We start from the raw sequence: 65898 nt of genomic DNA on the forward strand, positions 1-65898 counted from the left end.
GGAAGTAAAATTTCACGTTGTCCCTTTCTAAATCCAGATTGGCAGGAAGAAACAGTTATTAATCCTTCATTTCCCAGGGACATCTATTGTCTTCTTGCTCATCTTAATTTGTGACCTGAGAAGTTGGCTTGCCACCTGTTAGTTGGGGCCCCCAAAGTTTGATTGTGCAGAACTGTGGGTTGCATTCCAATTGTGGCTAGGGTCCTACTGACTGCTGTCGGCTCTCAAGGGAATTTCCTGTTTTTCTTTCATTTGGTTATCTTTGGGAGTAACTCTGGGTCTTGGGAGGGTAGTTTCTTTTGCATCCTCTTTGGGGATGTCTCTTCATCCAGGGGTTGTTCAATACTGCCAGGAAATTTTGCTATTTGTTCTGATTGAAACCTAACAAGATATTCAAAAGCATTTTTTTTTTTTTTTAAGTCTCCCTATGGTCACAAGTTGGCCAAATTGGAAACTGATATTTGGAGCCTGGTAGGAACTTTTCTTTAGGCTAAGCTAGAATAAACCTGTGTATTCAGAAGAAAAGAAAATGTCCTGAAGTCATTGTGGAAGGATTTACTCACACATTTCAAAGGCACACAGATCTAAAGCTATAAGGTAGGAATCATTTGATTTCCATTTTAGTTGAAGATCTCCCTGATATAAACAAGCAAATTGAGGCTGATGTAGTTGGGTGGGTGGGTAAACCTCTTGAAGAAACACCACTGACCTCAATTCTTTGAGGAATTAAAAGCAATGATACTTGCCTTACAAACTGAGTCTTTACTAAAACAGAAATTCAGTTCTAGAAACAATTTGAAGCCACCTATCCTTTTTACCTTGGAGAAGGAAATGGCAACCCACTCCAGTATTCTTGCCTAGAGAATCCCATGGACAGAGGAGCCAGGTGGGCTGCCGTCTATGGGGTCGCACAGAGTCGAACATGACTGAAGAGACTTAGCAGCAGCAGCATCCTTTTTACCAATCCCCCCCAAATCCCCTATACAACTCAAATGCCTTGCAGATGCTGTGGATCTGGATTTAGAAAAAAAAAATGCCCTTCTTGGAGATAGCCTATCCTTTCTCTGTGTCTTTGAGATATAAATGTTTTACCTGATCTAAGGGAGGAAAAAAAAGACATTTGGAAGTTAGCTGAATTAAAAATTTTAAAATCTTTTCTGTAAATATTAGTAAGAGCCTTAGCCTTCGAGGTGGTGGTGGTTTAGTCATTAAGTCATGTCCGACTTTTGCAACCCCATGGACTGTAGCCCACCAGGTTCCTCTGTCCGTGGGATTCTCCAGGCAAGAATACTGGAGTGGGTTGCCATTTCCTTCTCCAAGTCATTGAGAGGTAACTGTAATTTATGCTATGCATCAGAAACACAATTTGGATGCAAACATTCTTTTACAAACTAGTGAGTTTTATATTATTATACTTGTCTGATGGCTAAATTAAAAAAATGATTTATTTATGTTTGTGCTGGGTCTTCCTTGCTGCGCTTGGACTTTCTCTAGTTGCAGCGAGAGGGTGACTCTTCCTTGCTGGTGCTTGGACTCGTCATCGCAGGGGCTTCCCTGGTGGAGCATGGGCTCTCGGTGCTCTGCATATGTGGGCTCAGTAGTTGTGGCACATGGGTCTAGTTGCCCTGCACGTGTGGGATCTTCCTGAACCAGGGATCAAACCCATGTCCCCTTCATTGGCAGGTAGACTCTTAACCACTGGACCATGAGGGAAGTCCTCATGGATAAAACTTTAAAATTAAAGCTACAAAATGTCTGTATTTGTCTGATGTTCCTGTATGTCTATGTATGGATGTTAGAGATATGCAGTATTTTTCTACCTCCTAACAGTATTGCCAAAATTAATTTGTAAAGAGCTCTATTTAATTGGCTTAAAGACAAACATTTATATTAATCAAATATACTCTCAGAAATATATAAACTAACCAAAAAGTCTCTCAAGTTCATGTGATCTAGGATAATCTTTGACAAAAAAAAGCTAGTTTAAGCTTGTTGGTTTAATTTTAAAAAGCATATCTTTAGAGCTATAGCATTAAATATAACAATTTCATTCTACCTGGACTTACTAAAAATCAAATAAGCTCATGTTATCTTTGTTACAGAATTTGTCAGCAAGAAGGATAACTTAACATGATGGTTAGCTATTTAATGTCTCATGATATTTTTATGAGTCAACTAAACATAATTAGGAACAAATAAATTTGAGAAGATATGGTTAGTCAAAGCTATGGTTTTTCCAATAGTCATGTATGGATGTGAGAGTTGGACCATAAAGAAGGCCGAGCACTGAAGAATTGATGCCTTCGAACTGTAGTACTGGCGAAGACTCTTGAGAGTCCCTTGGACAGCAAGGAGATCAAATCAGTCAATCCTAAAAGAAATCAACCTTGAATGTTCATTGGAAAGACTGTTGCTGAAGCTGAAGTGCCAATACTTTGGTCACCTGACACAAAGAGCCGACTCATTGGAAAAGACGCTGATGCTGGGAAAGATTGAAGGCAAAAGGAGAAGGGGGCAGCAGGGGATGAGATGGTTAAATAACACCACTGATTCAGTGGACATGAATTTGAGCAAACTCCAGGAGATAATGGAAAACAGAGGAGCCTGGTGTGCTGCAGTCCATGAGGTTGCCAGGAGTCGGGCACAACTTATTGACTGAACACAACAATAACAAATTTGGGAATTCCCTGGTGGTTCTGTGGTTAGGGTTCCTCTTTCACTTCAGGAGGCACAGATTTAATGCTTGGTTGGGAAACTAAGATCCTACAAGCTGCGTGGTCCAGCAAAAAAAGCAAAGCAAAACAAAACAAACAAAAACCCAAGTAAATTAAATAGATGCATGTAAGGTTAAAGCTTATGAACAAACTTTTCAATAATAATAATGTTTTAAGATATGTTTACTTAAACATAATTTCCAAAATATTTTTCATAACTTGAAGCCTTAAAGTTATACTGAGATCAGCTAAATGATAGGTATTCATTGAATATCCAAATCATTTCTGAATAAGATAAAATAGTGAAACATAAATTACTGACAAAGATTTATCTACTTTTGACTTCCTTTTGCAGAGGAGTTAAAAATACTCAGATCTATTAGTAAACATGTTTTGTAACACATTGAACATTTTACCGTGAGGACGACTATACTTCCAGAAATTGAGAAATTTATTTTTGAATGTGACAATCCACAGAATGCTACTCTGATAGTCCACAGTTGCTTACTTCTTTATTTTCATTAAGAATAAAGAATTCTAAGAGTTAAGTTTCTAATCAATATTTGTAACTAAAACTGCTTAGAAAAATAAGAATTAAAGGAAACAATTGTTTGAAAAGTACATGAGGAAAGTAAAATAACTGGTTGTTTGAGAATGAGGAAGAGAAAAAAACAGGATAAAACCTGAATAGATGTAAAAAAAAAAGTTGTAAAAGGTTTGTGAGAAAGGAATTTTATGTATGGTCAAGCTGACTAAAATGAGAATGGATTTATTTAAATTTTTAAAGAATAAGTTTTAATATCAGAAGTACATTGGTACAGAAGTAGAATTTGGCTTTCTCTCTGTAAAAGGACAAATTTGTCTTGGAATATTGGTCTGCTTTGGACTGTGAAAGTTTGTTGTTGAACCTTTTGGGTAATCTACCTGGAAAGCAAAGATTTGGTCTCTTCCAAACTAATTTATTGTGCTTTACTTTGTCTTTATCAGCATTTTGATTACATAAGAAAACCCAGTCTTCTCAATATTAAAAGATCTAAGTTTTGTTCACAGCTATGTAATATTCTGTTTGCCTTTAAAATCTTCTATTGTCAACTTAAATTGATAATTAGGTATTACTTCATAATGATCTGAGATCCTATTTAGTCAAATGTTCAAACATTTTGACAACTTCCCCAAATAAAATTATGAATGCAGTCTTTTTGACTTCAAAATACCTTTGAAATTTCCCAGAGGAAGCCTGGAAAATCTCAATGAATTTGTCCCTCACATTGTGAAAGAGAGTTGTTAAATTAATTATGTTTATTTAATATGCTAAATTGTGTGGGATGCATTATCAAGTAGTAAGTGATGACAAGCCTTCTTAAGTTCTATGCTTTTGGGTATATATGAGAATATGCCTAAAATCTTATGCCCAAGATTTGACCAGATACTTTTAAGGAACTCATGTTGACTCTATGGAGCCAAGAAAAGCTCCTTGGAAAAACTAACTTTGTACCTTGCTTAAGGCTTCCTGGAAGCCCTACCAGGTGAATAAGGAAGGCTACTTCCAGAAAGGTCCAGAACCTTAGGATACTTTAAAAAAGAGAGGAATTCAGTCACCTCTTTAAATATACCAGGTGAAGTCTAATGTTGAGTTTTTGGTTTGGTTTCTTAGCCTGGAGAGGCTTTTAAAAGTCCAATCTAAAATTCCTTATGAAAAATTATCAGCAAAGCAGATTTAAAGAGAATCTATGTGGTCAATCACCATTCTTACCGCATTCATCTAAATAATCAGGCCAAATTTAATGAGACTAAGCACTTGCAGACAAATTTGTCTTATAATGATTATCTTTGAGAGAAATGAGGGTGATTGTAGAGGAAATAATTATGCTTCATAGAAAATGATAACACAGCCTTGTGGATATCAGATTCTAGTGCTGTTCATTGTCTTTGAGGTTTTGTTATATACCTGTAAATCAACTGTATCCTGAGTTCTAGTTTCCTCAAATATCGGCTACAACTCTTCAAACTAACATTTCCAGTTTTCTCCAACATTTCTGATTTGGAATCATTAAGAACAAAGAGTGCCTTTGAAACTCTTTGGAAGGGACCATCCCAGGTCCTCCTCACTACCCAGATGGCAGTCAAAGTTCAGGGACTTGACCCTTGGATCCACACCCTCTAATTGAAAAGGGCTTCTCTAGACTCCTAGAATGGCACACCAGCTGGAGATCTAAAATTAAAATTGTCTAGAGAGGTTCCTTTCCAGAAGCTGATGACATCTCGAGGTGACCAGCTCTCTCAAGATCACAGTTCAAGATCTTTTTTTTTTCTTCACAGTTCAAGATCTTAATCTCCAGTGTGAAAGCTTTATTCCTTTTTTTTAATTACTTGCTTTCCCTCTCTGTTAATGCACAGGAAAACAATGTTCCTTAACTCTGGCAACTATCACAAAATCTATTGATAAGGCAACAGCTACACGACAGAAATCCCTGGACTTTCTTGTGAAGGTGGTCTTAGGTAATAGAACTGCTTTAGATTACTTGTTGGCTGAACAAGGAGTCTATGTAATAGTAAATATCTCTTGCTGTACCTAGACCAACACCTTTGGTGTTGTAGCAAATACAAGAAATTAACAAATAAGCCACTTGGCTAAAGCAGGTTGATGCCTTTTCAGGTACATTCTTTGATTTATTAGATACCGACTGGTGTGGTGCATGGGGTCACTAAGGAGTATGCTTAAGTCTCCTGGGATTACCCTCCTAGTGGTCCTACCCTCCAGGTGTGGTGCTTGGGGTCACTAAGGAGTATACTTAAGTCTCCTGGGATTACCCTCCTAGCGGTCCTGCCCTCTAGATGGTCTCCCTGCTGTGCTGTGCTGCACTTAGTCACTAGTCACGTCCAACTCTTTGCAGTCCTATGGATTGTAGCCTGCCAGGCTTCTCTGTCCATGGGGATTCTCCAGGCAAGGATACTGGAGTGGGTTACTATGCCCTCCTCCAGGGGATCTTCCCAACCCAGGGATTGAACCCAGGTCTCCCACATTGCAGGTGGATTCTTTACTATCTGAGCCACCAGGGAAGCCAAGAATACTGAAGTGGGTAGCTTATCTCTTCTCCAGGGGATCTTTCTGACCCAGGAATTGAACTGGGGTCTCCTGAAATGCAGGGGGATTCTTTACCAGGTGAGCTTCTATCAAAGTTTTTAAACGCTGTTTGTAGCCGTCAGCAGTACATCAGATTTTTTTTTCCTGCACTTGGAGAAATGGAAACCAGATGAACAACAAAAACAGTTCTTCTGTGAATCTGACATCATAATCTGGGAGTTTCACAATGAGACAAGAATGATTTAACTTTGATGGTGACTGATAGAAACACTAATGGCAACTGTTTGGTTAGTCTCTCATGTATGAGAGGATGGCAAAAAAAGGGGGATTGTTAAATTAATTATACAAGGATGCTGTTAAATGGGTGTGGCTTTAGTGCCATGGGGGCCTATGTCAGCAAGTCAGAGTCTAAGCCTGTAAATGTCTCATGGTCACAAAATAAAAAACTCCTAAGGCTGAGCAATCACAAACAACTAGGCTTTGAGCTATCGGCCAAACAGTGACTGCCTTACTTTGCTTCTGTCTCTTCTCTATAAACGCCTCTGCCCTTGGGACCTTCCTGGTAGTTCAGTGGTTAATAAGACTTCACCTTCTGATACAGGAGGTGTGGGCTTGATCCCTGGGAGTTAAGATCCCATATGCCTCATGGCCAGAAAAACCAAAAGGTAAAACAGAAGTAACACTGTAACAAATTCAATAAAGCCTTTAAAAACAGTCCACATTAAACAAAAAAAAATCTTCTAAAAAAAAATTGTCTCCACAAACTCATGTTGGTGGAGCACTCCTAACCACTTCTGGATTGATGCTGCCTGATTCAAATCAGTTTTGCTCAAATAAACTCCTAAAATTAAAAAGAAAAATCATCTCCTTAAAATAAATTATTGGGTTGAAAGTAATGAATTTTTTTTTCATTTATTTTCCCCCTGATTATCAAGGTAAGATAAGTTTATCATCGTCAAGTAAAATATAATGAAACTGGGAAGGAAAAAATAGTCTTTCAAAGTCTTCCACCTGGGGGCAACTCATGTTAATATTTTGACATTATTTCTTCTGATTCATGCGGTTATTTTCTCTTCTAGTAAGGTTCAAGGATGTGAACATTTTTAAGGCTTTGGATAATACTGCCAAAATTGCTTTCACTTTATCAAGTGAGGTAAGTTGTGACTGTCCTAAAAAAACCACGAACATCTAAAAATTATCAAATAAGCATGATTGTTTCCAAACTTCTGTGATTTTAGTCTAGCTCTCTACAAGTCTGTTTGTGAACATGGGAATGGGCATAAAAATGTACAAAACAAATGTTACTTGGAACACTCATTGCCAGCTTTTGATTTTTTCACGTAACTAAAGGATTCATTTTTCATAGCCAGGATCCTATCCAATTCCATTGTGTTCATAATTCTAACTTAATTTAAGCTTAACACATTTTCAACGTGGCACAAGTACAATTGTGCGAAATGCATCAACATATACAGTCTGGTTGAAGTCTACCCTTTTGAAAGGCTAACTTTTTAATGGCATTTATCCCACAGGCAGTGGAAAATGCCTGTTTAATAGGTAGTCATGGAAATCCACTCTCTGCTCCTTCTGGATAAAGATAGGCTGTCAGACATTTACTAATTACTTGTTTCCTGGCAGGAATAGGGGAAAATGTTCTCCTAGTTACGTCTTCCCAGTCTTTTTCATGGCATGGCACCCTTGGAAATTAATGATACTTGTTCTTTACACTGGAGGAAATAAATGAGGCTGATGTAATCCATGGTGACGCCCTGGAAGCCCGGGGCCACACCGGCCTGTCCTGAGACTGAGGGATCCATGCTCCAGGGTCCTGTCGTCTGTTCATGGCACGTCAAGGCCAGCTCTGTGTCCAAGGCCTCTGCAGTCATGTATCTTTTGCCATTATGAAGGCATATCTTTCTTCCTTTCTCTCCTATTTTTCAGAGATTGATTGATGAGTTTATTCTGGCTGTGGTGGGTCTTCGTTGCTGTGCGTGCGCTTTCTCTAGCTGCGGCGAGCAGGGGCAGCTCTGTGTTGCAGTGTGTGGGCTTCCCGTTGCAGTGGCTTCTCCTTGTTGTGGAGCGTGAGCTCCAGGAGCATGGTCTTCAGTACTGCAGCCCCCGGGCTCAGCAGCTGTGGCGCGAGGGGTTGGCTGCTCCCCGGCATGTGGGATCTTCTAGGATTAGGGATCGAACCAGTGTCCTGTGCATTGCAAGGCAGATTCTTAACCACTGGACCACCAGGGAAGCCTTTTTTCTTATTTTAAAATCTTGTTTCTCCCTCTCTGCCTGTTGGTATATGTGTGTTGATGTGTGCATGTTTAATCTATTACTTGCATTGATTACACAAAGACCTTATAACTGGGAACCCCCACCTTAGTAGATATGTAGATGTTTTTCTGATAATGTTTTGGTGTTACCTCTGCAAAATATGCTCAGCTCCTGTTCCCAAAGTTTTGTTTATTTGATTTCTCTCAGCTGGAAGTCATCCTAATTACTGAGTTCTATTAAATACCAGGAAAGAGAAAGTCGCTCAGTCGTGTCCGACTCTTGGAGACCCCATGGACTCTACAGCCCATGGAATTCTCCTGGCCAGAATACTGGAGTGGATAACCTTTCTCTTCTCCAAGGGATCTTCCCAACCCAGGGATCAAACCCAGGTCTCCCACACTGCAGGCAGATTGTTTACCAACTGAGCCACAAGGGAAGCTCAGGCACTTTGATAAAAAGAAGGGATAGAGGAATGGTCAGGAGAAGGCACTGGCACCCCACTCCAGTACTCTTGCCTGGAAAATCCCATGGATGGAGGAGCCTGGTAGGCTGTGGTCCATGGGGTTGCTAAGAGTCAGATACGACTGAGTGACTTAACTTTCACGTTTCAATTTCATGCATTGGAGAAGGAAATGGCAACCCACTCCAGTGATCTTGCCTGGAGGATCCTAGGGACGGGGGAGCCTAGTGGGCTGCCATCTATAGGGTCACACAGAGTCAGACACGACTGAAGTGACTTAGCAGCAGTATCAGAGTAATGGTCAACATAGCTTGTGACTCTGAGTGTTCACAGTTTGGTGGAGGGGAACACAGGAGTGGAGAGAGAAAACAAGTAGTTGTTAAAGGTGGTTGGTCCAAAGGCCCTGGTCTCCTCCCCGGGGCAGATGGAAAGGCTTCCCAGGAGCTATGACATTTGAGGTGTGACTTGAAGGATGAATGAAAGTTTGACATCCTAATCAGGAAATAGAGTTTGTACTGAATAGGAGACAGAAATCCATGGTTTTGAGAAATAACTGAGCTGACAGTATGCCTGGAACACCAATTCCAGGTGGCTCCTATAAGAGAGACAAGGGTCAGTCTAGAGGGGAAGGCAGGGTTTGGTTTTGAGGAACTTTGTCTGCTGCATGAAGAGTTAGGACTTTTCAGATTTGTGTTTTGGAAGCATCACTCAGGCATCTGTATGGTTGGACTTGAGGGTGGTGGCGAGGTCACCAGGAAGCTGCCACAGTTCTGAAAACAGAAGTGACAAGGGCTTGACCTTGGGCTGGATGGGTGGGGGTGGATGGAAGAAGGTAGTGGCGACAGAATCCATGGGAATGGCTGCAAGGGTAGAAGAGAAGTCTGTCTGGGCAACTAAGTCAATGATGATGTCATTAGCAAGGAGAGAGAAAGCCTTAACCTCCACTATGTCAACTCTTCAAATCCAACTTGTTTTTTTATGCCTAATCCAAGGGCCCTTTCTTTACAAGCCTTCTTGCATCCTTGTCTCCTGATGGGCCGCTGTCTTCCCAGAATAGTTCTGGTAGTCAGCAGTGGACAGTTTGCTCCCTAAGTAGGAGGCTGTTATTTCCTATGTGTTAAGTCTGTTTCCTAAACTAGATTGTAGGACTGTCATTCTCAAGCCCCATGTCATGTGCTTGTCTGATATTCATCCCAGCAACTTTCTCAGTGTCGGCCATTTGCTAGTGCTGTCTGGAATCGGCAAAGGGGCCTATGCTATGATTGCAAACGAAATCGTAAATAAGCAGTAGGTATAAAGTGGGACTTCCCTGGTGACTAAAATTCGGCACTCCCACTGCAGGGGACCCAGGTTCCATCCCTGGTCAGGGAATTAGATCCCACATACTGCAGCTAAAGATCCTGTGTACCACAATGAAGATTAAAGATCCTGTATGCTGCAACTAAGACCTGGTGCAGGCTAAATAAATAAATAGTTTAAAAATAAAATAGAAAGTAAATGTGTGTTGGTTAATATAGGAGTAGAAAGCTCAGATGAACCTGTGACTTCCTTGTCTAGGGCTCCATGAGACATGATTTGAAAACTTTCAACTTGGTGGATTGATCATGGGTTTTGGAATTACTTAAGAACTGAGTTTGAATCCCCGATCCATCACTTACTTGCTGGAATAGAGTAAACAAATGAAGAAGCTGCTCCGAGCCTGGCTTTCCCTTCTATAAAACACAGATAATGACACTTTCATTGCAGATTTATTGTGAGGCCACAGTAAGATAACGCATTTAAAATCTCTGGCACCTCTTAAATGCTAACTAAGTCATAGTTATCATCACTTCCCTGGTGACTCAGACAGTAAAGCGTCTTGGTTGTTGGTAAGAATAACAAGACCCTTGCTAACTGATCCCTACTGAATTGGTTAATTGTTAGTCTATGTAAACCTACTCATGCTCACGTTAAGAAAAGCTGAGGTTGGGGTGAAGTTATGGGTGAGCTTGGGATTCAGAGGGCACCCAGCCTTGTCTTATGCTCCATCTGCTCCATAAGCCTGCAATCACCTGCCTTTGCATGGAGGCCCATCAATATTTAATGTGTGGGTGTCAATTGCTGTAAACCGAGCATGCCTCAGCACCAACTTGAATTAATTATATGCAAGAGGAGTGAAAATAAAATGCCTTTTTCTCAGAGCCCCAAGTTTCACTGCTACCCTGAAGCCTGGAAACCACAGGGTGAAATTTCTGCTGATGGAGGACCCCGAGAAGAAGCTGACTCAGAAGAGTGACGGCAAACCCCGGAAAGTCCGATTTAAAATCTCGTCTCCTACAGCGGCCGTGTGTTGAAGCAAGTCTTTGAAGATGGGCAGGAATTAGAGTCACCAAAGGAGGAATACCCTCACAGTTTCCTCCAAGAGTCCCTTGAACCAATGGATGGTGTTTACGGATCTGGGGAAGTCCCGAAGCCCCAACCGTGCTCTCCCAAGCTGACTGCTCAGAGGATCAGTGTGTTTCGAGAGGGTAGTGCCTACACTTTGGCAGGCAGCCAGCCTTTCTTCAATGATTACAAGGCAAATGACCATAAGGTTGGTATTGCCCCTGATGTGTAAGCTTTAAGGACTAAAACGTTAGAGAAACACCTAAATGTTTCAGTTTGTATCTTGCTTGTGCTTGGGTACCAACCAGAGCTTTTGTTGTTGTTTAGCCACTTAGTCATATCTGATTCTTTTGCGACTCCATGGATTGTAACCCGCCAGGCTCCTCTGTCCATGGAATTCTCCAGGCAAGAATACTGGAGTGGGTTGCTATGCCCTCCTCCAGGGGATCTTCCCGACAGAGGGGTGGAACGCGCGTCTTCTGTACATCTCTTGCATTGCAGGCAGATTCTTTACTGCTGAACCACCAGGGAAGCCCAATCAGCTATAGGTGCACCAAATGCCAAGCCACTATCAGAATAATATTTCTGGGACAAAAATAACATTCTTGTTGACTACTTGTTGGAAAGTGCAAAAAGCGTAGCTGATATTCAACTTCCATCCAGGGTAACAAATTGTAATTGGGTGTTCAGCTGGGATGTCTTGGTAAGTAAATGAAATAGAGATATAGCGGCTTTCAGGTTGCCAGACTGCTGTTTTAGAAAATTATGCTGTAAGGGGTTGTTCTTTTTCCTGGAAGAGTTAAGTGTTTGAAGGTGCTCACTTTACTCCAGCCGATTATTTAACTTATGGTTTATCCATATCTTGCTTTGTTTCTTACCTGCCTCCTGCTGCCTGCTTTTAAAAAATGCTTGTTTGTTTATTTCTTTTGCCTTTCCGTTGCTTGTTAGCAGGAATCCTGGGTAGGTGGAACCCTGGGAAGAAATGGCGAAAAGCAGGTCAGCCAGAGGAAATGTTACATGTGGAAGACATTTGAGCTAATAGTTAGATAGAAGCATGTATTTTATCTCTGAATTTCAGTTATTTTCTCCAGTACCAAAGATCATCAAAAGCCCATACATGATTTTCTTTGAAGCTAGAAGAGCCTGGAACATATTCACTGATTTCCACAAACTAATAGGAGGTGTGCATGTTTTCTGCTTGCAGGAGGACTCTGAATGCCTTGAAAAAAAAAAGCTTAAGTGCAATTATATAATGTACCAGGTTATTAATGAATAGCACACCAGGATATGTTTTCATCTTTAAAGCGTAAAATTCAGGTCATTACTCTCTAATCATTTATATTGTTCTTTTCCTAAGGGAACAGGTTATATAGCGATAGCAGAGAAATGTACTGGCCTTGTTGGCATTAGTAAAAGTTTAATTATGAGCATGTCCACATTTATCAAAGATAATACCAAGTTTCTTATTGATATTCAAGGGGGCTGGAATGAACAATTCCTTTTGTTAGTGGAGTGACTTCTGCGTTAAAGGCACTTCTGCATTAAAATCACGTTCTACCTCATTGGGTCTTCTCCACAACCTTGAGGAGAAAGGTTGTGAAAAATGTAGAGTCGTTTCCATTTTACGAATGACGAAAATTGAGTTCCAGGTTGTAAGGGACTCACCAATATTACAGAGTTAGAATAAGACTTTAGGTCTTCTAATTCCCTATGTTCTTGGCCCTATGGAATGTTCTTTTTAAGAGAATAAGACCATTAATAATAGTGATGATAATAATTATAATAGTAACCATTTTTCAAGTGATTTTTATGTCCTGGGTACTTGGTTATGTCTTGTACTTACAGTACCTCTTTTTAACCAGCTTTAGAATTTATAAAGTCATAGTTTATGCAAACCTTGCACAAGTCCATGGTTTATAGTATTGGACTGCTTGACCTTCATCAGTCATGTGTCACACTTGGCATGTATGTAAAGGTATGGTTAGGCATGGACTTAATAAAACCAGATACCTGAGTCTTACTGGCAGCACTGTACAGTGGTTTTAAACACAGTACTCTCTAGACCAGTTTCAGGGTTTGATTTCTGCCTGTTCTGGTTATCCTTGATTTCTTTGTGGCATGAACAAATGCCACATCCAGCTGCTAGCCAGTCTCTGGGTGTGAGAGAGGTCAGGTTGGATTCTTGCAGCTCCACCCACTGAAATAGGTTGTCAATGCAGTGCTTGGGGAAAATAAGGAAATTAGAGCTGGGAAGTCATGATTTTTCAATAGTGAATCCAACTGTGAAATAACCCTTAGTAAATATTGGCTTTGCAGCAACATTGGGTAGCAGTTAAGCACAGCAATTAAAAAGAAGGGCTCTGAACTTGAACAGATATTTATATACCAGTGCTCATAGCAGCCCAATTGCCCACAGGTGGAAGCAAATATCAATCAATAGATGAATGAACAAACAAAACGTGGTATATACATACAATAGAATATTATTCAGCTTTAAAAGGAAGGACATTTTAATACATGCTACAACATGGATGGATCTTAAAGACATTATGCTAAGTGAAGTAAACTGGTCATAAAAAGATAATTGTATGATTCCACTTGTATGAGGTACTAGCACTGTCAAATTTGTAAGACAGAAAGGAGAATGGTGCCTGCCATGGGCTAGGGAGGGCAGAAGGTGGAGTTTAAAGAGTACAGGGTTTCAGTTTGGAAATGAGAAAAAGTTCTGGACATGGGTGGTGGAGATGGCTGCACAACAATATAAAAGTGTTGATGCCTTACATGGGTTGTACCTTACAAAAGGTTAAAGTGGTATGTTTTATGTTATGTGTATTTTATCATAATAAAATAATAATCATAAAAAGCAAGGCTCTGATGTCAGTTAAACCTGGACTTGATGTCCGTCCAGCCCACTTACTCTGAGAGCTTGGGCAAGCCACTTAACCTTATGATAATAAAAGTACATGCTTGCAAAGATTGTTGTGATGATTAAAAATATAAAAGACATGAAAGTACTCAGCACTGTGCCTGGCACACATTTTTATGTTCAGTACGTGTTACCTACCACTGTGATAATGACCAGGTTCTTATTAAGGAAATATTGAGGCTTTTAAAATTTAATGTGATGTATAGAGAAAATCTTACAAACAGATATTTTAAGGATTTGAAACTGACTGAAGTATATGTATGTGTGCATGCTTAGTCATGTCTAACTCTGTGATGCCATGGACTCTAGCCCACCAGGCTCCTCTGTCCATGGGATTTCCCAGGTAAGAGTACTGAAGTGGGTTGTCATTTCCTCCTCCAGGAGATCTTCCTGACCCAGGGATCGAACCTACGTTTCCTGCGACTCCTGCATTGGCAGGTGATTCTTTACCACTGAGCATTTTACCCTAAGTATAAGGGTCATTAAAAAAGATGAAAGGGAGGGACTTCCCTGTGAACCAGGGGCTAAGACTCGCTGCTCCCAATGCAGGGGGCTGGGATTCCATCTCCGGGATTCCATCTCCGGTCAAGGAACTAGATTCTGCATGCTGCAACTAAAGATCTTGCACGCCACAATTAAGACCTAAAGCAGCCAAAAAAGTAGGGGTGGGGGTGGAGCGTGGGGAGGAGGAAGGAAAGTAACACTTATTGAACAAGAACTTTCTGTACTGTTATGCAATTTCATTCTCATAATAATTTTGGGAGGAAGAGTTTAACAAATGGAAAAACAGAAGTTCATGGGGGTTAAATAACTTACAGACTTCACACAGTTGTCAAATAGAATTTGAACTCAGATCTGTCCACCTCCAAAGCACATTGAGTTTCTAGTCCCAACAAGACATGTCTGGATTTAAACACAGAGCAGTGGAAGGTTGCATGCTCCCTGAATGGCAATCCCAGTCCCATTTTTTTTTGACATAAAAGTATTTATGAATACTTAATCTTATATAAGTTGCCATTCCAGGATTATGGAATAAAACAAAAATGTCCTGGCTCCATCCTGGCCCTCTATAATGTAAGAGTGTGTGTTCCTCACAGGCGCTTGAGTGTAACTGGATAATGTGAACTTTAGTTACACCCAGAGAGTTTCTTTAGATGCAAAGAACTTGGCTGTCAGGGTAACTGAAACTTAAACATGCCTTAAAGGTGATTTGGGATCCTCCATCTTGGGAGTATATTAAAAATAAATTTACTATCCTGGGTGTCTCAGATGTTGTCCAGCTGAGAGACAGGAGGTTGGGCCAGATGAGTGAAGTTTGTTTTTTTTTCATATGTTAAGACCTTTGGAAAACCAGCCTTTTGTACAAAAAAAGCTTCCGAGTAACTGAACCTCTTCGGCTATTACTGGAAATAGAAATGGAACCTTCCAAAGGTACCACCATCTTTATCTTCTGATGCTCAGAAACTGATAGTCCAGAGTGTGAAACAGGAACCCAGCCTGCATCAAACAATAGGAAATGGAAGCTGCCACATGATCCCTTGACAAGAGGGAGAGGATACAGGGCCAGGTAGGAAGCTTGTGGCTTCATTAATAATTATTGAAAACTCTGTGGGTGTTTCAAGGAAGGGGACCTGAAGATTGAAGTCCTGCTCAAGCCAGGTTGTGACTGAATTCATGAGGGCTAAATAGGAGACTGCTTAACTGTGGCATCTAAACAGATTTGGTTTGTAAAGTTCTGTAAAGGCAGGGCAAAACATTTCATGCTGGGGAACGTAGCTATGTAGCATGATTAATACTAACTGCAGTAAAAAACACTCATCATTTGCATAGTATCTTCAGCTTTTGCACACTCTGTTTAACATATTTTTCATTGCGCCCTCACCCTTAGACGTTGATATAATTAGCCTCAGGGGTGAGAATTAAAACATTTAACCACAGGAACATTGAGGTCAGCACAGAAGTCAGGAGAGTGTTGGGGCAGGGTCCTGATACCTGGGATCCTGAGCATTAATGTCTACACCACTGGGTTTAGGGGTGTGAGAGGCTCCGTCAGGAAAGGAGTTTGAGAAATAGGAAGGTGCTCAGGAGTCTCAGGACAGCGCCTGATTATCAGCTAGTAAGGAAATACTTGTATGTTTTAGTCACACTTTGTTTGTGGTGGTGCCCACCATTTGGCTGTCAGCCCATTTGCATGGGAACATTGAGGTCCTGAGAGACCAAATGGCTCTCCTGTATCTCACGATTGGCGGACAGTGGGATTGGGATACAGTGTTGTATCCCCTCTAAGCTATCTGTGAAGAAGTATGTGTTCTTAGTTAACTGATGTCTAAACACTTCCTGCCTGGACTCCTCTACTGCCCTGTAAAATTGTCCAAGTTGTTTCTCAGCAAATGATGAAGTAACACATGATAAATCTATACAAGGGAGCATAAGCTATTAATAATGATGCTGCAGGCTTCCCGGGTGGTGCAGTTGATAAAGAATGCTCCTGCCAATGTAGGAGGTGCAAGAGATGCAGGTTCAATCCCTGGGTCAGGAATATTCTGTGGAGAGGAAAATGGCAACCCACTCCAGTATTCTTGCCTGAGAAATCCCATGGACAGAGGAGCCTGGTGGGCTACAGTCCATGGGATCGCAGAGAATTGGATATGACTGAGCACGTACACACAGTATTTTTATTGACATAAAAATGTTTATCATATATGATTAATGTATACACACACAACATATATATGGATAATCTTACTTGGTTGAGGGGATGTTTGTGAATAGTATAGTGTAGGTACTAAGAATATGGACCTTAGAGTGAGACAGACTTGAGTTTAAATTCCAGCCACAAACCCTGAATAACTCTGCAACTTTGGAAAGCTCGTAACCTCACTAAGCCTCAGTCTCTTCTTCCATTAAATGTATAGAAATTGTTGCATCAACATCATAGGGATGTTTGGGAGGGAAGTGAGGTGATGTTTGTAAAATGCTTAGCATGATGCCTGATGTTCAATAAATGCTATCCACTATAGTAATAGTAGATTCAATAAATTGTATCTACTATTATTACTTATAGGACTTCCCAGGTGGCTCAGACAGTAAAGAATCTGTTCGCAGTGTGGGAGACCCAGTTTCAATCCCTTGTCGGGAAGATCTGTTGGAGAAGGGAATGGCAAGCCACTCCAATATTCTTGCCTGGAGAATTTCATGGACAGAGGAGCCTGGCGGGCTACAATCCATGGGATTGCAAAGAGTCAGACATGACTGAGTGGCTAACACACACATTATTACTTATGCATAAAAATTTGGAGAGATTTATTTATTTAAAAAATTCAATGTATTGATTTCTCACAATCAAATACTGCCAGCTAGCATTACTTCCACTCATGTGTCATTAAAAACAAAAGGATATTTCCTTGGTATTTTCAAATGGTGTATTATACAATAAACAAAAAAAATTAGAACTTAAAATGTATCCCTAATTAATTATATAAACTGGTAAATTTTTAAAGAAGCATAACTAATAATTTGGTTTCTGAGAGATTTATTTTTTAAAAGCATTCCTATATATGCATAAATCTCTCACTCTGCCCAGCCCTGCACCAGCTCCCATGGTATGTAGTAGGAATAGAAGCTCAGGACCTTGTCCTGCAGAGCCCTACATTGTAGTCATGTGATTAGTTCAGCTTTGATTGGTTACCATCAACAAGAAATAAGAAGCTGGCGATCAGGGTTTTCAGACAGAACAGAGAATCTAGGGAATGAATTGTAGTTTGGGGTTGTGATGGGACCCCAAGTGCTGAATGGATGGTGTATCTCTTTCCTGGGATGTTGAAGGGGTTCTTCAGCCCTGTATTTGGTGACTGGGGCATCACCAAACTCATTCTTCATGTCTCTAGTCCCCACCTATTATAGATTTTGGAAAGATAATCATCTACACGAATAACCTGAAAATCATTCGAACTCCAATGGACAAGAGAGATTTCATGAGGAAAATGCTCCAAAAGGAAGAGGAGGCCGAGGAAGAGTCTCTGATGAGCAAAGAAGAAATCTATGCACACCAGAACCATGGTCCTTTGCCAGAGACGGAAGGCACCTTCCCCCATAACCAGTACCCACAGGTGTGTCTCCACAGTCCACTGCTCTGTGCAGGGCTGGCCCTATAGCCCTGGTCTCCAAATTGTTTTGATTGTGTACTCTTTAATGTATGGTTGAATATGAATACCTAAGATGTCTAAATGTTAATAATATTGGGGAATTTTGACTTTCTTTTATTTTAGTGTTTTATCATATTTTATTGTTAGCAATAATAGTTACAAGTCCATATTGCAAATACAATTTGAATTATTTTGAATGATTTCTTTAAAGATCTGATTAGGTTTATATTGTTTTCACTTTGCACTGTAGCTTAGGACAGCCTGTTCTAGACATGGAAGAAAAAATTACCTCTGTCCTTTTCTTATGGGTTTGCTTGTGCTTCTTTTATTGGTTAATACTCAACCCACAGTTTCCCTGAAGAAATCTAACAAAGCTACTTGTCTTTAGATTTCATGGAGATTCAGTTCAGTTCAGTTGCTGAGTTGTGTCCGACTCTTTGTGACCCCATGGACTGCAGCACACCAGGCTTCCCTGTCCATCACCAACTCCCGGAGTTTGCTCAGACTCACGTCCATCGAGTCGGAGATGCCATCCAACCATCTCATCCTCTGTCGTCCCCATTCTCCTCCTGCCTTCAATCCTTCACAGCATCAGGGTTTTTCCCAAGGAGTCAGTTCTTTGCATCAGGTGGCCAAAGTATTGGAGTTTCAGCTTCAGCATCAGTCCTTCCAATGAATAATCAGGACTGATTTCCTTTAGGATTGACTGGTATGGTCTCCTTGCAGTCCAAGGGACTCTCAAGAGTCTTCTCCAACACCACAGTTCAAAAGCATCAATTCTTCAGTGCTCAGCTTTCTTTATAGTCCAATTCTCACATTCATACCTGACTACTGGAAAAACCATAGCTTTGACTAGGCAGACCTTTGTTGGCAAAGTAATGTTTCTGCTTTATAATATGCTGTCTAGGTTGGTCATAGCTTTTCTTCCAAGGAGCAAGCATCTTTTAATTTCATGGCTGAAGTCACCATCTGCACTGATTTTGGAGCCCAAGAAGATAAAGTCTCTCATTGTTTCCCCATCTATTTGCCATGAAGTGATGGGACCGGATGCCATGATCTTAGTTTTTTGAATGTTGAGTTTTAAGCCAACTTTTTCACTCTCCTCTTTCACTTTCATCAAAGGGCTCTTTAGTTTCTCTTCGCTTTCTGCCATAAGGGTGGTGTCATTTGCATATCTGAGGTGATTGATATTTCTCCCAGCAATCTTGATTCCAGCTTGTGCTTCCTCCAGCCCAGTGTTTCTCATGATGTACTCTGCATATAAGTTAAATAAGCAGGCTGGTAATATACAGCCTTGACATACTCCTTTCCCAATTTGGAACTGGTTCATTGTTTCATGAATTTCATAACTGTTGCTTCTTGACCTGCATACAGATTTCTCAGGAGGTAGGTTAGGTGCTCTGGTATTCCCATCTCTGGAAGAATTTTCCACAATTTATTGTGATCCACATAGTCAAAGGCTTAGGTATAGTCAATAAAGCAGAAGTAGATGTTTTTCTGGAAGTCTCTTGCTTTTTTGATAATCCAGTGGATGTTGGCAATTTGATTTCTGATTCCTCTGCCTTTTCTAAATCCAACTTGAACATCTGGAAGTTCACAGTTCATGTGCTATTGAAGCCTGGCATGGAGAATTTTGAGCATTATTTTAGTAGCATGAAATGAGTGCAATTTTGCAGTAGTTTGAACATTCTTTGGCATTGCCTTTCTTTGGGATTGGAATGAAAACTGACCTTTTCCAGTCCTGTGGCCACTAATGTGGCCACTGTTTTCCAAATTTGCTGGCATATTGAGTGCAGCACTTTCACAGCATCATCTTTTAGGATTTGAAATAGCTCAACTGGAATTCCATCACCTCCACTAGCTTTGTTCGTAGTGATGCTTCCTAAACCCACTTGACTTCGCATTCCAGGATGTCTGGCTCTAGGTGAGTGATCACACAATTGTGATTATCTGGGCCATGAAGATCTTTTTTGTACAGTTCTTCTGTGTATTCTTGCCACCTCTGCTTAATAGCTTCTGCTTCTGTTAGGTCCATACCATTTCTGTCCTTTAATATGCCCATCTTTGCATGAAATATTCCTTTGGTATCTCTAATTTTCTTGAAGAGATCTCTAGTCTTTCCCATTCTATTGTTTTCCTCTATTTCTTTGCATAGATCACTGAAAAAAGTTTTCTTATCTCTCCTTGCTATTCTTTGGAACTCTGCGTTCAAATGGGTATGTCTTTCCTTTTCTCCTTTGCCTTTAGCTTCTCTTCTTTTCTCAGCTATTTGTAAGGCCTCCTCAGATAACCATTCTGCCTTTTTGCATTTCTTTTTCTTGGGGATGGATAGTCTTGATCACTGCCTCCTGTACAAAAATCATGAACCTGTATCCACAGTTCTTCAGGTACCCTGCCATGGAGATTAGTTTAATCTATCAATAGCATCTGTAAGTCCATTAGACCAGATGTTCGTGAACCACAACATGTTATAACATGCTGAAAGTGAGTGAAAGAGCAGGGTTGTCATTGTCACTTTATGTAAAGTGAGAGAACTCTACATTATGCATGCAACAGGGTCTCTTGGGTGCTACCTTTGTTAAGTTAAACCCAACCTAGTGAAGGTGCCGATGTCACCTTGTTTGTTAAAGGTGGATGTCACATTTTCTTCTGAAAATATTATTAAAGCTTCTTACATTCTTTTCAAAAGGGAAGATAAAAATAGTTTAAAGGTGACACCTTTCAAAGGTGTGCACTCCTTAGAAGCCATTGCTTAGACATGCTCAGACGAGCAGGAAGGTGATGACATTCAGGAGTTCACAGTGTGAAGTTGAGAGTGGGAAAAGCAATTTTGGTGAATGTAAGCAAAGAGCACAAAAGCTTATAAAACAGCGGAAATGAATTTTCCCTCTTTAGAGTCCATCTCTTGGAACATGAAGCTGAACCTCCTATGGGTTAGCATGACAAAATGGGCCAGGGGCTTCCTCACGCTTGAGTGATGTTCCCACCCTGGGAGGGTTTAGGGGACAGAAAGGAGAAGGCCATGCCCAGATTCCAGTTCTGCTTACAACCATTCCTGTCTCTTTCAGACCTGACCTCATACTTGACAAGATATATTTGAAATGCAAATCTGATTATGTGGCCCCCTTCCTCATCCTTTCCCTCCACCCAAAACTTTCAGTGGCCACTCATCACTTGGGATAAAGCTGGAACTCCTCACTAATTCTAGAAAACACTGTGGACTTGCCTTCTTCAGCCTCATGACTTAAACAGATCTCTACTCATTTTCTCTGCCCCAGACCCACTGCCCATCTGCTTACCCCTCAGAAGCTCTTTGTTCTTTCCTACCAGAGCCTACTTCCTTGTTCCTAGAATATTCTCTGGACTCCCTACCTCCTTGCCCACAGCCCCTTGAGATCTCGGTGGAGGCATCACTTCCTCAGAGAGACTTCTCCTGACTTCTGTGAGGATAAAAATCCACAAGGATGGTCTCCTCAAGTCCCTGAGCTCCCCGCCCCCACATTTGTAATCTTACATTTATTTGTGCAATTGTTTGGTTAATGCTTGCTCTTACTCACTAGGATTTGGTTTCTGTGAGGGCAGGGAGAATGCTTATGTTGGGTGTGACATAGTAGTTCCAATGCCAAAAAAAAAAAAAAAAAAAAAAAAAGATCCTGGCATCTAATTAGGTGCTCAGTAAATAGTAGGTAAATATTTTTGGAAGTTGGAACCAAGTGCCAAATGATAAGAAATAGTCTTCCTTCTCTTGTCTTCTCTATAGTACTATTCAGAACCTAGCCTAGTAGAAAGGCAGACAGCTAAACTTTGTGATACTAAGCATCACCATCCCACTTTGAAATTCATTAATTCTATTCTTTTTCCACACCATATTGTAACTTGTAAGAGCATGTATTTTCAGAGGAGGACCAGAAATGCAGGTCACACTGCAGGGCTGAATGAAAAAGCAACAGGCCTGCCATGACAATTACCTTTAAATTCAATCTGGAGAGAACTATGTATTTTTTTTTTTTTTTTTACTCTAATGCCATAAACTAGGACAGAGATATGTAGCAAAAAGTTCCCATGAAAGGTTGCACTTCATTTGCCTGTCCTCTAAGCTCTGTTTTAAATTGTTATTTGTTTGCCCCATCTCTCATGCAGTAAATGCCCAGACAACTTCTATTCTAAAACACAGGGTCAGAGAACATCAAGGAGCCCATTCTGACCAAGAGACTCTTTGTTGTATTATATGGAACAGGGAGACAGTAGGGTCTTCCTTGATGAAAGAGCGGGGCCAGGCTAAAAGCCAGGCTAAACTTGAACCTCTATATTAACTACAAAAGGAAAGGAGAGGAATAATTGAATTGAGCCACAGGGAAAAGTAGAAGAGGAAAAATCTTGCCTTGTAATCAGTGGGTTTGAACCATAAGTCATCTGGGCTTCTTTATGCTTCATGTGATCTTACCTTTGAAACAAAATGATAATATTAATAGCTGCCATTTTAATACAAAATTTTAAAATAATTTTTAAAATCTATTTATTTATTTTTGACCGTTCTGTGTCTTCATTGCTTTCTGTGGGCTTTAGCTGAGACAAGCAGGGGCTACTCTTCCCTGCGATGCTCAAACTTCTCATTGCAGTGGCTTCTCGTCGCAGAGCACAGGCTCTAGGCACACAGGCTTCAGTAGTTGCAGCTCTCAGGCTCTAGAGTGCAGGCCCAGTGGTTATGGCTCACGGGCTCTAAAGCTCAGGCTCGGTAGTTGTGGCAAACGGGATCACTTGCTCTGTAGCACGTGGAATATTCCTAGACCAGGAATTGAACCTGTGCCCCCTTGCACTGTTAGGTAGATTCTTATCCACTGCATCACCAGGGAAGTCCTGACATTTTTTGAGGGTTCATGTTAGCCAGGTATCATGCCCATGCAATAGTCCATTTCATTCTCGTAAGGACTCTGTTTGGTAGCTATTATCGGTAGTCTCATTCTGCTGCTGGGGAAATAAGGGCTCAGAAAAATTAAGTAACTTGCCAGAGGTCACCAGAGTCAGTAGTCAAACTCAGGTCCATCTGGTCTTAATCACTCTGCTCATCAACCCCCAGATTGGCTCTGATTCCCATCTTAAAGGCTGAGTCTCTGATGAAAGCCCTTTTCTTGGTCATGGAGCTGGTGAGAGATGGTGTGGGCAGGTTTGTGGGTTCTAGACCCTAAGCTCTGCTGTGCAGCTATGCTCCATGTTCTTTTACTAAATATTTTCTGTGGAGAGTTTTTTAAAATATCAAGAATGGTAGATGCTATCATGCATGTCTAGTATAGAGCAGAGGCTGAATAAATACCTGTTGAATTAACTGAATAATTAAAAAGGATATGGAGAGGAAACAGTTGGAAAAAGTGTGGTAACTAGGCTAAGAGTGGAAACTCCAGTGAAACCTCTAGCAATGCGTCATATAACCAGTGACATAAGATGAGATTTGACTGAGATTTGTTCTTGTTCTTTATGACTTGCTCACCAAGTCATTTAGTTAATCTTTTACCCTGGCATTCTATCCAAATGAATTTTTGGATCGCCTGTATAGCATTATGGTAGGATTTTACTGTATTTTCTTTGACAACATTGACTTATATCTTTAAAATCTCGCTGAGATCATAGGACTTCCTTGGCAGTCCAGTGGTTAAGGTTCAGGGGACATGGGTTTGATCCCTGCTCAGGGAACTAAGATTCTGCATGCTGCTCAGCACAGCCAAAAAAAAAAAAACTCAGTGGAATCAAGTGCAAAACAAACATATGATGGATTTGGCAGAAAAAGAATGGAGCATGGCAATTTAATTTTGGCAGATATATTTATAAGACCCTGATATATATATAAGGACCCTGATGCTGGGAAATGTTGAGGGCATGAAGAGAAGGGAGTAACAGAGGGTGAGATGGGTGGATGGTATCACCAACTCAATGGACTTGAGTTTGAGCAAACTTCAGGAGATAGTGAAAGACAGAGGAGCCTGGTATAGTGCAGTCCATGGGTCTCAAAGTGTCGGACATGACTTAGTGACTGAACAGCAACAACAAATATTTATTTTGCATACTTTAAGGGAAGAAAACAAATTTCCCCACTGTTACTATATCAAAATATGGCAACAATCAATAAAGTATTATAAAGGGTGCTTGAATATCATTTGGGATTTTTGATAATCACTTCCATTCCCTACATCTAGAATAAATAAAATAAAACTCAATATCTTCTTAGGCATTTTGCAGTGCGATGGGGCAATTTTCAGAACTTAGGCCTCTCTCTTCAGAGTTGATTTTTATTCTAGGGTTACCAAAGAAAGCTGTGCTAGCTGATTGAGTCACCCAGTGGACTTCAGCTCCCTTGTTAGTTCCTGGAACTTAAGAAGAGTAAGGGCTCTTCAGACATTGTTGTTTTGTTTATTCATTTATTTTTTGTACTGTGCCAGGCATTGCGCTGCCTCAGGAAATGATGGAGAAAGGAACTAGCCCGGAGCACTTCCTATCTAGTCAGCAGGAACTTTCAGGGGGATGTGAGACCTACCAGGCTGGGGGCAGTAAAGGAGGGTGGGACTCCTGGTCTGGAAGTGTGAGTGGGCAAGGCTTCCTGGAGGAAGGGCTGCTAAGCCGACATCTGAGAACAGGCAGGAGTTGGCTGGGTTGAGAGTGGGAAAAGGTCCCTCCAGACCAGCTAGAGAGATACCCAAGAATGAGAGCCTGATGAAAGAAGTAATTGAAAATGTACATCAGTTAAGAAGGCTGGGTTTTAACCTGAAGTTGACTTGGTGGGCCGGTGTTCATAACAAGGTTTCTTGGGTGCTTTCTATGTGGTAATCACAGCTGTAAGTAGCTTCATGACATTGGCATCTATGGGGAGAATATCCCACGAGACCAGAGGCAGAGACTCTGCTGAATTCATGCCAGAATTGATAGGCATCTGGATTAGGATTGTGGTTATGGAAAAGGGGAAATGGGATGGATTTGACAGATGTTCAAAAGATGAAATAGGCAGGAATTGGTGCTGAATTCACCTAGTATTGATCTGGTATTGCCCCTTATTTCTTAGAAGGCTCATGGTCTGTGCATGGTCATGGCATGGAAGAGCAAAAATTGCAAATTTCCTTGAGCTGTCTTAGGGGAAGAGCATGACCGTAGCCAAGGGAACAGTCTGGTGTCCCTAGGAGGAGGGGAGTCAAGGCCTACAGATTTACTGGCAAGTTTTAGAAACAACTGACTTAAATGGAGAACCTATCCTATGCCAGATAATATACTATAGCATTTACGTAGCCTCATTTAATATTCCAGCTACTCAGAGAAGTAAGCAATACCTGCCGAAATCAGAGGTGGTTGTTGTTCTCTAGCTAAGTCATGTCTGACTCTTTGTGACCCCGTGGACTGCAGCACGCCAGGCTTCCCTGTCCTTTAATATCTCCTGGAGCTTGCTCAAGCTCATGTTCATTGAGTCAGTGATGCTATCTAACCATCTCGTCCTCTGTCGTTCCCTTCTTCTCATGCCCTCAATTTTTCCCAGCATCAGAGTCTTTTCCAATGAGTTGGCTTTTTGCATCAGGTGGTCAAAGTATTGGAGCTTCAGCATCAGTCTTTCCAATGAATATTCAGGATTGATTTCCTTTAGGATTTATTGGTTTGATCTCCTTGCTGTCCAAGGGACTCTTAAGAGTCTTCTCCAGCACTGCAGTTCAAAAACTCAGCCTTCTTTATGATCCAACTCTCACATTCATATATGACTACTGGAAAAACCATAGTTTTGACTAGATGGACCTTTTTTGGCAAAGTGATGTCTCTGCTTTTTTAACATGCTGCCTAGGTTTTTGTCATAGCTTTTCTTCCAAGGAGCAAGTGTCTTTTAATTTCATGGCTGCATTCACCATCCGCAGTGATTTTGGACCCCAAGAAAATAAAATATGTCACTGTTTCCATTGCTTCCCCATCTATTTGCCATGAAGTGATGAGGCCAGGTGCCATGATCTTAGTTTTTTGAATGCTGAGTTTCAAGCCAGCTTTTTCACTTCCTCTTTCACCATGGACGGAGGAGCCTGGTGGGCTACGGTCCACGGGATCGCAAAGAGTTGGATACGACTGAGTGACTTCACTTTCACCCTCATCAAGAGGCTCTTTAGTTCCTCTTCACTTTTTGCCTTTACAGTGGTATCTTCTGCATGTCTGAGGTGTTGATATTTCTCCTGGCAATCCCGATTCCAGCTTGTGATTCATCCAGCCCAGCATTTTACATGATGTATTCTGCATATAAATTAAACAAGCAGGGTGACAATATATAGCCTTGGCCTACTCCTTTCCCAGTTTTGAACCAGTTCATTGTTCCATGTCTGGTTCTAACTGTTGTTTCTTGACCTGTATACAGATTTCTCAGGAGGCAGGTAAGGTTGTATGTATACCATCTCTTTAAGAATTTTCCACAGTTTGTTGTGATTCACACAGTCAAAGGTTTAGTGTAGTCAATGAAGCAGAAGTAGATGGTTTTCTGGAATTCCCTTGCTTTTCTATGATCCAACAGATGTTGGCAATTTGATCTCCGGTTCCTCTGCCTTTTCTAAGTCCAGCTTGTACACCTAGAAGTTCTCAGTTCACATACTGTTGAAGCCTAACTTGAAGGATTTTGAGCACTACCTTGCTAGCGTGTGAAATGAGTGCCATTGTACAGTAGTTTGAATATTCTTTGGGACTGCCTTTTTTGGGGATTGGAATGAAAGCTGACCTTTCCTAGTCCTATGGCCACTGCTGAGTTTTCTAAATTTGCTGACATGCAGAGTGCAACACTTTAACAACATCATCTTTTAGGATTTGAAGTAGCTCAGCTGGAATTCCATCACCTTCACTAGCTTTGTTCATAGTAATGTGTCCTAAGGCTCACTAGACTTTACACTCCAGGATGTCTGGCTCTAGGTGAGTGATCACACCATTGTGGTTATCCAGGTCGTTAAGATCTTTTTTGTATAGTTCCTTTGTGTATTCTTGCCACAGATCACAGGTAAAGAAACAGATTTAGGGTGGTTAAGGGAACTGTCCAAGGTGCACAGTTGATGTCAGAGGCAGGCCTCAGCTCCAGGCTGCTGACTTCAGAACAAAGCTCTTTAATCACGGAGACTTGTCATGGTTCTCAAAGAGAATAAAGATAAAGTACTGCTGGAATTCAGCTCTAAGCTCTGAAGGATTGCAACATTCACTCATCCATCCACTCAGACACACAGAAAAACCTTGAGCACCTGCTATTGGGTGACTGCGATGAGGGGTAACATATGGAGTCCACAGAGCATGATCTCAAATGCCTGACTCTCTAGGATCCACGCCTGCTTCCTCCTCTTCAAGCTGTGTGCCCACTGGCATACGACTGAGCTTCTCAGGGTCTCTTTTTTCCATCTGTAATATAGGGATGGCACTACTTCCACTATCTCACGGGGGTATTGTGAGGATTGGACGAGTTGTTGATAGAACTCAGAACAGCGCCCAGGGAATTCCCTGTCTGTGCAGTGGTTAGGACGCTGCACCTTTACTGCCGAGAGCCTGGGTTCAGAACAGTGCTTGGCACCTTCTAGGAGTTCTACAGGTGTCCTCTGTTTGGCAATGAGAACAAGAAGTCCTTCCCTTACAGGCACAGACACAACATGTCAGATAGTGACGAGAGATGAAGGTCCAGTTGGGGAATGCACGGCCTGGTGCCTGGGGCTGCAGTCTTAGAGAGGTCTTCTGGGTTAATCTCTGATAAAGTGCTGTGACTGTTCTGTGCCCCTGGCTGGTTCCCCTCACTGGCATTTATGGGAAGCATATTCCTTTAAAACTGACCCAGACTTTGCGGGTTCCCAGGGCTGTGTTGACTTGCGTGTGAACAATGGATTGAAACTGCTGTGGTGATGTAACCCTGACCTGACTCTTGCAGGAAGGAGAGCATCCCGAGGACAACTGTTTCCACTGCCGAGGGTCGGGCAGTGCCACCTGCTCTCTGTGCCACGGCAGCAAGTTTTCGATGCTGGCCAACAGATTTAAGGAGTCCTATCGGGCCCTGCGGTGCCCTGCCTGCAATGAGAATGGCCTGCAGCCTTGCCAGATCTGCAATCAATAGCCTGTGGGTTTCGTAGGTCCACATTGATGGCATCCTCCCTGAAGTGATTTCTGATAAACTGCTCCTCCTCCATCTCCTCCTCCGTCTCCCAGCAAGGAAGCCATCGTGGCTGCAGCACTTCCACCACTGACACAAATCAGTTACTCGATCACATTTTGTGAGGCTGGTAACTTCTCCATGTGGGTCTAAGTGACAGAGGCATTTTTGAATTAGAGTCTGTTTTGCAGCTGTTCTAAAATGATCCTTGTAGAACCATGCACATGTATCTCACTTGACTTAGCTCAGTTTTCTCCTTGCACAAGTGAACAAATAAATGTACAGTTCAGGCAGCAGTTTGAAGTCATTTTCCAGTTGGGAGTTATTTTGCAAAATTATGCAGTGAGAAAGGAATTAAAAAAAAAAAAGGCAGGTTTCTTAGGAACTGAATTCCTGAATTTCTTAGGAACTGAAATGCTTATAATGCATTCCAAATTGGTCAAATTGCATTTTTTAATTAGCAGAAGAGGAAAGGGATGCCCAATGCTGAATGCACTAGCATGTCACTGAAAACAAAATAGGATGTACACAGTTCTTGCTGAAGACAGGCAAGCTGAGGAGGCCTTTTTTTTCAAAGTCCTGGGTCTCTCCCTTTGTGATGTGCTAGGGTAATATGCATGCAGGCAACAACCAGTGCTACTTCTTAGGACAAGATGAGATAAGATATTTCTGTGTGCCTCTGAACTACTGAGGTTATAAGCCAAGTCAAAACCATTTATGATAAATTTGGTGCTTAAGTGTGTGTATATGTCTGTGTATGTGTGTGTGTGAAATGACTTCTTCCAGCCCCTAAATTATTACCAAATAAATGAATTTATTTTAAGGCTAAGATATAGCCATGATCTCTTCATAAAAGACTATGAATACATTATAGGTATCTACTGGAAATTTAAAAAAAACAACTAACCAAGGCTGTTTAGCAATTACGTTTCTACTGTCTATGAATACACAAACTAAGAATAATTTTTCCTCTTAAAGTTGGTTGTAAAATTAGAAAAATAGTTTTGTTAATGAACTTTTGTAACTCTAACAGCCCCTCCCTTCCCCCTTGAGAAATCCATTATCTTTTGAGGCGCATCACTTTTTATGGTAATTATTTTGATTTTCTTAGCGTTTTCAAGATTTGTTTGTTATTCTCTATATTCAGCTGTTAAGATAATTCAGTAGTGGAGTGCTTTTCAGACAATATAAATACTTCTTGTAAAAATGCCATTTGCATAGACATGGATGGTCCTATTAACTGTCATACAAAGTCAAGTAAGTCAGTAAAACAAATATTGTATAGTAACACATATATGTGAAATCTAGAAAAATGGTACAGATGAACCTATTTGCAAAGCAGAAATAGAAACACAGACATAGAGAACAAATGTATGGACCCAGGCGAGGAGAGGAGGGATGGGATAAGTTGGGAGATTGACATTGACATATACACACTGTTGATGCTGTGTATAAACTGGATAACAAATGGGAACCCACTGTACAGCACTGGGAGCTCTCCTCAGCCCTCTGTGGTGGCCTAGAGGGGAAGGAAGTCCAGAAGAGGGGATCCATATACGTATAGCTGATTCGCTCTGCTCTACAGCAGAAACCAATATGACATTGTAAAGTAACCATACTCCAATAAAAATTTTAAAAAAGGTTACCTCTTGAAAAAAATATTAAAATATTTTTTGAAAACATGAGAATTTTGCCTGTTCTCTCTTTTTTTTTTTTTTCTCTAGCATTATGGGAGTTTTATTTGGAAGTGAACTTTTTAAACTATTAATACAAATGCCAAGAGATACTACACAAAACATCCACAGGAATTTTTTTCATCTTTTTTTCTTTGAATTGTTCACAAACATTTCCTACGTAAAATATATATTTTGGTGGGGTGATATTGGCAAAATATATGTATTTAGAGACAATATGCTACTGGAGATCAGTGGAGAAATAACTCCAGAAAGAATGAAGAGATGGAGCCAAAGCAAAAACAACACCCAGTCGTGGATGTGACTGAGGATGGAAGTAAAGTCCAATGCTATAAGGAGCAATATTGCATAGGAACCTAGAATGTTAGGTCCATGAATCAAGGAAAATTGGAAGTGGTCAAACAGGAGATAGCAAGAGTGAACATCACACATTTTAGGAATCAGTGAACTAAAATGGACTGGAAAGGGTGAATTTAACTCAGCTGAGCATTATATCTACTACTGTGGGCAAGAATCCCTTAGAAGAAATGGAGTAGCCATCATAGTCAACAAAAGAGTCCGAAATGCAGTACTTGCATGCAATCTCAAAAACGACAGAATGATCTCTGTTCATTTCCAAGGCAAACCGTTCAATATCACAGTAATCCAAGTCTATGCCCCGAACAGTAATGCTGAAGAAGCTGAAGTTGAACTGTTCTATGAAGACCTACAAAACATTCCAGAACTAACACCAAAAAAAGGTATCCTTTTAATTATAGGGGACTGGAATACAAAAGTAGGAAGTCAAAAAATACCTGGAGTAACAGGCAAATTTTGTCTTGGAGTACAAAATGAAGCAGGGCAAAGGCTAATAGAGTTTTACCAAGAGAACGCACCAGTTATAGCAAAAACCCTCTTCCAACAACACAAGAGAAACACAAGACTATACACATGGACATCACCAGATGGTCAATACTGAAATCAGATTGATTATATTCTTTGTAGCCAAAGAAGGAGAAGCTCTATACAGTCAGCAAAAACAAGACCAGGAGCTGACTGTGGCTCAGATCATGATCTCCTTATTGCCAAATTCAGACTTAAATTGAAGGAAGTAGGGAAAGCCACTAGACCATTCAGGTATGATCTAAATCAAATCTCTTATGACTATACAGTGGAAATGAGAAATAGATTCAAGGGATTAGATCTGGTAGACAGAGTGCCTGAAAAACTATGGACAGAGATTCATGGCATTGTACTGGAGGCAGGGATCAAGACCATCCCCAAGAAAAAGAAATGCAAAAAGGCAAAATGGTTGTCTGAGGAGGCCTTAAATAGCTATGAAAAGAAGAGAAGAGAAAGGCAAAGGAGAAAAAGAAAGATACACCCATTTGAATTCAGAGTTCCAAAGAATAACAAGGAGAGATAAGAAAGTCCTCCTCAGGGATCAATGCAAAGAAATAGAGGAAAACCATAGAATGGGAAAGACTAGAGATCTCTTCAAGAAAATGAGAGATGCCAAGGGAAGGTTTCATGCAAAGATGTGCACAAAAAAGGACAGAAATGGTAGGGACCTAACAGAAGCAGAAAATATTAAGAAGAGGTGGCAAGAATACACAGAAGAACTATACAAAAAAGGTCTTCAAGACCCAGATAACCACGATGGTATGATCACTCACCTAGAGCCAGATATCCTGGAATGCAAAGTCAAGTGGACCTTAGGAAGCACTACTATGAACAAAGCTGGTAGATGTGATAGAATTCCAGTTGAGCTATTTCAAATCCTAAAAGATGATGCTGTGAAAGTGTTGCACTCAATATGCCAGCAAATTTGGAAAACTCAGCAGTGGCCACAGGACTGGAAAAGGTCAGTTTTCATTTCAATCCCAAAGAAAGGCAATGCCAAAGGATGCTCGAACTACCACACAATTGCACTCATCTCACACGCTAGTAAAGTAATGCTCAAAATTCTCCAAGCCAGGCTTCAACAGTACATGAACCATGAACTTCCAGATGTACAAGCTAGATTTAGAAAAGGCAGAGGAACCAGAGATCAAATTGCCAACATCCATTGGGTCATCAAAAAAGCAAGAGAGTTCTAGAAAAACATCTACTTCTGCTTTATTGACTCTGCCAAAGCCTTCGACTGTGTGGATCACAATAAACTGTGGGAAATTTGTCAAGAGATGGGATTACCAGACCACATGACCTGCCTCTTGAGAAAACAGGAAGCAACAGTTAGAACTGGACATGGAACAACAGACTGGTTCCAAATTGGGAAAGGAGTATGTCAAGGCTGTATATTGTCACCTTGCTTATTTAACTTACATGCAGAGTACATCATGAGAAACGCTGGGCTGGAAGAAGCACAAGCTGGAATCAAGATTGCTGGGAGAAATATCAATCACCTCAGATATGCAGATCACACCACCCTTATGGCAGAAAACAAGGAAGAACTAAAGAGCCTCTTGATGAAAGTGAAAGAGGAGAGTGAAAAAGTTGGCTTAAAGCTCAACATTCAGAAAACTAAGATCAGGGCATCTGTCCCATCACTTCATGGCAAATAGATGGGGAAACAATGGAGACGGTGACAAACTTCATGTTTTTGGGCTCCCAAATCACTGCAGATGGTGACTCAGTTCAGTTCAGTTCAGTCGCTCAGTCATGTCCGACTCTTTGCGACCCCATGAACCACAGCATGCCAGGCCTCCCTGTCCATCACCAACTTCCGGAGCCTACCCAAACTCATGTCCATTGAGTTGGTGATGCCATCCAACCATCTCATCCTCTGTCGTCCCCTTCTCCTCCTGCCCTCAATCTTTCCCAGCATCAGGGTCTTTTCAAATGAGTCAGCTCTTTGCATCAGGTGGCCAAAGTATTGGAGTTTCAGTTTCAACATCAGTCCTTCCATTGAACACCCAGGACTGATCTCCTTTAGGATGGACTGGTTGGATCTCCTTGCAGTCCAAGAGACTCTCAAGAATCTTCTCCAACACCACAGTTCAAAAGCATCAATTCTTCAGTGCTCAGCTTTCTTTATAGTCCAACTCTCACATCCATACATGACTACTGGAAAAACCATAGCCTTGACTAGACGGACCTTTGTTGGCAAAGTAATGTCTCTGCTTTTTAATATGCTGTCTAGGTTGGTCATAACTTTCCTTCCAAGGAGTAAGTGTCTTTTAATTGCATGGCTGCAATCACCATCTGCAGTGATTTGGGAGCCCAGAAAAATAGTCAGCCACTGTTTCCACTGTTTCCCCATCTATTTGCCATAAAGTGATTGAATCAGATGCCATGATTTTAGTTTTCTGAATGTTGAGCTTTAAGCCAACTTTTTCCACTCTCCTCTTTCACTTTCATCAAGAGGCTCTTTAGTTCTTCTTTGTTTTCTGCCATAAGGGTGGTGTGATCTGCATATCTGAGGTGATTGATATTTCTCCCAGCAATCTTGATTCCAGCTTGTGCTTCTTCCAGCCCAGCGTTTCTCATGATGTACTCTGCATGTAAGTTAAATAAGCAAGGTGACAATATACAGCCTTGACATACTCCTTTTCCTATTTGGAACCAGTCTGTTGTTCCATGTCCAGTTCTAACTGTTGCTTCCTGACCTGCATACAGGTTTCTCAAGAAACAGGTCAGGTGGTCTGGTATCCCATCTCTTTCAGAATTTTCCACAGTTATGTGATCCACCACAGTCAAAGGCTTTGGCATAGTCTAAAGCAGAGAAATTGTTTTTCTAGAACTCTCTTGCTTTTTTGATAGTCCAGCGGATGTTAGCAATTTGATCTCTGGTTCCTCTGCAGCCATGAAATTAAAAGACGCTTGCTCCTTGAAAGAAAAGCTGTGACCAACCTAGACAGCATATTAAAAAGCAGAGACATTACTTTGTCAACAATGGTCCTTCAATGGAAGGACTGATGTTGAAACTGAAACTCCAATACTTTGGCCACCTGATGCAAAGAGCTGACTCATTTGAAAAGACCCTGATGCTGGGAAAGATTTAGGGTAGGAGCAGAAGGGGACAACAGAAGATGAAATGGTTGGATGACATCACCGACTCAATGGACATGAATTTGGGTAGGCTCCAGAAGTCAGTGATGGACAGGGAGGCCTGGCATGGTGCAGTCCATGGGGTCGCAAAGAGTTGGACACAACTGAGCGACTGTACTGAACTGAACTGAAATACAATATAGAATAAAACGATCTTTATTTACCTGATAAAAATATTTATGTATATGATGTATAATGTGTTAGAGAAGGATAAATGCTTTGATGAAAAATAAAACAGTGGAGATTGGGAGTTGGGAGGGGTTGTTGTTTTAAATTAGTTCTCAGAGAAGTATCCTTGAGAAGATATCATTTAAATAAAGGCTTGGTGATTTCCCTGGTGGTCCAGTTAAGAGTCCACGCTCTCAATGCATGGAGCCCAGGTTTGATACCTGATCAGGGAGCTAGATCAACATGCTGCAACTAGGACCAGTGCAGCCAAGTAAAACAAGTAAACAAAAATAAGTGAAGGCTTAAAGGAGATGGAGTCAAGTTGTAAAGGTGTCTGGGGTAGGGCAATTCCAGCCAAAGGATAGAGCACAGGAAGGAGAGCGTGGCGAGTTTCAAGGCTGCAAGGAAGCCAGCGTGGCTGAAGCGTGGTGAGGAAGATGACAAGTAGATGTCAGAAAAGATCTGTAAAAGTGTGTTAAGACCAGGGGGCGCCTTCCTTTGAAACCATTTAAGAACTTGGGTGTTACTGTGAAAGAGGTACCGCTCTGAACGGGAGCTGTTTTCTGAAGCCCCTCAACCTCTCTTCAGTTCCCTCCTCTTACTGCTGGGGCAGGAGACCTGCAAACAACACTTTCCAGAGTTCCTTGCCCGCTGGCATCCACTTAGGCTTTGCCCTGGAAAGTGCTGGCAGGACTGAAGAAGGGAGGCAAGAAGAGCCTTCCTTGTTTTTCTGGCTGAGCATCCTGGCAGCCATTCTAACATGGCAGCTGGCAGTGCTGGCTCACGCAGGTCCTTCCAGCCTGGTCCCTTCAGTGATCTGACTGCAGGCTCCGTGTCATACCACATTTCCTTGTTCCTCTAGCCTAAGGGTGACAGTGCCTTCCTTCAGAACTCATCTTTGTCATCAGTTTCTTATAACATGTATTCCCTGTCTTTGAGACATCTGGAGTGGTTTCTGGTTTCCTGATTGGATGTCACCTGATACAAATGTTTTGAGCAGAGGAGGGTCACCATCTGATTTAGGTTTTAACAAACCACTCAGGCTGCTGTGTTGAGAGAAGACACATCGGGGCAAAAGTGGAAGTGGGAGGCCAGTTAGCAGACCACTGTGGTCTCATGCACTGGGAAGACCCAGAGGAATTGGGTGGAGAGGGAGGTGGGAGGGGGGATCGGGATGGGGAATACGTGTAAATCTATGGCTGATTCATATCAATGTATGACAAAACCCACTGAAATGTTGTGAAGTAATTAGCCTCCAACTAATAAAAAAAAAAATAAAAAAAAATAAAAAAAAAATAAAAAAAAAAAAGAAGATCACTGTGGTAAGCCTGGTGACAGCTAATGCTAGCCTGGGCCAGTCTGGTTCCAGTGGAAGTGGTTAAAGGGGTCAGATTGCAGATATATTTTGAAGGTAGAGCCAGAGGGTCTGCCTACTGTCCTTTGTACCTAGAAATGCTGCTTATGACCTACTATATGCAAATCATATCTGAGTTCTTTGCCTACTAGTGGAAATAAGTTTGCGTAAAAATATCCACTTTCTGATTTGTGTACTACAAGAATTGCCAGTGGATGGGACTATGTCAAGGTTAAGTTTAGGGCAAGGTTAGCCAACCAGGACTCCTAAGACTATAAGGATTCCTTCAGAACTAGAAACAAATAAGAAGGTTAGAAAATATCAGTGATGCTGTGGTCAAAATGAAAATAATGCTATATACTTTGAAAGCTCAAAAAATTTTAAATGAATACTTGTTTTCAAAAGGTGCACTATCTATCCATTCACATATATTCCAGCAAAATCAGATTCCAGGTAGGTAAAGTCTAAGCACTTATCTCTTTCTTATTTTGAGATTAAAAAAATATTATATGTAATATAATATCACTGTATTTTTAGTCGTAAAAGGTTTTACATTTTCTGTTTGGTTTCATAGACTTTTATGTATATTCTTTTTTAAAATAAAGAATAAGTAGGGGATTCAAAGGTGAAAATACACTCAGTAGTTGATGAGATTATAACCTTGGGCATCCAATCAGCATAATGATTGAGTTGGTTTTACAACTTGAGGAGGACACTGTTGCCTCCTCTGCTACTTCCTCTGTTGGAGGAAGGGGGACCCCCAGTCCAGGGCCTGAGAGTGGGCTCTTGTCTAATACTCAGAAATGAGTTGTACATGGAGACACACAGGCTGCCAAAGCGAGAGACTTTACTGGGAAGGGGTGCCCAGACACAGAGCAGTAGGTAAGGGAACCCAGGAGGACTGCTCTGCCACCTGACTCACAGTCTCTGGCTTTATGGTAATTGGATTAGTTTCCAGGTTGTCTTCTGGCCAATCACTCTGACTCAGGGTCCTTCCTGGTGAAACTGATGGGTGTCATTTCAGGGGGCTTCAAAGAACTCCCATACGACAATCCTTTTTGTCTCAGTGCAGAGAAGAATTCAGCAAGAGCAAAACGGTAAATAAGAAGTGGTTCATTATTAATAGAATAGGATGCTTGTGAGATTTACAAAAGAAATGCTGTGCCCTAAGAGCTTGGTGGGCTACAGGGTTTTTTTTTTGGGGGGGGGGCGAGTAGGCTATAGTTTTATAATGAAAGGAAAAGTGGAAGGGAGTTTTGTTGTCCCTGTGTGGTCAGGCTATAGTTTTATAATGAAAGGAAAAGTGGAAGGGAGTTTTGTTGTCCCTGTGTGGTCAGACTACATCCCGGAATTATTGTTTTTTATGCGTGCAGAGAGCCTGTCCCACAGCAGGAGTTATTAACTTACGGAGCTCACCGGGCAAGATGTGGGTCTCGTGTTACCACTGTTTTATTGTTTGGGGGCATGTCCCGTGCTTCTGTTGCATGGTTTGTTAATCTGTTTTGTCTGTTTGTTCTATCCCTATCATCGGTGGCCCACACATCACTCAGCCAAGATGGATTCCAGCAAGGAGGATTCTGGGAGATGGATAGGACATATGGATTGGTGCCTCCTCTCTCCTTTTGACCTTTCCTGAATTCTTGCCACTGGTGCTAGCTTGTTAATTCCACTTCCTTACTAGGACCTCCTGTTGTAAGATAACTCATGCAAGTGGTTACTATCAGGCTCGGCCAGGGTGAGTGGTTTCAGTCAGTAGTTCCCCTAACACCTCTGGTGATTCACTGTTCCTCTGCTTGGCCAGGTCAGCTGGGCCAGTGTGTGGATGCATTGCAAAGCTTGCTTATTTATTTTAATAAGTATGTATCAGCTGTACTGTGTGCAAGGCACTATCTAAGCACTTTGCATTTATGAACACCTTGAATTGTCCTAACAATGGAATTAATTCAGTGTAGGGATCACGTCTTAGTCTTGATGCTGCAAACTTGGCCTCTGTGCACTGGCGCCATATTGAATCTTCAAGACAAAGTTTTGGGTGAAGTATAAAAGAATAGCTTTATTGCTTTGCCAGGCAAAGGGAGGCGCAGCAGGCTTGAACACCTAAAACTATGTATCCCAGCCTGGAAGATTTGATGAGAAGTTTTATAGAAAGGTTTCAAGGGCAGCGTTGCTATAAGGATGAGTGTGTGCAGGGTCTGCATCCCTTTAATCTGTCCTCAAGTGGTCTTTTTTTTTTTAAGTGGTCTTTTTATGACCTTTTCTGGTTCCTTTCATCTGGCCTCAGGTGGTCCATCCTAAAGGAAATCAGCCCTGAATATTCATTGGAAGAACTAATGCTGAAGCTTTGGCCACTTGATGTGAAGAGCTGACTCATTTGAAAAGACCCTGATGCTGGGAAAGATTGAAGGCAGGAGGAGAAGGTGATGACAGAGGATGAGATGGTTGGATGGCATCACTGACTCAGTGGACATGAGTTTGAGTAAACTCCAGGAGTTGGTGATGGACAGGGAGGCCTGGCGTGCTGCAGTCCATGGGGTCACAAAGAATCGGACATGACTGAGCAACTGAACTGAACTGAACTGGTCTCCTCTGAGCTTCTTGAGGTTAACAAAGTGTGACCTTCTCTCTGGAACATCTTCCATTTGGGAGTTTTAGTTCTGCAGAAGGTCTTAAAGATACTGCTATGTGTGTCCCTTGAGGCAGAACCAGGACCCTGTCCCCAGCCTGCACCATTTTTTCTTGACTGCTCCTCTGTGGTCTCTGCATCCCCTCCCTTCCCTGATTAGTAACTGTTGGAATCTGTTCCCTTTGGGATTCAGGGAAGGTCATGGAGACCATTCCCTCCAACAAGAAACCGGAGACACAAGTCTTCCATGCCCAGGATTCCCTCAGGGTTCTGCTCTGCTTCAATCCCACACATGGTTCTCCTTTCCACATCCATCCAGACTATAAACATAGAGGCCCTTTCTGTGATCCTCACAAAAATCTTGCCTGACTAGGCCTTTGTGAAAGGAACAAACTATGAAAAAGGGGGCTGGTATTGTATTATAGTAATGAGACAACCTAACTTAGCAAGACTGATTTTGCTGACTGTGCCAGTCACTTGCAACCCCACTTCTGATTCCTCCTTTCTTTTCTACTTCACTTTCTGCTTCTACTAATCTGTTGGGTAGAATAACATCTTCATGGCCCCTTGTCCCACACATAACTTAGCCTCAAGGTCTATCTGCTTCTCCACACACCAAGATCGGCAGAGGCCATGGGTTTTTTTTCACAAACCCCACCCTTCTTGGAAGACATCTGTGGTCTGAAATGGCTTATCTTCCCCTCCCTTCCTGTTCAGGGGATTCTGTGGGGTGGAGAGGGCAGAATCCATATGCCTGAAACATACGCACCTAGAACAATTCTACTTTTTCTTGTTTTTTATTCTGGCTTCCTCACCCCCCGCCCCTCCTTTCCAGGTAAGATTCCCTTTGGAGAGAATGGAGAATGTTGCATATTTAAAATATTTTTTGAAATCCACATAATTTACCTTTCCAAAGACATCAATTAAGCTTATATATATAGGAAAGATGATGATGTTCTTACTCTAAGTCTTCTGAAAACATGAATCACAGTTGTAAAATATTCATTTTGACCTGCACCAGTGACATTTATAAAAAATGTCTGCAGTTCACTAGAGTTTAATCTGAGTGAATTTTATGATAAAGGTAAATTTGAAAGAAATATTTGCAGTTGTTTTTATCACCTGTCCTCATTAGTTGCGTCTCCTCATTTTCTAATTACATGAAGTAATTATAGAGAGTTCGTGTTCCTGCAATTATGTGAAAAAGAAATGGAGTTATGTCAGTGTCAGATTGTGGCATTTAATTACTGTCTGTGCTAAAGCACGTGTACAGTCCAGAGAAGAGAAGACCTGGAACCATAACGCAGTAGAACTTCCTTATTGCTTGGGGTCTGTGGGGGAGTGGGGGGAAGAGGTAGGAGGTAGGAAAGGGGCAGTTAAGTCAGGCCTTGACAAAACTAGGGGCTTCTCTAGTGGCTTACACAGTAAAGAATCTGCCTGCAATGCAGGAGACCCAGGTTCAATCCAGTCAACATTTATCTCTCTCTTTTTAAAATTTTATTTATTTTTATTGAAGGATAATTGCTTTACAGAATTTTGCTGTTTTCTGTCAAACCTCAACATGATTCAGCCATAGGTATGCATATGTCCCCTCTTTTGAACCCCCCTCCCAGCTCCCTCCCCATCCCACCCCTCTAGGTTGATACAGAGCCCCTGTCTCAGTTTCCTGAGCCACACAGCAAATTCCCGTTGGCTATCTGTTTTACATATGGTAATATAAGCTTCCATGTTACTCTTTCCATACCTCTCACCCTCTCCTCCCCTCTCCCCATGTCCATAAGTCTATTCTCTATGTGTGATTCTCCATTGCTGCCCTGTAAATAAGTTCTTCAGTACCATTTTCCTAGATTCTGTATATGTGCATTAGAATACGATATTTATCTTTCTCTTTCTGACTCACTTCACTCTGTATAATAGGTTCTAGTTTCATCCACCTCATCAGAACTGACACAGATGCGTTCCTTTTTATGGCTGAGTAATATTCCATTGTGTATATGTACCACATCTTCTTTATCTGTTCATCTGTAGATGGACATCTAGGTTGCTTCCATGTTTTAGCTTTTGTAAATAATGCTGCAATGAACAATGGGATACTTGTGTCTCTTTCAATTTTGGTTTCCTCAGGGTATATGCCTAGGAGTGGGATTGCTGGGTCATATGGTGGTTTTATTTCTAGTTTTTTAAGGAATCTCCGTACCATCTTCTATAGTGACTGCATCAATTTACATTCCCACCAACAGTACAAGAGTGTTCCCTTTTCTCCACACCCTCTCCAGAATATTGTTTGCAGACTTTTTGATGAGGGCCATTCTGACCAGTGTGAAGTGATATCTCACTGTGGTTTTGATTTGCATTTCTCTAGTAATGAGCGATGTTGAGCATCTTTTCATGTGTTTGTTAGCCATCTGTATGTCTTCTTTGGAGAAATGGCTGTTAAGGTCTTTTTCCCACTTTTTGATTGGGTTGTTTGTTTTTCTGGTATTGAGTTGTTTGAGCCGCTTGTGTATTTTGGAAAATAATCCTTTGTCAGTTGTTTCATTTGCTATTATTTTCTCCCATTCTGAGGGTTGTCTTTTCACCTTGCTTATAGTTTCCAAAATCACTGCAGATGGTGATTGCAGCCATGAAATTAAAAGACGCTTACTCCTTGGAAGGAAAGTTATGACCAACCTAAACAGCGTATTAAAAAGCAGAGACATCACTTTGTCAACAAAGGTCCATCTAGTCAAGCCTATGGTTTTTCCAGTGGTCATGTATGGATGTGAGAGTTAGACCATAAAGAAAGCTGAGTGCTGAAGAATAGATGCTTTTGAACTGTGGTGTTGGAGAAGACTCTTTAGACTCCTTTGGGCTGCAAGGAGATCCAACCAGTCTATCCTAAAGAGATCAGTCCTGGGTGTTCATTGGAAGGACTGATGTTGAAACTGAAACTCCAATACTTTGGCCACCTGATGTGAAGAGCTGACCCATTTGAAAAGACCCTGATGATGGGAGAGATTGAGGGTGGGAGGAGAAGGGGACGACAGAGGATGAGATAGTTGGATGGCATCACTGACTCAATGGACATGGGTTTGGGTGGACTCTGGGAGTTGGTGATGGACAGGGAGGCCTGGCTGCTGTGGTTCATGGGGTTGCAAAGAGTCAGACACGACTGAGCAACTGAACTGAACTGAACTGAACTGAATAGTTTCCTTTGCTGTGCAAAAGCTTTTAAGTTTAATCAGCTTCCACTTTGTTTTTATTTACATTACTCTAGGAGGTGGGTCATAGGGGATCTTGTTTTGATTTATGTCATCGAGTATTCTGCCTATGTTTTCCTCTAAGAGTTTTATAGTTTCTGGTCTTACATTTAGGTCTTTAATCCATTTTGAGTTTATCTTTGTGTATAGTGTTAGGAAGTGTTCTCATTTCATTCTTTTACATGTAGCTCTCCAGTTTTCCCAGCACCACTTATTGAAGAGGCTGTCTTTGCCCCATTGTATAGTCTTGCCTCCTTTGTCAAAAAGAAGGTACCCATAGATGCATAGGTTTATTTCTGGGCTTTCTGTCACGTTGCATTGGTCTATATTTTTGTTTTTGTGCCAGAACCATACTGTCTTGATGACTGTAGCTTTGTAATATAATCTGAAGTCAGGAAGATTGATTCCTCCAGCTCCATTCTTCTTTCTCAAAACTGCTTTGGCAATTCGGGGTCTTTTGTGTTTCCATATGAATTGTGAATTTTTTTGTTCTAGTTCTGTGAAAAATGCCATTGGTAATTTGATAGGGATTGCATTGAATCTGTAGATTGCATTTGGTATTTCTCAAACATCAATATTTTTACAATATTGATTCTTCCTACCCAGGAACATGGAATATCTCTCCATCTGTTTATGTCATCTTTGATTTCTTTCATTAGTGTCTTATAATTTTCTGTGTACAGTTCTTTTGTCTCCTTAGGTAGGCTTATTCCCAGATATTTAATTCTTTTTGTTGCAATGGTGAATGGGATTGATTCCTTAATTTCTCTTTCTGATTTTTCATTGTTAGTGTGTAGAAATACAAGTGATTTCTGTATATTGATTTTGTATCCTGCAACTTTGCTAAATTCACTGATTAGCTATAGTAGTTTTCTGACCCTATCTTTAGGGTTTTATATGTATAGTATAATGTCACCTGCAAACAGTGAGAGCTTTACTTCTTCTTTTCCAATCTGGATTCCTTTTATTTGTTTTTCTTCTCTGATTGATGTAGCTAGGACTTACACAACTATGTTGAATAATAGTGGTGAAAGTAGACACCCTTGTCTTGTTCCTGATCTTAGGGGGAATGCTTTCAGCTTTTCACCATTGAGAAATGATGTCTGCTGTAGGCTTATCATATATGGCCTTTACTATGTTGAGGTAGGTTCCTTCTATGCCCATTTTTTGGAGAGTTTTCATCATAAATGGGTGCTGAATTTTGTCAAAGGCTTTTTCTGCATCTATTGAGATTGTCATATGGTTTTTATCTTTCAGTTTGTTAATATGGTGTATCACATTGATTGATTTGCATATATTAAAGAATCCTTGCATTCCTGGAATAAACCCAACTTGATCATGGTAATGAGTTTTTTGATGTGTTGCTGAATTCTGTTTGCTAAAATTTCATTGGGGATTTTTGCATGTTCATCAGTGTTATTGGCCTGTAGTTTTCTTTTTTGTGTTGTCTTTGTCTGGTTTTGATATCAGGGCAATGGTGGCCTCGTAGAATGAGTTTGGAAGTGTTCCTTCCTCTACAATTTTTTGAAAGACTTTTAGAAAGATAGGCTTTAGCTCTTCTCAAAATATTTGATAGAATTCTTCTGTGAAGCCATCTGGTCCTGGGCTTTTGTTTTTGGGGAGTTTTTTTTATCACAGCTTCAATTTCAGTGCTTGTAATTGAGTTGTTCATAATTTCTATTTCTTCCTGGTTCAGTCTTGGAAAATCGAACTTTTCTAAGAATCTGTCCTTTTCTCCCAGGTTATCTACTTTATTGCCATATGGTTGTTCATAATAGTCTCTTATAATCCTTTGTATTTCTGTCTTGTCTGTTGTAACCTCTCCTTTTTCATTTCTAATTTTGTTGATTTGATTCTCATTTCTTTTTTTTCTTGATGAGTCTGGCTAAAAGTTTGTCAATTTTGTTTATCTTCTCAAAGAACCAGCTTTTAGTTTTATTAATCTTTACTATTGTTTCTTTAATTTCTTTTTTATTTATTTCTGTTTGGCTCTTTATGATTTATTTCCTTCTACTAATTTTGGGGCTTTTTTGTTCTTCTTTTTCCTGTTGTTTTAGGTGTAAAGTTAGGTTGTCTATTCAATGTTTTTCTTGTTTCTTGAGGTAGGATTGTATTGCTATAAACTTCCCTCTTAGAACTGCTTTTGCTGCATCCCGTAGGTTTTGAGTTGTCATGTTTTCATTGTCATTTATTTCTAGAAATTTTTTGATTTCCCTTTTGATTTCTTCAGTAACCTGTTGGTTATTTAGAAGCGTGTTGTTTAATCTCCATGTGTTTGTTTCTTACACTTTTTTTCTTGTAATTGATATCTAGTCTCATAGCATTGTGGTTGGAGAAGATGCTTGATACAATTTCAATTTTTAAAAATTTACTGAGGCTTGATTTGTGACCCAAGATGTGGTCTATCCTGAAGAATATTCCATGTGCCCTTGAGAAGAAGGTGTATTCTTCTGCATTTGAATGGAATGTCCTGAAGATATCAGTGAGATCCACCTCATCTAATGAATCATTTAGGACTTGTGTTTTCTTATTAATTTTCTGTTTTGATGATCTGTCAGTGTGAGTGAGGTGTTAAAATCTCCTACTATTATTGTGTTGTTGTCAATTTCTCCTTTTATGTCTGCTAGTGTTTGTCTTATGTATTGGGGGCATAGATATTTACAATTGTTATGCCTTCCTCTTGGATTGATCCCATGATCAATTATGTAATGTCCTTCCTTATCTCTTGTAATCTACTTTATTTTAAGGTCTATTTTGTCTGATATGAGGGTTGCTACTCCAGCTTTCTTTTGCCTCCTGTTTGCATGGAATATATTTTTCCATCCTCTCACTTTCCATCTATATGTGTCTTGAGGTCTGAAGTGGGTTTCTTGTAGACAGCATATATATGGGTCTTGTTTTTGTATCAATTCAGCCAGTCTGTGTCTTTTGGTTGGAGCGTTTACTCCATTTACATTTAAAATAATTATTGATATAAATGTTCCTATTGCCATTTTCTAATAGCTGATTTTGTAGATCTTTTTTCTTCTGTTGTATTTCTTGACTATATAAGTCCCTTTAACATTTGTTGTAAAGCTGGTTTGGTGGTACTGAGTTCTCTTAAGTTTTGCTTTTCTGAAAAGTTTCTTATTTCTCCATCAATTTTGAATGAGATCATTGCTGGGTACAGTAATCTTGGTTAGAGATTCTTCCCTTCAGTACTTTAAATATATCCTGTCATTCCCTTCTGGCCTGCAGAGTTTCTGCTGAAAGATCAGCCATTAAGCATATAGGGTTTCCCTTGTATGTTACTGTTTGCTTCTCCCTTGCTGCTTTTAATATTCTTTCTTTGTGTTTAGTCTTTGTTAGTTTGATTAGTATGTGTCTTGGTGTGTTTCTCCTTGGATTTATCTTGTATGGGACACTTTGTGCCTCTTGGACATTCTCAACTATTTCCTTTCCCATGTTGGGGAAATTTTCAACTATAATCTCTTCAAAATTTTTTTCATAGCCTTTCTTTTTCTCTTCTTCTTCTGGGACCCCTATAAATCAAATGTTGGTGCATTTGATATCGTCCCAGATTTCTCTGAGACTGTCCTCAGCTCTTTTCATTCTTTTTACTTTATTCTGCTCTTCAGAAATTATTTCCACCATTTTATCTTCCAGCTCACTGATTGGTTCTTCTGCTTCAGATATTCTGCTACTGATTCCTTTTAGAGTATTTTAAATTTCAGTTAATTGTGTTGTTTGTCTCTGTATGTTTATTCTTTAGTTCTTCTATATCTTTGTTAATTGATTCTTGCATTTTCTCCATTTTGTTTTCAAGGTTTTTGTTCATCTTTACTATCATTATTCTGAATTCTTTTCCAGGTAATTTGCCTATTTCCTATTCATTTATTTGGACTCTGTATTTCTAGTTTGTTTCTTCATTTGTGCAGTATTTCTCTGCCTTTTCATCATTTTTTTTAAACTTATTGTGTTTGAGGTCTCCTTTTCCCCAGGGCTTCAAGGAAAGTTGAATTCTTTCCTTGAAGAATGTGGAATTCTTTCTTCCTTTTGGTTTCTGCCCTCCTAAGTTTGGCCCAGTGGTTTGTGTGAGCTTCCTATAGGGTGATATTTGTGCTGAGTTTTGTTTGTATGTTTTTCCTCTGATGGGCAAGGCTGAGTGAAGTGGTAATCCTGTCGGCTAATGATTGGGTTTGTATTTTTGTTTTGTTTGTTGTTTGGATGAGGCGTCCTGCACAGGGTACTACTGGTGGTTGGGTGATGCTGGGTCTTGTATTCAAGTGGTTTCCTTTGTGTGAGTTCTCACTATTTGATACTCCCTAGGGTTAGTTCTCTGACAGTCTAGGGTCTTGGAGTCATTGTTCCCACTCCAAAGCCTCAGGGCTTGATCTATAGTGTTTGGAAGTCTTCCTCCATTTCTCCATGTCCAACATGGTGGCATCTTCCACCCAATAGTTGAGTATCTTGGCCCACAAAGCGAGTGGCGCCCCCTGGTGGTGTCACCTTCTCATCCCAGTCCGGCTCTGGCTCCTTGTCCCGCTTACCAGGTCACTGAGTCTCCCCAGTCAGCCCCGTCTGGCGCACTGCTGTCCAGGCTGCCCGCGCCCACAGGTACGGCCTCTGGGCGGAGGCTGTTCAGAGGGCGCCCGGGCTCCGTGTTCTGCGGTGGCTCCCTCAGTGGGCCTCCCGCGCTCCCCTTCTCGCCCGTCCTGCTGCGGGAGCTCCCTGGCTTGTCCGCCGGCTCTCTCTGCCGCCCGGTCAGTCGACGTTTATCTCTTTTAACACTACAGGATTCCTTTTTGTGAAATTTTCTTAGTGTCTTTTTTGTCCAACTCCCGTCCTTGTTTCCTTATTAATGATTAATTCTCAGAAGATGGCAGCCATTAATTTACACCAAGGTGTGAATACCTAGTAGATTATTGACCATGTCTGCTTTTTAGGTTCAAAGTTAAGCTATGCCTCCTATAGGGCAGGCCATGTGCAAGACACAAGCAGCCAGAAGATGAAATAGACATAGTCCCTTCTTTCAGGGACATTATAGTCTCACAGGGCACCAGATATTTAAATAAATATTTGCAAAATAAAGTTAAAGATGCTATAGGAGAGGAAGAAGGGAGAGTGTCTAACTCTCATGGAATTGTGGGTGTCTTTCTTTGAGCTATGGGCTCCTTAAGAGCAGGAAGTGTGCCTCATTTATTATTAAGTCCCCAGCATCTCCTACAGCACCTGGTGTATAGAAAGTGTTCAAGAAATGTCCACTGATTTGGTGTTTGCAGAGACAGGACTTTGGGATGCACACACATGCCCCTTGGTGTATTGTCGTGTGGGCCAGTGCCTTGGGAAATTTCACATGTAGACAGCTTCTAAAATAGCTCCCAGTGACCCCCACATAGGTACTCATCCTAAGCAGTCGTTTGAGTGTGAACTGGATTTAGCTACTTGCTTCCAACAGTAGGCTGTGGCAAAAATAATGGAATGCCATCTCTGAGAACACATTATAAAAGATGAACTGAGGGATGAATGAATGAGTGGAAATATGGATAAATGGATCAACATGTGATAAAGCAATGCAGCAAAATGTAAATTCTAGAGTCTAGGTGGTTTAAGGGTTATTCCTTCTATAATTCTTTCAACTTTTCTGTACATTAGAAATTTTTCATAATAAAATGTTGGGAGGATATGCCAAAAACAACAAACAAAGCAAAAAGAAAAAAGACTATGACTTTATTTTTGGCTTTTCTTGCTTCTTCACCGGATGCAGCCAGCTGCCATGCTGTGAACTGCCTTATGGAGAGGTCACATAGCCAGGAACAGCCAGGAGAGTGTGTCTTCTGGCCGACAGCCCAGGAGGAATGGAGGCCCTCAGTCCAACAGCCTGTTAGGAACTAAATCCTGCTGACAAACACATGTGTGAGTTTGGAAGGGTCTCCTTCCCTCCGTGAATTTGAGGCTCATCCACAGCCGACATTTTAATTGCAGCCTGTGAGCCACCTGGAGCCAAGCCATTCGGCTAAGCCCTGCTCGGATCCCTGCCTGTGGGATGATAAACGTCCAGAAAATAGATGTTGTTTTGAGCCAGTAAGTTTGGGAACCATTTGTTACATAGGGATAGATAATTACGACAAGGTAATACTACCTTCTCTCTAGGTTTTTATTGACAGAGCATTTTGTTTTGTTTCCTTTCCTTTTCTTTTTTTTTGACAGATTTTCCTATGGAGAGGAATACTCGGAACGGTTTGTTCTTTGTTTAAAACTCAATTTATTAAGCTCATGAATCTAATACCCCAAATTGAAAATCAGTTTTTCTTGGGGCTTTTAAACATTGATTACAGATTTATTAAGCATATCATATTAAACAGTTTAAACTAACTGCAATTATATGTTTAGAATGGCTGATCCTTTTAAACACTTCAAAACTTAATATAAACATATAAAACAAAGGTTATAGAACTTACAGTTTCATATAAATTTACTCTAAAGCATCAATATCAAGGATTTAATGCCTCTCTATTTCTCTTCTTATTTTTCTATGTTAGTTTTTATATAGCCTCAGAGTTTCAGCATTATTATTTTTATTCCTTTCCTTGGGTCACAAAATTCTTAGCAGATCCTGAAGAAAAAATAAACTTATCAGAACAGCCTAGATTGCAGGACTTGGTTTATTGACTGATTAATTCTTGGTCATACTTGTTTGTTTCTCTCAAGGTGATTTTAACCAAAATCACCTTTCTATGGTAAGCTTTTCTATAGTTAAATTACATCTGTTAAGGTCAGTGAGACTATTTCAGGCCTTATCTTATGCCTGGGGTTTTAATTTTGCAACCTAGTATCTATCTGTGATTAAAAAAAAAAAAAGATCGCTTGGCCATTGTTATAAAACCTATTATCTTGTCATAATCAAATATTGATTTTGTTTCTTAGCATTAAAAAGTTACATCTCCCTTATTAGTATTGAGATTTAATCTCCTAGGAGTTGCGAGATTAAGTCTGTGTAGTTAGTGTTCCTCTGTAGGTCATCTGGCAAATGCTGTGGACCCCTCTTTCTGGTTGGTTATTTTGGGTGCCCACCCAAGTTGAACAGTCCTTCTTGTTCTTGGCATCTGCTTTTCCTGGGGCTATATAGCTTACACTGTCACGTGTTATTCTTAATAGATAAAGTAGGCATATGACTGTGCTTTTAAACATACCAGATTCATATAAGAAATACTAGAAGAAATATCAAACCCTTCTAATTATTAAAATCAATAAAAAATAAATATGATCTACTATAGTCACCACTTTTTATTACAGTAATCTTTTGGTCAAGCTTCATATTAACTCTTCTGAGTCATTTTGAAGTCATAGTATTTCACAAAACTCACCTTGTCCTATAAACCATGGTGACAATGATGGTGATGATAATGCAAGAGATGTATCTTTTTTAAATGGGCAAGAGTAAACTATAGTGTTTAGAGATGAACATTTGGGTGATAAAACAAATAAAATACCCCAAGAAAGGCATTATTATATAAATGAAGATATGCAGAAGGGAAAAGAGGTGTGATAAGAATGAGGCTCAAGGAAGGAGCTTGTGGAACAAGTGCCTAAGTTATATTTTTTAACCTGGGCATACATTTGATGTGTATGTGTGTATGTGTTTTCTGCTCTATTTGTATAATAAGAATTTTATTTAAAAAGCTCACCATATGATTTTTGAAGTGCCCTTCATATTGACTCCTTTATCCTTTATGTATCGCCCCTGATATTCTTGAAAACTTTCTTGCTTTTTTGGCAATGATTGGATGTTGGAGAGATGTTCTGAAATTTTTTTCCATCATAAATCCGGAAATTAGCTACCTTTTAAGAATTTTTTTTTAAACAGAAAATAATTTTAAAGACCAGGAACTGTGTTCTGGGTATGTATTAATACATGTGAATGTGTGATGAGCAAGAGTGAACTGCTGTTGGTACTGGGTCACTGAGAGCTGAAAACACATTTATTAAGGTTATTATTTCACACTGATATTTCCAATTTGACTTATGATATTGCTATTCCATACTTTTCTTGTCTTATGTAAGGTTTCATCAGCTACAAGCCTTTCTCCTGAATTGACAATCTTTTTGATCTGATGAAGCTCCTGGATGGAGCCAAGACATGCTTCATATCACATTCTGCCCTTTAGTACAATAATTCCAAAACTTCTGTCAGTCATAGAATTCATACCTTTTTTCCTATAGATTTGCCAAGTTCATAATTTTGTACCATTTATATTATTGTTTTCTTAATATTTTTGTTTGATCAACATTAAAGTGAAACCCCTAAGAGAATGATGTTCATATTAAGCAATAACATCTGTGATATTATAGGGTTTCATTCACAGGCCATATCTTTTTCCAGTATCCATTAAGATGGATATGAGTGTTAGAATTTGAGGGGACTCAATAAATATCATCTTCCTCACTTAAGGCAGATGAGAGTCAGGCAAATGGAGCTCAAAATATGAGGTTAGTGACTAATACAGGCTGCACTGGGGGCTGTTGCTTAGTGAAAGAAAGTGAAAGTGAAAGTCGCTCAGTCGTGTCCCACTCTTTGCAACCCCATGGACTGCAGCCTACCAGGTTCTTCCATCCATGGGATTTTCCAGGCAAGAGTACTGGAGTGGGTTGCCAGTTGCTTCTCCAGGGGACCTTCCTGACACAGGGGTCGAACCCTGGCCTCCCGCAGTGTAGGCAGACACTTTTACTGTCTGAGCCCCCAGAGTTGTTTAGGTGCTGGGCAGTTACGGGCTCCCTGAGAGTAAACCCCAGGCTTGAACAGACACATCCGCTGACAGGTCTACCCTGCAGCCGGCCCATTTCCCCTCACAGCCAAGGACAGCACAGAAGTTGTTCTCCCTGAAGGGGGCAAATTCAGAAAGGGAGGGAGAGAGACTTCCCTGATGGCCCAGTGATTAAGAATCTGCCTTGCGATGTAGAGAACACGGGTTTGATCCCTGGTCAGGGAGGTAAAATCCCACTTGTGAGGGAGTAAGGAAGCCCATGCACTGCAACTACCAAGCCGGCGCACCACAACTAGAGTCTGTGTGTTCAGTGAGAGATCTCCCATGATGTAAGGACCATCCTGCATGCCACAACTAAGATCAGACACAGACAAATAAGTAAATAAACAAATGAAAAAAGAGAGAGAGAGAGAGGAAGGGAAGGGAGAGAAAGACTGAGCTTCCATACTTGGTTTTTTTCTCCAAACTCACCAATCGGGCAGGAATGAGGAAGGGAGTAGAACGGGGCCAGGAATATTAAGCTAATGGATGTGGTTTCAGCACATGGCATGTGGGATCCTAGTTCCTGAACCAGGGATTGAACCTGCACCCCCTGCATTGGAAGCATGAAGTCTTAATCACTCGACCATCAGGGAAATCCCAGCTAATAGATATTTCTGTAAATCAAGCACAAAGTCAGGGGAAATAACTACTAAGCATACATGTTTGTCCATTTACTGAGTTAAAGCCTCTAAGTACAGCTTTGGGGAAATGCTGCTGTAGTGAACAGTGTTATGATGAAGTGCCTATGACGTTCACCTTGTCCAGGTACCTCCCCTGCCTCTCAATTTGTTTGTTATATTTGGGAGGAATACATTTAAGATAGAAGAGTCTGTCTGAATCCAAATCAGAGTGAGTCATATTGACAATGTAGCACATATGCTGTCTGGGCCATTTTTCAGACACTTGTATTAAACAATCATTATGAAATCATAATGAAAATGTTCCAGCCCTTCTTATGCCACTGGGTGTTATTTTGACTTAGCTATTCAGAAAATGACTATACTATGGCAAAGTCTTCCGAGTCTTCATTCTTTATTTCCTTAATCGAGTCAGGGACACTTATCCCATTCAAACATTTTGATATGATGGCTTCATATGATCAGGATCCATAGAATGTCAGCTCTGAAAGGGAAAGGTAGAGACACCCTGGCTCCCCCCTCTTTTATAGAGATGAGAAGTGAAGGTCTGCAAAGGCAAAGAACTTGTCCAAGGTCACACCCTACTTAACGGATTTAGTCCCAGATTTCAGGGTCTCCTAATTCACAGCTCATTAACTTTTTAATGCACTCCTGGTCCTTTTAAAGTCAAAATGACAAAGCAATCAGTCTTGGCAGGGAAAAATTATTTCCTAACGTTTTGTACCTTTAAAAATATATTTTGAGAAAATTCTCTGGTGGTCTAGTAGTTAAGACATGGTGCTTCCACTGAAGGGGGCATGGGTTTAATCCCTAGTTGAGGAACTGAAGTCCTATATATATAATCTCCCCATTGTTTTCCGTGTTCCATACCACTGCCATAGTCCAATCAACATTGCCTCCTACTTGAATCACTGCAGTAACCTTAAGTCTTCCCCATTTCAGCCTCCAATTTTTTTCCCTTCACATGAGTTGTTCACTGGAATGCTTTATCTTTTTTTTTTCACCACCTTCCTTATACTCATTGCATTTCTGTTGTAAAAGACAGAAAAACACAATGCACGTGGTGGATTTAACTCAGTGTGGGATAAGTTATGCTACAATGAAGAACAGCTCCATGATGTCAGTGCTTTCGTTTCTTCATCTTGGTGGATGGGAGCTCTGCTCTCAGTCCGGCTCAGTCAGGATCTTGGGTTGATAAGAGTCTCTCCCATTTGGAACATATCTGACTGCCATGGCCAGGGAAGATAACATGGTGGGGTGTGTACCAGCTCTTAAAGACTTCTGCCTAGAAGTGAAATACTCTGAGTCTGAGTCTGCTCACATTATATTGGCCAAATCAATATAAAAGAGTCTGACTGAAAGGAGTGAGGAAGTAGTGTCCTACCATATGTCCAGAAGGAACAGTACTAGAAAAAAAAAGACTAACACTAAAGCTACCACACAATTTTTTAGCCAGAAAGGAATGTGCTATGTTTCGTGTATCTGAACAGTTCATAGTCAGTGTTCAGTCACGTCAGTGGTGTCTGACTCTTTGTGACCCCATGGACTATAGCCTGCCAGGCTCCTCTGTCCAAGGGATCTCCTGGGCAAGAATACTGGAGTAGGTTGCCATTTCCTTCTCCAGGGAATCTTCCCAACTCAGGGATTGAACCCACATCTCCTGCATTGGCAGGCAGACTCTTTACCACTGAACTACCAGGGAAGCCCAGGCACAGTCTAAACTGGAGCTTGAATAATAACAAGAAGATCCATTTCTTGATACAGAAATGGATCTCTCTGTTATACATCATCCCCCCTCCTTCAGTTTCAAGGTCATATCTTCACAATACTCAGTGCAATGGATAAAACAGCTTAAACCAAAGCCCCTAGATAGAGCCTTGCTGCTATAATTGCCCTCACAGAGGTAATTTTCCCATGCCTGATGCAACTGGATACATCACTGGCCAGGGACGTGAAATATACAGCCTAGGTCTTGGCCCCATCCTAGCCTTGTGTGTGTGGGGGGGGCGGGGGGGGGGCGAAAACCAAAATGTCTCCAAATTACCATTGCAGTGAGCATGGGAAGAATGTTCAAATAGTCTCCAGAAAGACTTGGATGATGGTTGTAGAAGAGGAATGTGAATTGATGCTAGGTATGAAAGTAACAAAAGATATTTACTGCTCTTTTCTTTCAGGTCTCATATTTAATGTCACTTCTTCAAGAGGACTTTCTTTGGTATACACAACTGAATTACTTACTCTTTTTATTATCTCCCAGGAGGCCCTTTCCTTTCCTTTCAAGGAAGAATATGTAATTTTGTATTTATTTGTGTGAAAATTTGTTCAATGTCTGTTTCCCTTCCTAGAAGGCAAGCTCCTTGAGGGCAGTAACTACAGTTGAGCCTTGAACAATGTGGGGGTTTGGGGTGCCCACCCCACACATTCAAAAATCCATGTACTGCTATCTCTGCCTAAAAAATAAAGGAATTGATAAATAACTCATCAAGGGGCAGGAAACTGAAACAGTTTGTGCAGAATCAGACCTCAAACTTTAATTTTTTTGAGTCCATATATTGTGATCTCTAAATGAACACAAACTTTCAACCACTCTCAGTTGATTTAAGATCTGTAAAATGAAAACAGGTATTTTTTTTTTTGTTGTTGTTGGAAAACAAACAAACAAACCCTATATGTGGAACCATACAATTCAAACCTGTGTTGTTCAAGGACCAACTGTATATCTATTTTGTTTATTGATATTTCCTCAGTGTTTAGAAAACTACCTAGCATGCAGTGGCTACCCAAAATATTTATTGAAAGAAATAACAGCAAACACTACACAGTGGATATTTACAGATTTTAAGATAAAGATATGGAACAGAATTTGGGGGATTTTGGCTCAAAGATACTATGTCCTGGTATGTCCAGGTTAGCAAGGAGATACAGTTTAGTAAGAAAACACAGGTAACTAGTGGCATGGATTATCAAATGTTTCTATAATAACCTTTGTATATGTGTGTGTTCAGTCACTCAGTCATGTTCAATTCTTTGAAACCCCATGGAATGTAGCCTGCCAGGCTCCTCTGTCCATGGGATTTTCCAGGCAAGAATGCTGGAGTGGGTTGCCATTTCCTTTACCAGGGGAATCTTCTTGACCCAGGGATCAGACCCAGGTCTCCTGCATTGGTAGGCAGATTCTTTATTGCTGAGTCACCAGGAAAGCCCATAATGACTTTTTCAGTTCAGTTTGGTTCAGTTCAGTTGTTCAGTTGTGTTGGACTCTTTGTGACCCCATGAACGGCAGCATGCCAGGCCTCCCTGTCCATCACCAACTCCTGGAGTTTACCCAAACTCATTTCCATTGAGTCGGTGATGCCATCTAACCATCTCATCCTCTGTCATCCCCTCCTCCTCCTGCCCTCAATCTTTCCCAGCATCAGGGTCTTTTCAAATGAGTCAGCTTTTTGCATCAGGTGGCCAAAGTATTGCAGTTTCAGCTTCAGCATCAGTCCTTCCAATGAACACCCAGGACCGATCTCCTTTAGGATGGACTGGTTGGATCTCCTTGCAGTCCAAGGGACTCTCAAGAGTCTTCAACACCACAGTTCAAAAGCATCAATTCTTCAGCGCTCAGCTTTCTTTATAGTCCAACTCTCACATCCATACATGACTACTGGAAAAACCATAGCCTCAACTAGATGGACCTTTGTTGACAATGTAATGTCTCTGTTTTATAATATGTTGTCTAGGTTGGTCATAACTTTCCTTCCAAGGAGTAAGCATCTTTTAATTGCATGGCTGCAATCACCATCTGCAGTGACTTGGGAGCCCAGAAAAATAAAGTCAGCCACTGTTTCCACTGTTTCCCCATCTATTTGCCATGAAGTGATGGGACCGGTTGCCATGATCTTAGTTTTCTGAATGTTGAGCTTTAAGCCAACTTTTTCACTCTCCTCTTTCACTTTCATCAAGAGGCTGTTTAGTTCCTCTTCACTTTCTGCCATAAGGGTGGTGTCATCTGCATATCTGAGGTGAATGATATTTCTCCCGGCAATCTTGATTCCAGCTTGTGCTTCCTCCAGCCCAGCGTTTCTCCTGATGTACTCTGCATATAAGTTAAATAAGCAGGGTGACAATATACAGCCTTTCCCAATTTTGAACCAGTCTGTTGTTCCATGTCCAGTTCTAACTGTTGCTTCCTGACCTGCATATGGGTTTCTCAAGAGGCAGGTCAAGTGGTCTGGTATTTCCATCTCTTTCAGAATTTTCCACAGCTTATTGTGATCCACACAGTCATAGGCTTTGGCATAGTCGATAAAGCAGAAATAGATGTTTTTCTGGTACTCTGTTGCTTTTTTGATGATCCAGTGGATGTTGGCAACTTGATCTCTGGTTCCTCTGCCTTTTCTAAAACCAACTTGAACATCTGGAAGTTCAAGGTTCACGTACTGTTGAAGCCTGGCTTGAAGAATTTTGAGCATTACTTTACTAGCATGTGAAATGAGTGCAATTGTGTGGTAGTTTGAGCATTCTTTGGCATTGCCTTTCTTAGGGATTGGAATGAAAACTGACCTTTTCCAGTCCTGTGGCCACTGCTGAGTTTTCCAAATTTGCTGGCATATTGAGTGCAACACCTTCAAAGCATCATCTTTTAGGATTTGAAATAGCTCAACTGGAATTCTATCACCTCCACTAGCTTTGTTCATAGTGATGCTTCCTAAGGCCCACTTGACTTCACATTCCAGGATGTCTGGCTCTAGATGAGTCATCACATCATCGTGATTATCTGGGTCATGAAGATCTTTTTTGTACAGTTCTTCTGTGTATTCTTGCCACCTCTTCTTAACATCTTCTGCTTCTGTTAGGGCCATACCATTTCTGTCCTTTATTGAACCCATCTTTGCAAGAAATGTTTCCTTGGTATTTCTAATTTTCTTGAAGAGATCTCTAGTCTTTCCCATTCTATTGTTTATCTCTATTTCTTTGCATTGATCACTGAAAAAAGTTTTCTTATTTCTCCTTGCTATTCTTTGGAACTCTGCATTCAAATGGGAATATCTTTCCTTTTCTCCCTTGCTTTTCACTTCTCTTCCTTTCACAGCTATTTGTAAGGCCTCCTCAGACAGCCGTTTTGCTTTGTTGCATTTCTTTTTCTTGGGGATGGTCTTCATCTCTGTCTCCTGTACAATGTCATGAACCTAATGACTTTTAGATAGCAGCAAAATGAAAAAACAAATGAGCCAACAATTACAAGTTTCCAAGAATCTATAAATCAAAATAGCAGGAAATCAATATTGAATATTCATTGGAAGGACTGTTGATGAAGCTGAAGCTCTAATACTATGGCCACCTGATGTGAAGAGCTGATTCATTGGAAAAGACCCTGATGCTGGGAAAGATTGAGGTCAGAAGAAGGGTTTGACAGAGGATGTGATGATTGGATGGCATCACTGACTCAATGGACATGTTTGAGGAAACTCTGGGAGATTGTGAAGGACGGGGAAGCGTGGCATGCTGTAGCCCTTGTGGTCACAAATTGTCGGTCACAACTTGACTGAAAAACAACAACAAAATAAAACTGAGCAAATCTCTGTTTTTCACCCTTCGTCTGTAAAGAAGATGGAACACAATCCTGTTATGAACTGGTTTAGGCAAGTCCTATTGGTTGAAGTATGGAGACTTTAAGATTTTCTTTTTGTTAGTCATTGGTTGTTTAAATACTGAGAATTTTTGTCTTAAGCAAAGTTTCTTAAAAGTATATGAGTAAATGTGTAGGACCTCAGCTTCTTCGTCTGTAAACTGTGGACAATAATAGCACCTGACTATTGTGCTGGGAGGATGAAATAAGTTAATACATGCAAATTTTTCAAAGCAATTACAAAGAACAGTGCCTGGCTCATATTAAGTGCCCAAGAAATGTTACCTATTATTATGAGCAGCTTGTATTAGTGCTTTAGTTCCTTTATTATTTTATTTGAACAGCAATTTCCTCTACCAGAGGACTTATTTATACATTACCTTATATGAATTGGATGAAAGATTCAGCACTTAGTGTTTGCAGGGTGCCAGAGATATAAAGAAATGTAAGACCTAGTTCCATCATTGAGAAATTTGCAATTGAGTTCCAGCAAAGTACTTTATCCTATGGCTTGGTTTTAGAAAGTACCTCTCCAGGGGAGCTAAATTTGGACTGCTAGCTTTTTACCAGTTAGGATTCTCTAGGTTGCAAGTAAGAGAATCCAGCTCAGGCTGGCTTGGATTACAAAGTGGATTTGTTAGCTCATATATGGGGCAATGAAAATAGTGTGGTATTTGGGGTTAATTGGCAAGGGCTCCATAGTGTTCACTTTAAAGCCTGGATTTAGAAAAAAGAAAGCCTGGGACTTCGCTGGCTGTCCAGTGGTTAGAACTCCACGCTTCCTTTGCAGGGAACATGGGTTCAATCCCTGGCTGGGGAACTAAGATCCTGTAAGCCATGCAGTCAAACCAAGGCTGTCTCCTTAGAATGTCAGCAAGCCAGAACTAGGGACATTTTCTTGTTCATGTGCATGTGTGTGTGCTAAGTCACTTCAGTTGTGCTCGACTCTTTGTGACCACATGGACTGTGTACCACCAGGCTCCTCTGTCCCTGGGATTCTCCAGGCAAGAATACTGGAGTGGGTTGCCATTCCCTTCTCCAGGGGATCTTCTCAACTCAGGGGTTGAACCTGGGTCTCCTGCATTGCAGGCAGGTTCTTTACTTGTCTGAGCCATGAGGAAAGCCAAGGAAGGAGGAGTTAATTAACAGAAGGTCCCAATAAACTTTTCTTTGTGTCTCACTGGTTCATGCTGACTCATACGCCCATTCTACTGCCGATCAGTGGCAATGAAGATCATTCCTAGGCCACTAAGGCCTACCACTGAAGCTAGGGTTAGAGTGAATCCTTGAAGAAAAACAGGGTTTATCTTGAAGACAGAGGACCGAATAAATGCAGAGTAAACAACCGACCATTTCCTGCCTACCCTTTGAAGAGGAGACCATATCTTACTTCTCTCTACATTCTAACAGCTGCATAGAAGATCCTTAATAAATAGTAGCAGAAAGAATGGATAGCAGGTAGAACCTAGAAAGAATTCTTATTCACCTTACATAATCTTCCTGCATCCTAGACATGTCTGTCCCAGGAACTAGCATGACCAGTTTTTTCTTGTTTAATTGCCTTCTCCCTGAGCAACATGACTATGGATTCCACCTAGTCCCAGGAGTACTAAAGGGAAGGTCTGGATTGGCCCTTTCTTCTGGAGCCCCATCGCTGATTAATTACAAGTTGTGATGTTCCTCATCCATTCCCAGTTCATGGGCATATTTTGACTGGTTGGTATCATGTGTATCATATGTAGTGGATGAGTCAGTCTTCTAAGATTTGTGCCCAGGAGAAACTGCCATTTAAGTTTCCTCTTGATTCCAGCTCTAAGGTTAGGGAAGCAGATGTTGATGGATTAATTAGATTTTAGGATGACTAAGAACTATCTCCCCATCCTTTGCATGCTAAATTGTTCAATAGTGCCCAATTTTTTTGCAGGCCCATAGACTGTAGCCTCCTTCAGGCAAGAATACTGGAGTGGTTAGCTATTCCCTTCTCCAGCAGATCTTCCCAACTCAAGGATTGAACCTGGGTCTCCAACACTGATAGTCAGATTCTTCACCAGTAGTGCCACCTGGAAAGCCCATCCTTTAACTGTTGTTTAATTGGTTGTCCCAGACAGACTCTGAGAGCCTCACTGGAGTGAGTTTACCCAAACTCATTTCCATTGAGTCGGTGATGCCATCTATTTCATGCAGAAACAACAGGTTAGTCTAGCCTCCTACTCATCATATATAATGACAGTGGTAATACAGTTAAAAAAAAAAAAAAGCAAGCAAATCTCATGCCTGGTCACAAGTAAGAATAATGTTAGGTGCATGTGACATTAGTAAATGTGTTACCTCCTTGGAATTAACCCTTTGACTTGTATGCTCAACATCTCTTTGATCTTATCTCTAAGAAAGGGTCCATGTCTTACGGATAGACTTGGGGTAACCAAGTACACACGACCACTGCATAATATCCTCAAGAGTCACTTAAGCTTCTGGGGAGCTAAAAGCAAAGTCAGGAACCATTTTATTCTGAAATTTCATTACTGTAGTAATTAGACATGCTCTTACTGGCAAGTTCAGCCTGCTTGGAGAGCAAGCAAAGGCAGTTGCTTAATGGCTTAGCTTAATCTTGATGTGACCATTCTAATAAATTTTTTTTTCCTACCAGGAGAGAACTGTTCAAAGTTCTTGCATGAATTGCCATTTTCTAGTGGTAATTTCTCCAATATCTATGAGTACCTCTTGAATTTTATCTATTTTATCTTATGCTTTCATGAGTTACCAATTCCTCTTTTTGAAAAAATTTAATTAAATTTTTTTTTTTTTTTTTTTTTTTACTTGGGTTGCCCTGCTTCTTCGTTGTGGTGCATGTGGGCTTTCTCCACCTGCAGCCTGTGTGATTCTCTTGTTGCAGCAGAAGGGCTCTACAGTGTGCAGGCTCAGTCAGTAGTTGCAGTGCACAGGTGTGGTTGCCCCGAGACACGTGGGATCTTAGTTCCCCGACCAGGGATTGAACCTAGGTTCCCTGCATTGGAAGGCGGATTCTTAACTGCTGGACCACCAGCACAGTCCCTGTTTAGATTGGTTTTTTTTTTTTTTTCTTCAGAATTATCAATGCCTTTAATCTGAGCCCTCTTGTGTATTCTGCCTTCAAATCATTCCAGTTTTCTTCCAGTGACTTTGTATCTATTAGTTTACACTTTTACAGGTAAAAATTTGGGGAGACTGGCTTATACTCCCTTTGGATGAGTTATACTCTCCAGGCTTCCATTTATTCATCTGTAAACTGTGGATAATATTGATAATGGAGGTAGCACTCCATCCGGATCCCCTCTTCAGGTTCTGTGCTCCCCCAACCCCCATCCCAGCACTGCTCCTGATGGTAATTGTCCTCCACTCCCAGGGAATTGCCTCCCCAGCCCTGGCCTCAGTGGGGCTTGCCCAGCACCAGAGCCTCTAACAGGGTGGGCTGAGACTCAGTTGGAACCATATTTGGGGGCAGATTACCTTTTTCCCAAATCCTGCATTCTCAACTTCCTGCTTAACTTCCTGCTTCTCCCTGAAGCACACTCAATCCTCCTGTATGTCATTGACTGATAACATTCTCACTTCTGCCTGATCTCATCAATCAGATAGTCCTCTAAGAAAAGTAATAATTTGCTCAAGGCAGAGTTAAGTTGTATTAAGTTTGTGATTTCTCCCTAAACTCACTCTTCCTTTGCCATAGGCCTCTTCATGGGTACCTCCTTCCCCTCCAAGCATTCCATTTCTCCATCACCCTGCTGCTCACACCTTCCGCTAGAAAAATAGGTGGGAAGAGAAGACTTGGTAATTCACATTGAGGCTGAATATGTTACCCCTTAGTTTTCTAAGTTACACTTCTTTTGAAATTCTCTCTGTATGTCTTTTGTTTTATTATTATTGTTCTCTTTGTTATGACGCAGATGCCCTTCCATAATTTCTGATCCTCAGTCTGGTGTGAGATCAGCCTTTTAAAACTGGCCTTCCCAGACAGGAGATATCTTAAATAGATTCTTTAAAAATGCATATCACTAATTGCTATTGCTATTACAAAGAAAATTTCCCCTGAAATTGGCCTTAAAGAATGAATGGCCTTAAAGGTGAACTGGCCTTACAGGATGCAGTTTTACCAAACTAGATGAATAAAATTCTCATTGGTTTTCTATACAATCAAGGTGTAAAACGTTAAAAGAGAGTTGAAAATATAATTGTGAAAGACAGCCCAACTTTGATGGGTCTTGGGAGTTGGATTGCTTTGCAGATGGAATAATGCTTGGCAAGGTTCTTTTGTCTTTTCATTTTATCCCCCTGGCATATGAACTTATATGAGCTAAAATTTTCTTCCACATTATATTAAGCAGGAGTCTCAATTGAAAGTAATAGAAAACTCTAGTTAAGCACAAAATATTTAGTAGAAGTGTTCTGGAGAAACTCAGAGACTTCAAGGAGCTGCAGGAAACAGGGAAGCCCATGGGATTCAGGGACTAGACCTGGAAATCTGGTTCCACAAGACTCTCTATCTTTGATCTCTGCTTGTTTGTTGTGTGGTATTGTGGGTTGACACCTTTGTTCTCTAAAAGGTATTAAATTCCTAAAGCCCAGGACCTGTGAATGTGGCCTTATTTGGAATGAGAATTTTAACAGATGAGCAAGTTAAGATGATGGGTTAGTTTGTTGGCTCTGCCATAACAAAATACCACAGACTAAGTGGCTAAACAATAGAATTTTATTTCCTGGGAATTCCTTGGCAGTGTGGTGGTTGGGACTCTGCGTTTTCACTACCAAGGACCTGGGTTCAATCCCTGGTTGAGGAGCTAAGATCCCACAAGTCATGTGGTATGGCCAAAAAAAAAAAAAAAAAGAAATTTATCAATATTTCCTTACAGTTTCCTTACAGTTCTGGTGGCTAGAAGTCTAAGATCAAGGTGCTGGCAGGATTAAAATGGTCCTCAAAAAATGGCCCTGTCTTTTTAACCAGTGACTACCCTTCAAGGACTCTGTTCTAAAAAAATCAATAAACATGCTGATAAAAATTTATCCACCAGGATTTCCATAATAGCAATAGATCATATCATGTCCTTCCCCAGCTCAAAGTTCTCAGTAACTTCCCATTTCACACAGAGATAAGGTCAAAAGTTTCATCAGTAAAAGACTATGTGTCCTCATCCTTATTACTTTTCTGACCTTATCTCCCAGGACTCTGGGCCAGCCTCACTGGCCTCTGTTCTCAAATATGCCCGGCAGAGGAGTGCTGTCTCAGGGCCTTTGAACTTGCCACTCCCTCTGCCTGGCCTGGTGGTGGTTTAGTCGCTAAGCCGTGTCTGACTCTTGTGAGCTCATAGACAGAAGCCCGCCAGGTTCCTCTGTCCATAGGATTTTCCAGGCACAAATACTGGAGTGGGTAGCCATTTCCTTCTCCAGGAGATCTTCCCAACGCAGGGATCAAACCCGGCTCTCCTGCACTGCAGGCAGATTCTTTACTAACTGAGCTACCAGGGAAGGCCTGGCATGATCACCCCTCAAATATGAGCACAGGCTCCTCCCTCAGGTCTTCTACTTCAGTGTCACTCTGTCTGGGAGGGCTTCTCTTCTGCCCTGGCCCCATTCATCATCCTTCTTCTCCACTTTACTCTTCCCCTGTTAGCACACATACTTGTGCAATAATGGTTTACCTGTTTTGTTTGCTCAGCTTGCAATTTGACCAGCTTCTAGGTCCTTTGTAGCATGCTGGATGGTATGGTGACCTTCTTGCTCCTTGCCCTGAAACTTTTCTTCTCGGCCTGATGAAAATTCTTAAACTTCTTTGTGTTGAGCTGTACCCCTCTGGCCTGCAAGCCCTTCACTTGCTCAGCCTTAAGACTGAACGAAGAGCCTCGAGTCAGGGATGGAGGGATCACTACTTTAATAGATGGAGGTGGGGGAACTTAACACGTGTGAAGCAAGGTCCTAGAGTGACCACCTACCATTGCCCCACCGTCTGCAGATGGAGGGCAGGGCATGGCAACCGTCTTTGGCTGGGGAGCGGGTGTGTGTGTTACCAGTTGCAGAGGGAATTGATGTTGGGTTACCAGGGAAGACATCAGAGGGGCATGCCTCTTTGATAAACTATCATAGTGGAGATAGATCTGATTTCAAGATTAAAACAATCACTGGCGGGGGTTAGGGGCAAGCACGTAGACAGTTACTGATTAGGCTCTGTGATTTAGAGGGAAGGTGAGTCATGAGAGTAGGGTGTAGGTGAAGCAGAGACTGGTCGCAGAGGACATAAAGAGAACAAGAGAACACCCATCTGGGCAGCCTGACCCGACACTTTGTCTGATCAATGTCTTCCTCAACTGGGGGAAGAGGAGTCAAGTTCATGATGTCATGGGTCTACCTTACCCTGACATTGTGAACTTGTTCTGAGATTTTTGCCTTGTTTTCCCTGCAAATTTCTACTTTGTGCCCTTGTACCCATGGTGCCTGCCCTGAATCCATATCTGAAATGTCAGGGAGTTAGAAGGAAATTTAGAGATAATCTTGGCCCACTTGGTCATTTTTGTTGACGGTAAAGAGGTTCAGAGAAAGGAAAGAACTCACTCAAGGTCACATTCTCTAAGTACATTCATGAATTTAGTCAATATATACTATATGCCAGGTATTTTACTAGGCACTTGTGAAATAATAGAAAAAAATATATATATTGGTCTCTGCCCCCCTCCACCCTGTACTCTCCTCCTTCACACCTTAAATTCTGTCCTGCACAGACCTCCTAAAACCTTTGTTATATCCTAAGTGATAAAAGCATTAGGAGCATGGTTTTTTTCCCCCTCATATTTGTTCCTTGTTCTTGACACCAAGCTCCTAAAACCCCTGGAAATTTCTGGGTCATAGGAGTGACTTTTGTTCTAGTGAGGCAACTCTGGGTGGGCTCCTGGATGGAAGTTGGACACCAGAAAGACCAGTCCAGGATCAGAGGCTTGAAATTTTCAGCCCCACCTACTATGCTCCAGAGATGGGAGATGGGCTGAAAGTGAAATTAATGATGGATCTTGCCTCCATGTGATGAAGCCTCCATAAAAATCCCCAGAGTATGGGGCTTGGAGATCTTCCAGGGTGGTGAAGTGTGGAGGTCCTGGCCGGAGAGGGTGTGGAAGCCCAGCGCACCTTCCCACCTGGTTATATGCATCTCTTCCACCTGGCTGTTCATCTCTATTCTCTATCATATCCTTTTTTTTTAATTTAAAAATGACTATTCTATTAGGTAAAGGTATAGAAACTAGATTTCTCCTTTTTAAAATTTATTTTTAATCGGAGTATAATGGCTTTACAATGTTGTGTTAGTTTCTGCTGTAAATTTATGTGCATCAGCTATAAGTATATATATATATATATATATATATCCCTGCCCTCTTGAACCTTCCTCCCCTCCCCACATCCCACCATCTAGGTCACCACAGGACACCAAGCTGAGCTTCCTGTGCTATAGAGCAGCTTCCCACTAACTATCTATTTTACTCATGGTAGCGTAAATACGTCAATGCTACTCTCTCAGTTCATCCCGCCTTCTCCTTCCCTTACTGGAATCCAGAAAAATGGTACTGATGAACCTATTTGAAAGGCACGTATAGAGACAAAGATGCAGAGAACTGACTTTCAGGTCCTTTTATAATAAACTGGTAAACAGTAAGTAAATTGTTTCCTTGAGTCCTAAGAGCTACTCTAGCAAATTAATTGAACCATGGGAAACTCTGATTTATAGCCCATGGGTCAGAAGCATGAGCAACCACCTGGACTTGGGATTGACATCTGAAGGGAGGGGCAGTCTTGTGGAGCTAACCTCTTAACTTGTGTGGTCTGTTGCTCTCTCCAGATAGATGGTGTCAGAATTGAGTCACATTGGAGGACACCTAGCTGGTGTCACAGAATTTCTCAATGTGGGGGAAACCCCCACACACCTGGTGTCAGAAGTGTTGTGAGTGTGGTAGTAATGTGAGAATAAAAGAGAAACACAACAGATGGACTGAGATTTTTCCTACTCAACACCAGATAGGGAAGAGAGAATAGCACACAGTTCTTTCCAGTCTGGACAACCTCATACTTCAGTGGAGAATTCACATGAACAGACAGTTGTAAGACTTAATAAAAAAAGATCAGCATGAAAAAGAGAGAGTCAGAAGAGGAAACTGAACCAGCGTAAAAAGGGTGAGTAAATGAAAACGGAGAGAGGTGCAGGATGAATCTCTCCATCCACTTATATCTCACAGCATGTGTAAAGGGCCAATCATCCATTCATTCCATCCAAATGTATGGGATGGTCTGCTGGGCCTTGCCTTGAATATGCAAAGATGATTTTGGTATCTTAAAGACCACATAAGGTCTGAATTTGTGAGGCTGGCTAGTAAATTTCCAGACTTGAGTCCCTGACTGGTGAAGTCACTTGATTTCAAAGCAAAGGAAAGTTGTTTTGCAGCCCTCTTTTCTCCCCTGGGGACATAGTAAGCAAGTTGTGCAAACTGGCTGTGATTCTGAGCCACAAGACTGCTTGTCAGTGGCCTCCCTTGTCCAGCTGGGCCCCTTTTCACCTTCAAATGCTCTGATGTACTTGGAACGGGCAGGTGGCATTTGTTCTTACACAAGGCAGTTAGCCAACCAGCCCAAGTAGAGCCAACAGGTGCTGGGTCCTTTAATCTTTCGGTACACAGTCTTGGCCTTTTTGTGGCCAGTTCACCAGGAGTGGGTGAGCAGCTTTCCAAGGATATGTTCTGGAAGAAATCGATGGTCAGGATGGAGTGGGAGCCTAGGGTCTAGCCTTATAGGAGCTTCTGTGTCACACTCAGCTTCCAGCTGCTGTCTGATTGCAGATGCAGATTAGAGACACCATAAACTCCACAAGCAAACTATCTCCCCTTTGTGGGGCTGTGTGTGTATGTAATCCCCCAGGGACACTGGTGTTTGTTTTTTTTCCTCTAAGGATGGGTTGGTGATACAGTAGAGTTGCTTTATACATATATTCAATGTGTAATGGCTTTGGCATCTAACCCTCCACCCCACTTCTCATTTAATATTCCAAGGAAATGTAACCCATAGGTTTAGTAAAGTGGGGATTAAGAATTAACTAGTGGGTTTCACAATTTAGTTCTTGGTGACCTTGACAGCAGTAGGTTCAGTGGAGTGCCAGGAGCTCAAACAGGTTGGAGTGGGTTCAAGAGGTTATAGGAACAAAAATGGACCAGAGAATTGAAATAGAACTGGCAGGAGATATGGGGTTGAGGGTGGGTGGATTTTTTTTTTTTTTTTAAGATGGAAGAAATCACAATGTACTTGTATGGTGGCTGGAATGACCAGTAGAGGCAAAACTGACAATGCAAAAAAGACGGAGTGGATAAGGCTCGAGAGATGTCTTTGAGCCAGAAAGAGGACAAGGAACTTTTAGGGATGTAGTAGAGCTGTGTAAGGGAGAAAAAGTTTTCCTTTACCCTTTTAGGACCCCTGGCTGGATGTGAAAATTAAACTAACAATGATTATTAGGAGAAAAGCACTGTTGTTTAGTTGCTAAATTACGTCTGACTCTGCAACCTCATAGACTGCAGCCCTCCAGGCTCCTCTGTCCATGGGGTTTCCTGGGCAAGAATACTGGAGTGGGTTGCCATTCCTTCTCCAGGGGATCTTCCCAACCCTGGGATTGAACC

General features: G+C 41.1%; 1 protein-coding gene across 1 annotated transcript; it reads left to right on the top strand.

The window, feature by feature from the left end:
* Positions 1-10764: 10764 nt before the first annotated feature.
* On the top strand, positions 10765-28043 carry GRXCR2 (glutaredoxin and cysteine rich domain containing 2). Its single transcript, XM_043464469.1, is given in 4 exon segments — positions 10765-10834; positions 10837-11099; positions 17705-17926; positions 27861-28043. Coding segments are annotated over 4 exon segments (738 nt in total).
* The last annotated feature ends 37855 nt before the right edge of the window (positions 28044-65898 follow it).

Source organism: Cervus canadensis, chromosome 4, assembly GCF_019320065.1.
Source record: "Cervus canadensis isolate Bull #8, Minnesota chromosome 4, ASM1932006v1, whole genome shotgun sequence".
Lineage (NCBI taxonomy): Eukaryota > Metazoa > Chordata > Mammalia > Artiodactyla > Cervidae > Cervus > Cervus canadensis.